This window comes from Ixodes scapularis, unplaced genomic scaffold (genome assembly GCF_016920785.2).
Source record: "Ixodes scapularis isolate PalLabHiFi unplaced genomic scaffold, ASM1692078v2 PGA_scaffold13__105_contigs__length_92229423, whole genome shotgun sequence".
Lineage (NCBI taxonomy): Eukaryota > Metazoa > Arthropoda > Arachnida > Ixodida > Ixodidae > Ixodes > Ixodes scapularis.
In genome coordinates, this window is record NW_024609839.1 from 78,982,211 (window position 1) to 79,054,299 (window position 72,089).

Sequence of the window (72,089 nt, forward strand, 5' to 3'; positions counted from 1 at the left end):
TCACGGGGTACGCCGAAACGAAAGCCCTTCCTTCCGGAACTGCTGTGGAAGTTGCCAATGTTTTTTATTTAATCCATCGTCCTCTGGCACGGTGCTCCCGAAGTCCTGATCTCAGACCGTGGAACCTCGTTCCTGGCCCAGCTGACACAAGAAGTCCTTCGTCTCAGCCACACCAGCCATCGTCGCACCACGGCGTACCACCTGCAGACCAACGGGCTGACGGAAAGACTCAACAAGACCATCGCCGACATGATTTCCATGTACGTCGACGTGGAGCACAAGGCATGGGACGAGGCGTTGCCGTACGTCACCTTTGCCTACAACACGGCTGTGCAAGCGACCACAGGGGTTACACCCTTTCAACTGGTTCATGGTCACAAAGTGACGACAATGCTGGACGCGATGTTACCCCACGAACCGGCTGTCCACGGAAGCGACGCCGCCCAGGTGGTTGCCCAACGGGCAGAAGAAGTCCGTCAGCTTGCCAGATTCAGGATTCAAGCCCAACAACGTATCGACACTGGCCGTAACCTTCGTCGCCGGGACGTCCATTTCCAGCCCGGAGACGGGGGGTGGGTGTGGACACCAATCCGCCGCCGTGGTCTCGGCGAAAAACTCGATCCTGAAGCGCTACTTTGGACCCTACAAACTGCTTCGTCGACTCGGGGATCTGAACTACGAGGTGATGCCCGACGGAATACGGACCTCATCACGCCACACTCCACGACGGGAAGTCGTGCACGTCGTGCGTCTCAAGCCGTACTACGATCGATAGGACCGTGAATCGTGTTTTCTACTACGCTCGATAGGACTATATTTCACAAGTTTACGTGGTTTGCCATTATTTTTGTTTGTTTTGCTTCCCGGTATGTCGCCTCGAGGCGATGCGCTTTTAAAAGGGGGGAGTAATGCCACGCGCATTGCCGAGCGAGCGCGTGCGTGGCCGTGTGGTTAGCGTGCTTGACTGTCGCGCGAAGGATCTGGGTTCGATTCTAGGGAGCGGAATCTTCTTTTATTTATCCTTCTCGTTCGATCCAGTTACAAATGTTCTACGAGCCGAACGTTCTAGGCCGAATGTTCCAGAAGCCCACGCGTGTACAAAAGGGGTTTCGCGTGGCATGCCGGAGTCAGTTTTCGCCCCAGCGTTCGACTCTGCTGTTACGCCGACTTTTACGCCCGCGACGCTCTGTTACTATTTTTTGTACCCTTTTATTTTTTGGCAGAAGTTCGCCACATTAAACTTTTATTTCTTTCTGTTTATTTATTGTTCTTTTGGTCACCACCCGTGACAATACTTAAGGTCCTGTCGCATGTGTCCTGGGGTGCTGACCGTCTTTGTCTCTTATGTATCTATTGGTTGGTCGTTCGATCCCGACTTGATTACGGTTGTATTGTGTACGGCTCTGCCCGGACATCGGTTCTCAAAATGCTGGACCCTGTTCATCATCAGGGGCAGCGGCTTGCTACCGGGGCTTTTCGCACATCTCCTGTCCTCAGTCTATACGCAGAAGCAAACGAGCTCTCTCTGGAGAAAAAAAAAAATATGAACTGGGCTTCACGTATTTTATGCGAATTAGATCGGTTCCTAACCATCCAACCTTGCACTGCATGGAACTAATGCGCTATGAGCGAACTTTCAGTAACAAGCCTTCAGTTGCTCCACCTCTTGCCTTGAGGGTTTGCAATTCTGCGGAGTCTGTAGGACTGGACGTGTTGCCTCCGGTTGTACAGTGCATGAGTTCGGCAGCCTCTTGGGATCTAGTTCCCATTCAGTGCGAACTGGAGCTAACAAAATTCAACAAAAAAGACACTCCTCACGAAGTCCTGAGGCGAGTATTCCTTGAACTCCAAGTACAGTATCACGGCTTTATAAGTTTCTACACTGATGGTAGTAAAACTGATTCCTCTGTGGGTTGCGCAGTGATCGGGCCTGGGATGCAGCTTGTCCGGAGAATAAATGACAGTGCCTGTAGTTTTACGGCAGAGCTCTATGGCTTACTCCTCGCCACAGATAAGATCCTCAAACAAAAGCTTCACAAGTCAATTGTTTACACCGACTCACTTAGTGCTTTACGAGCTCTTGCCAGAGTGGGAGATGATCGCAATCCACTTGTAATAAAAATAAGGAACAGGCTAAATGAGGATGCTGACAGAGCAGCAAGTACTGCTAAGGGTCGGGAAGTCGACCTGTGGAAAATACCTTACAGAGACTATAGACATGTTCTGAAATTTTCCATAAGACACAAGTGGCAAGAGGAATGGGACCGAGAAATAAACAATAAGTTGCACGCAGTAAAACCACTACTTCAGAAATGGGAGAGTGCACGACACCGCGAGCGTTTTTATGACGTGGTTTTGTGCCGATTGCGAATTGGTCATACCCGTGGGCATCTTTCGCGTGGGGAGGATGCTCCGGAGTGTGAACACTGCCACATTCCGTTAAGCACCCTACATATCTTACTTGTATGCCCTTTGCATGACCAAGAACGCCACAGACACTTTGCTAAGGTTTACCAAGAGCATACACCATTACATTTCCCCCTTTTACTCAGCGATGAGCCGTTGATTCCGCACAAGTGTGTTTCCAACGTTCTTAAAGATATAAGACTCCTGACCAGCTATAATTTTAATAGTTCGTCATATTCATTGCCACATCTTATGCGATTGTACTTTCATGATCATTGTTTTATTAAATTACAAGTCCTACTATAGCTCTTTCTTCTCTTTAACCTTGATTTCAGCAATAGTCCTAGTTGTTGGCTCATTATAGCCTTGGTCGCTGCTGTGCCATTAAATCCCAATCAATCAATCAATCAACTCTTGGTTAGCTCAGTTGGTAGTGCGCTCCACTGGAAATGGAGAGGTCCCTGGTTCGATGCCAGGACTAGACGGATTTTTCGGTCGCGCACAAGTCTCCTAGCTGTGTTTGGAGATTTGTGTTTGTCCTTTGTCCCTCTTGTTTCGCTTCCGCAGGGATTATTTTCGTCATTCTTGTCCAGCTCGCTTGCACCTTTGCATTTAATTGCATTATAATCACTGATTGCTTTCTTTCTCAATTGTGTATAATACTCTATGGTGATGGCTTCGCCGGTGCGTTCTTGAGCAAGGCTTGCCGTTCAATGTTGATGGTGCACGGAGCTGGTCGGCAGACTTCTGTGGACGACAGATTCACAGCTGCTAAAAGCGCGAGCTATACTCCGCGACAACTTTTCCTGGCAATGCAGTGGAAGGTACGTCCCGCGTCCCCTCTCCCATTTTAAGTGTACGCAGGCTCTCCTCCTCTCCCCGGAAATGGGGGAGGAGGAGAGCCTGCGTACACTCAAAATGGGAGAGGGGACGCGGGACTTACCTTCCACTGCATTGCCAAGAAAAGTTGTCGCGGAGTATAGTTGCTTTGAATGAAGCATGGCCGGCTGCACGAGCGCTCGAGTAGCGAGTGCTCCAGTCAAGGCAATCGAGGCTAACCGCTCGCGCTTGCACAGCCTTCGCAGTTATTCCATGTAAGGTGAGACGAAGTATGAACATTATAAAGCCATGGGTGCCGTGTAAAGGCTGAAACAGATGTGCGGAAAACTGTGTGAAAATCGGATAAACGTCGAAACATGTAATATCGCCCAACTCTTTCTATACAAGAATTAAGGTATATACTGTAAGTAAATTTCAAATCGGCTGCCATTAAACGCGCATTTGCAAATGATGTGCAATAAATACCTACGAATGTCCTTTTTATGGTATATGGGACAATTTTAGTTCGATTTTTTCTGCAATTGTCTGTTGATTTTCCGCACACGTGTTCCAGCAGAAACGGACGTGGGAAAAACCACGCGGAACTCGCACAACTTTTGGACACACATACTAAAAAAATTGTTTCACGCCATATTTTGCAAGACAAACTGCGGGCTGGTATTTATCGCACAGAAATCTTCCATATTATTTTAACGAAATACTTGTGAACCTGATACTGAGTTCACAATGGTTTCCTAACTAGCTCGCCTGTACTTTCTCCTCTCTGAAAAGCTGTTAACAAAACGATATCTTTTATTTGGAAGCATTAAACACCTTAGTATCTTCATAGTGGCATGAAACAGTTTTCGCATGCTCCGAGTTCCGTGCAATTTCCGGTTGCTTTTTTGCACATATCTTTTTTGCGCAATCAAGCCTTTATGTTTGGAGCCCGTTGTACGATCTTAAGTATAATTTTGATGCTGCGTCGTCGCTCGTACGGCCATAAAAGTGTGGTGGAAGCTACGGTGCTTAACGGTACAGCTGAGAAATCGGAAGCAAAATCTTATCATATTAATTAGGTTTTAATTCCCGTTTCACATGGTGCTTGCAATTTTCGCTTGCAAGGTCACTCGTGCGGCAAAAAAATAATAATAATAAACCTTGAACGGCACTTGAAATGCGTGCAGTATTCACTGGCTTTATCTTACACGAGTCCGAATATTACGCGCACAATTGCAGAACGTGAAACGGGCTTCATTCGGAGACATTCCGAAAGATCCCCAGGTGGTCGAAATTAATCCTCAGCTCTCCTCTGGGACATAGTAAAGACTTAAAGTAGCGCCATTACCTTCCTTACCTGCTAGCCGGACACAAACGGATACTAACATACAGACGACCCAAACCTAGCAATTGGCTAATCGGTTTACGTTACCATGGAAATTGCCACCTTGGTCCATTTAAATCTTCGAAGCTTCCAGAGGGTCGTTCTAAACCAGTCGCGCCAAGATTACCATGGAGCATCATTGTACTGGAGACGTTCCTCGCCAATGTAAGAGTCTTTGGTGTTCTGTATGCAATCAACTTATTATTCATGCCCATCTCCATGCATGGATCTCTTACAATTGTATTGTTTTTCTTGCGTATTTCAATACAGTAAACTTATTTTTCAGTGCCTCCAAGCACTGACACAACGTCTGGTGGTGGTACAAATGTGTACGCTTGTTTCGCTGGTGTGTAATTAGCAAAATCTCGGTATACGAAAAACCATTCCATAAAGCTACCCGTCACCATCGAATCTAGATCGGTTTACCAAGAACGGGAGGGTCAAGACGAAATTGCTCATTTCACGGACCAAGATGGCGACCACACGGGGAGCTTGTCGTTACTTTCCGAGGATCCAGTGACTTTAGGACATACCAGGTGCCTTTCGTCGAACGCGCAAACGTCTTTCTTTTTTCTTTTTTTTTTTCAAGGCGCGTTATTGAGATGTGCATTGGCAGCACACGCGGACGAATGCAGTTCTCACACGAGCCAGAAGTACAAGCTTTGATAAATAATGATTCGTGTTTACTAAAAGTCTATCAACATTATTCTTTAGACTTGCGAGAAACGTGAAGGCAGTACATGCCAGAACGAAAACATATTGCGTCTCGATCGATAGCTCATTTCAATGAAGTTTTAGCGCCGCGCCACCATTTGTTTCCAAGAGCCGCACGAAGCGTGTGCTTCGTTCATTGGCACCTTTTCATTCTTTTTTTTTTTTTTGAATATAAGATATACGAGGCACATCGAGGGTTAAAGTGCCTCAATGTTGTTTTGTGCTGCGCCAGCGCAGTATCATCGAGGGACTTTATCAACGCACTTACAAGCAGTGTGGAGACAAAAAGACGAGGTCATTTAAATCACATAATTTCTTGCGGCCTCCATTTGTATAGAACCCTTCCGCGAAATATTATTCTAAAAAAAAGCATTTATTTAGGTTTAGAGTTTCCGTCATTCGGTAGTTTTAATTTAATCGCTTATCTGTGACTTACATTGAATATTCATAAGGAAAGAATCATTTGTTGTCTCGGCGAAGAAAAAAAGTAAGTGGTCCACGGAGGTGAGCACAAACCAGTGTTGGGCTTACCTTTTCTTTTTACATTCTATAGCTCAGTAGTGTTGAGAACTTGAAATTAAATAACTTTAAATAACAGCTGAAAAGAGGAGGGGGAGAGGCACTTTTGCACCCCCCCCCCTTCTTTTTTGGACCTTTTTTCAGCCTCATCAGCGGGTAGAATATACCGGCAAGCCACTTCAGTTTTGTCATTATTTCTCTAACGCTATGAGTCTGAGATGAGTGGCATTCACATAATTTTGGCTAATATAACTTTGACTGACCGGCACAAGACATTGATGTATTTTTTTTTATTTCACTTATACACTCTAAGAAAAAAGGGTGTATACGGGTACTCCCCTCAGTGGAGTTAGACCGTGTCCCATATGTGATTCCCCTGGGGTGTATATGGTATCCCCTGAAGTTGGGGATTTCAAGTACTCCCCAAATATACGGGATCACTTAGCACCCCCTCAAAGTCCACGAGCTTCAACGGATACCTCTAGACGGTGGTTTAAAAGCGCAAAGGACTAAGAAGAGAAGAAGGGGACAGGACAGAGCGCTTACTTACAACTGTCTTTGTCTTCTTAGTCCTTTGCGCTTTTAAACCACCGTCTAGATGTTCAACCAACTAACCCCCCAACTAATTCTGATTCAACGGATACCCCTTACTTCGGGTGCTGTTTGGCGCCCTTTGTTACATTCAGGTACTGATGTTACACCCCCAAATGTTTGGTGAGTGGCGTCACCTCGGACCCCGAGCCATGCGGGTTCGCCCGCCCACGTCTGGCTGTGCGTGGCTTTCCCGTGTCCGAGGAAAAGGGCATCCTGGTGGTTGAGCCGAGCCCGGGGTAGGTTTGGACCCTTCGGGGCCCCCCGGGTGAGGCAATACACCACTTCGGCCCCCGCTTCTCGTAGACGGGAGTCCTGGTAAGGCCCGGCCAGGATGATTCAGTCTAGTCGCCTTTTCTTCTACTATCCCCTCCAATCTTTCACCTTTACCTTTCCTGTTTCTTTTACTTCTTTCTCATTTCTCTTACTCCTTTTCCACCCCTCTTTGGCGGCAAGGGCTAACCTTGGGTGGCAAGAGACCTCTGTCTTGACCCACACTTGGGTATAGTTTCTTGGCAGCACTGTTTAGGGCTCGGTGGTTTTTTCGTGTGCGTCAACAAAAACTTGGAGAGGGCTCGCACCGCCCTCTCTTTGTCGTCATTCCAAGCGTTTGCGTACCTAGTTTCCTTTCCTTCCGCCGGGTGGCGGTCCCGTCGTGTGTGCCTTGTTTCCTCCGGCTTCTTGGGGCGGCGATAGTCCTCGACATGTGTGTGTGTACCTTTCGTCGCGATGACCACCGATCAAGAAGATAAATGTGTTCGTACCTCTGTTCAAAATTCTGTGTCACGTCTGTGTCGTGTGCTAAACAGCTTCACTGGTCATCCACCTTGACAGAGTAAAATAACTCCCAATGTTTGTTTGTTTTTGTCTTTTTGTGACATACCCTTCAAAGAAACGTTTCTCTTTGAGTTTAGTGTCATCGTAAGCACTGTTGTAATCAAGGAGGAAATCGGCAGGCCTCCACTCCACTTGATAGGTCGACACTTGTCGTCCTTAAGTCAACACTGACACTCACTCCTCTTGCCCGTACAAGCGCGTGTGTCACACAGTTTCAGACACTCGCAGGTGAAACCAGAGAGCCTAGATTTAAGAGATGGAGGAAGTGAAACCGTGGGGAGCGTTTTCAATTTAATGGCGGACGCCCCCTGCGCTAATGGGTCGTAAGTCCGCATGCGTTGCGTTGGCCCAAGACGAGAAGGAAAGCGGACGGAAAGGCGGAGGCACTCGCAGACGATCAACGCAAAATCAACGCTTACGTCACCCTCGCTCTGCAGCTCGTATTGCAAACGCGGCCCGCAAACCACGTGACCTCTTCCGAGTGATTGGAAGCACTCTGAAATCTGGGCACACTAGGTGTGACCTTTTGGCACGAAAGGCCGGGCCGATAAGCGGCCCCGCTTCGACGGTGATATTACGTGTGCGCAGCGGGATATCTTTCGCGTACTGCGCGGTATTCGTCAGACGCGAGCCGCACCCCGGGACCTGACAGTCATGAAGGCAGCTTTTGGCGTGGTTGTTCTTCTCACCTGCGCACTCCAGTGGCCCCGAGGTATGATGTGACCAATTGACGCGCGAAGCCCCTCGATGAAATGGACATCGCTTTTCCAATACCCTAGTTAAACATTCACACTTAACTGCACCTTGGGTTAACCGCAGTTACCGATCGAGGAGAATGTTGAGAATGTAACTACGCGCCGCACGCGCTCGCCTTCCCGGTATAAAATATTCCATGTAAATAACCAATAGAAAGGTTTGATGAACAGGCGTGCGAGGTAAAATTCCTTTTGCTTTTGCTTTAGAGCATTTATTACTGCGGGAGGCACTCACTTGATCGAATGACATTTTAGCGAATGAAGCCCCGCCCCCTACGTTTGATCGAACGACGCTTTAGCGAATGGCGGCGCTTCTTTGAGCGAATGACGGATTAGCGAATGGCTTTTCGTTCCTGGCGCACCTCTTGATTTCTGTAATGTTATCTTTTTCGCTTCCACGCCGTGTTGCCTCGTAATAAATTGCTACGTTGTTTCATTAAAACCAAAATAGGCACTTCCGTGTCGTTGTTTTCCGCCGCGGTAAAAAAAGGAAAAGCCAGGCAAGCATCTCCGGCTCTAGTAAAAACATAAGTGAAAGAAGCATATTCGCTAAAACATCGTTCGCTAGAATGTCATTCACTGAAATGACCAATGTTCGCTAAAATGTCGATTTGCTCAAATGACCTCTTTTCACTAAAGTGTCGCTACGAAGACTTGAAAGTATAAAACATCGAGGACGGGGGCGCAAACAACATATACAATGGCACAATATATAAGATATAACAACCAGCTTCCAAAGGTTTCAACGTTATCGAAGAAGGAAAGGAGGAAATTGTTAAAAAGGGAAGAAAATTTACTATAAATATAAAATAGTTTAAAAAGCGCTGGCTATAAACTTTATATATATATATATGTGTGTGTGTGTGTGTAAAAAATATTTCTTTTTTAGGCATTTTGGCCGTCGAACAATGCGATCTTCGAGGTGCTGCGAAATGCTTCAAAAAGCTGTTCGATGTCATGAATGACAACATGCCCCACCTGGCACAGGCAGAGGACAGCGCTCTGGACGGTCTGATCGACATGCTCATTGGGTAAATCATGATAATAATAATTATAATAATACCTCATTATTCCGTACCTCTGAACGACCGAGGTCGTGATATAAAGCGTGTTCGTGATCATATCATGATTTGAAGGGAAACTGAAGCAGTTCTGGAGTAAAAACACCTAAATCGTCTTTATTTGGCCTCCAGGATCAGGAATATCGAGGTTATTTTTTAAATTGGTGCACGGAGGCTGCAGAAAATAATTTTCAAAGTACCGCTGAATCCCCTCTCACCGGAGGGTTACGTCATATAAGGAGTTTTCGTAATCTCCACTCTCGCGCATCTTCAGCGCCTATAAAAGCTATGCACGCACACTTTTGGTACTTTTAAAAAGATCAGAAAAACATTTTGAGGAGACCTTAGCTAGGGTGACCAGACGTCTCGTTTTGGCCGGGACAGTCCCGTTTTTGAGGTAGATCCCGTCTTTTTGTCCCAATAAAGAATAATGTCCCGTTTTCACAGGAGTGCATAGTTTTGAATTATCACCAAGCGAGTTGAAGCAAACCGAAACTATGCCTACTCGTTACAAGTATAGTTTACAAAAATTACAGTAGGTACTTTAAAATATTTACCCAGAGAGTAAAATTTAGAACTGCTCTTGCCCTCAAGCACCTTCCAAATGGGTGCATGGAACTGAATTGTGAGCCTGCTCCAGGGCTTAGTGCAATATGGTACAGTATTGAAATAGGACTAGTTACTTAATTAGATTTGTTCTCCCAATATCAATCTTCAGTACCCCCCCCCCCCTCCCTCTCCCCCAGCTGCGATCGCCCGTTTTCTACCTTGAGGAATATGGTCACCCTAACCTTAGCACTTCTTATGAGTTGTGGATGCGAAAGCATGAATGTCGTTCTTTCGCTGCATTACGGTACGTTTGCACCTGAGAAGAAATCCGCTGCCGCGGGAGCGGATTCGCTCTCGGCGGCGGCGGCGACGGGCGGATTGTGTTCATATTGGTTTGCTTCGAGCGGCGGCGCAGCCCGCTCTCGTGAAGCGGCCGCAGCCCCCCTCCCCCTCCGGCAACGCCTACCACCAAAGCGGCGGTTGAGCGCGCGCGCTCGTGTAGCGGCCGCAGCCCCCCTCCCCCTCCGGCAACGCCTACCACCAGAGCGGCGGTTGAGCGCGCGCGCTCGTGTTGCGGCCGCAGCCCCCCCCCCCCCCCCCCCCCCCTTCCCTTCCCCTCTCCGGCAACGCCTGACACGAGAGGGCGGCCGGGCTCGCGCTTTCGTGAAGCAGCCAGACGTACCAACTCACTCTGAAGCAGATACACAGACGGAGCGCTGATCCAATTGTTTTCCCCTTTTTTTTATGTAGAATGCCTCTATAATCTCTTTCCGTTTTGTCTTTTGCCTTTCTTAAAAACTGTTGCCAATCAGGTCAGGTTTACACCCACATCGCCTACAGTGGTCAGCAAAATGGCTCCCACGTTGCGCACACACAGATTATGCTCTCGTGCTCTATCATGCCCAGTCTGCCCAATGTAAACTCGGCCACAACTAAACGGAATCTCGCACACCACATTGGTGACACGCAGTATATTGGACCATGTGTTTCTTAGAACACGGGGCTTTTTCCTGCCTTGTCAACATTAAAGTCAACATCGGACATACCCTAGCGAGTTTACACGGTACCGAAAAAACCACGTTAATATCGTATCTGCCAGCTACCTTTCTTTAGATTATGAGACACGGTATGCATGTACGGAATGACTTGCACTCGTCTCCTTTCTTTACTTGCCTCGATGCCCTTTTTTTACTTCTTTTTAGCTTTTGGAGAAGGCTCTCACAAGAACTAGAGATTAGGTTAGGTGGGTACCCCGAGCCTCTTAACCTTAACCTTAACATCATCAGATAAAAATCAGATGATTTTCATCTGATGATGGCAACTTTTTTCCAGAGCCTCACTCAGACATGTCAAGGCTATCCCCCTCTTAACCAGTTTAGAGTGAGCACTTTCAAACAAAACTACCGTATTTACTCGTATATTGGTCGATACGTCGTATAGGTCGACCCCCTAACTTCGGGACCCCCGAAAAAAAAAAAAAAGTTGAAAAATATAATACCGGGATTCGCGTATTGGTCGACCCCCCAGTTTTGATGAGGCGATTTTTGAAAAACAGGTCGACCTGTACGCGAGTAAATACGGTAGGTTTTTCTTAGTGCGGGGACAATACTGCCCACAGACATGTTCGTCAGAAAAAAGGATCAAAATGTCTAAAAACGGAAGGTAGTTATTCAAAGGCAATTGTCAGGTAAAATTAAGTCCACCTGACAACTTCCTAAACACCGCGACAATCTTCTCAACCGTTTTCTCTAAACCCGAATCTGTATCTAAAATAAAAAAAAAAAAGTCATCTACATATATTAACGTCTTTACAACATGAAAATCTGCAAGCCTATCTGAAATTTGCCGGTCGAGTGATGCCAAAAAAATGTTACACAAAACAGGGGCAACTGTCCACCCAATGCACACACCAGACTTCTGTACAAAATATCGCTTGTCAAAACTGACGGCAGTTGAATGTAGATAAAAGACTAGCAGTTCCGAAAAATGATCGCTGCTAATGCCCGCGGAACTTTGAAATCTAACTTCTCCAGATTCGTTGATGTTATCCCGAACAGCCTTGAGAAGGCCATCGTGAGGAACGGAATAATACAAGTCCTCAACATCCACAGATATTGCAGTGACAGCATTCCGAACCCCTTCTCTAAGTTCACTGACTATTTCAAGCGAGCTTTGCACCAAAAAAAAAAGGATCCTTTAGCGCAAATGTCCAAATGGCGCTGTAAAAACCGGCTGATCTGAACCTGCCAAGTGTTCTTCTCTGACACGATGGCTCGGAAAGGACACACAGGCTTCTGCGCTTTTCCAGTAAAAACAATTTACAAAATCCGTGGCAATGAAAAATAATGATCGACAGTATGGTAGGTTCGCGTGCATGCAATGTTTCGTTCGCACACATGTTTCTTCTCTCGCAGTTATCTACCAGCCCAACCGGACTGCTTCGGACCGACGGAGCAGTGCGCGACTGCGGCCGAGAAAGAATACTTTGCTCGGGCGAGGCTGAACTACGAGAAGTTCCGCCAAGAAATCGTGCACAAGAGTTCCTTCAAAGGTAATCACTCTTAAAAGTTGCACGGACAAAAAAAAAAAAAGTTTGACTTTTATTTGTAAGAAAGAAGTGACGAGTAGAGGTGAAATCCATAGCGAGTTTTAGTAGACCGTGTTTTCCCCTCCGCTAAGCCCCTGCGCTACCCGGAACTCTTCAGCCAAGGCTATTGGCGCGCAGGCGCAGTGGCGGTTTCTTCGTAGCGGAGGGTTAGCGGAGGGGGAAACACGGTCTACTAAAACTCCCTAATTACAATTCCATTCACACACTTTGAACTTCCCGTTGTGTTTTTGGGTGACACGCAGTGACCCGTATCTCAACGTTATTAGGGAGTTTTCGTAGATCGTTTTCGCAATGCTCTCCGAAACCCGCTACAATAACCGAAACTCTACAATCAAGGCCGTCGGCACGCAGGTGCAGTAGCGGTTTCTTCGTTGCGGAGGGCTTAGCGGAAGGGGAATTGCGGTCTACGAAAACACCCTAATGCTGCCTCAAATAATAGGGAGTTTTCGTAGACCGTTTCTCGCCCCCCGCTCTCCGCAGCGGAGATGCCCCTACTCCACACGCGTCTCGCTGGCCTCAAGGGCGTTGCAGGACGGTGCAAACAGTGTACAAGACATCCCTAATAGAGGATTTTAGTAGATCGTTTAATTGGTACGCTATCCGCAATCCTCTACGAGCTTCGCTATATACGTATCGCAGCCGAGCCTTCCTGTTTCCTTAGCATTTGCAATCCCCTAGATATTAGAGAGCCACAACGGCTAACGGCGCAGCAACCATAGCAATTCGTTCAGATGCTGAAGCTCGCGGAAAATAAAGGTTCATAAAGCAATTGTTAGCAATCTTGCATCAACGCCGCTATCTTGATAGATTACCTTTTTATTATTACCTAAATGAATTGCTCGTTTTTTTATTTTTTTATACGTAGTAATGAATGATTATTATGTTTGCAGTTTATTACAACTGACAGTGAGGCTGGCTAAGTCGATTCCACTTGAGTCAAGTGTTGAACCACCGAGGAAAAACTCTCGGCAGCGACAACAGTCGTAGCTCTTTTGGTTGTGTCGCTGTGGTAGTGCTTTCTTCTGCTTCTTACTGTTCACACACACGGACACACAGAAAAAATAATTTCAGTGGATTTTTTTCGGATCCTCTGATTCACTCGCTTCTTTGGTTGGTTACTTCGAGATCTCTTCATAATGCGTTACTTCTGCCTAGTTACTTTTTTTCGTTAACTAAGGAGCGACTTATATTCGGTGACACTTTAAGAGTTCAGAAGAAGCTCCTCCCAGCTCTTTCCACCTCTAGCAGAGCGGACGCTGGAGAGGAGTTGTCGTCCTCTCCAGCGTTCGCTCTGCTAGAGGTGGAAAGAGCTGAGATGAGCTTCTTCTGAACTCTCGAACGGCCACCGACTATAAGTACTTTTGAAGAGAAATGAACGAGTAATGTATTTTACCTATTTCTCACTCCCAGCTGGCGCCTGTGATTTCAACGACGAAAACACGCTGGATTCAGAAAGGTGTGCGCAAGCTATGTTAGTACAGTCACGGTTATCCCCGAATGAACGTTTTAAAATGTAATGAATATTTAACGGCGAGCACTACTGGAAGCGGTTACTGCTTAAGGTATTCCGGTATATTTTTCGCTTTATTAATTTTGATTGATAGCCGTATCGACGCTGCAATCGAGAAACGCAAGCATGTCACGGTGACTATCGCTGCGCTCGGTTTCCCCATACGGCTTAGGGGCCCCCAAACCTTGGGGGCCCCATAAGCCGTAGAACTCCCTAATGTGCCTATGTAGTCAGAGGTGCGGGTGCATGTACATGAACGCTGATTAAAGCTGTGCACGCGCACTCCTCTCGTCGAAAATGCCACATAAATTTGTCCTGGGCTGTAGTCTACCAACTGCATTGAGTTAAGTGACGCAGGCTAATGTTCAATTACAGAGCTCATCAGAGCTTTCAAGTGCTACGACGGCGAGCGTTTCAAGGCCTGCGTGTCCAAGATTATCCTGAATTTCTTCTCTGTGCCCCTGAAGACGTCGAAGGCCGGCATCAAGGAACTTACCGAGTAAGTTCAACGAAGCTTTTATCGGCCCATTAAAACCTTTTTGTTTTCACCTTTTACAACTTCATGATTTGACTGCCAGGTGTGACACGTCACGTCCGGGACGTCACGGGTCACATCAATCTGTGCCGTAATCAGCGTTACAACATTACCTTAGTTGTAGAAATTCCCTAAAGTGGGGGTATTCCCCCCTCCCCACCCCCTCTCTTCAATTCGCCTCCCTTCGTTCCAAGCGCCACTTTGATTTTCGTTTCAAAACTGTGTGCTTCATAAAATAAAGACTTTCAGTGATACTTATTTTAACAAGTAACGACAACCAATACAAATGACAAAGCACATTTCGGAATAAAAATGGCGTCACTCAGTTCAGTCGTCTGCTGTGCGCCGCCATTCGCTTTCTAAGACCTGCACCGTCACGCAGTCGGCGCTTCAAAGAAGGTCGCTATTTGTACGAAGCTCTTGTCTAGGAACTCTATCATAAAATCCCGTGAAACGCCATCTACACGCTGTGCTTTGAAATATACAAGGTGCAACTGCAAGGACTAACACATTATGCACACCTTGCAAAATTCGAATTCCAAACGCACATACCCGAAATTCGGAACGCGAACATAGTTTCGCCAAAAGTTTTAATCTATTCTTTAGAGCCGAATTTTGAGGTATAGTGAAATATTGAAAATAAGGCAAAATCGGAGCAATAAATCTGGTTGGGTCTAGTTGGTTCATATCATTTAAAAACATTGTACGCGTTGTGGTTGTGAACCACTTCTAGCTTCGTCTAAGTTTCGAAAAAGAACGATTGAAAGGACGGAGGCAGAAATCGTTAAAACTTTCTCAAGAACGCGGTTGAAAAGTATGTAAGAACGCCGTCGTTTTTTCTGCCGAATAAGGAAATGCCTCTTTTAGATGGCTTCACGTAAGATTGCCGATTTCTTGTCGGTTTATGGCTTGGTTATAAGTACGGTGAAGGACGAAATGGCTGAGTGAATGTTTCTTAATAAAATCTGTTGTAAATTAGCAGCCTTCATTGTCGTACATGGTACTTATTTCGTGAGTGTTTCAGTTTTCGCTTTTTGACTAGAATCGGAGGCCATGTATATCAGCATGTTCCTCGTCTCCAGACTGGTTTATGAGCTCGCTCCCTGGTGGCTTGCTGAACGCGAAAAAGCTAAAAACCAAAAGCAGAGACTGGGGTTGAGCAAGATAATCGTGATAATTAATACTTCTAACGAAATATATGAACAATGACCATCTGGAAGCAAGCTCATAACCCAGTGTGCAGTCAACAAACATCCGGCATAGGAAAAGCAAGGCCGCCGTTTTTGCTTTACTTATAATATTTTACCACATCTGACTTGAGCTCTGAAAAAATATAGGTCACTTCTTACGAAAGTATATTCGGGTGCCCAATTTCAGATATGTACGTTTGGAATTCGAATTTTGCGAGGCGTGCTAAATCTGTTAGTCCTTATGGCCGCTCCGTTACGTTTTTCCATTGAATACACTCCGGTTACCGTAGCAGCCATCCCCCAAAACGGTTGCGCGTCGAATGACAGGAGATAAGACGGAGGGAGGAGGAGGAGGAGGAGGAGGAGGAGGAGGAGGAGGAGGAGGAGGAGGAGGAGGAGGAGGAGAAGAGGGGGAGGGTAGTGCTTGTTCAAGCAGCGTTTATGGGCGGTTCCGTAACTGACCTAATCGAGTACCGTTGACCGTAATCAACATTACCAGGTTAGCTCGGTGGTGAAACAACGGCGGAGGGGGTACCCATTCATTCCCTTTGATCCGCCTCCCGTCGGTCGAAGCGTCATCTGGATTTTTACAGCGGAGCTGTTAAGGGCTAGTTTCCCCAGTTTCGTGTCCGTGGACAAATAAATCACGAAACAACGCTCTGGAAGGCTACCGCCATCTAGGAGCGACGGCGGCAACAAGACATCGGCTTGCCGGTTGTCTGGTTAGAGTGGAAAGGCTGGCATTTTTTGTTTCAAAACTGTGTATATTATAGAGCACAGTGAAACGGCATCTAGACGCTGTGATGGCCGCAATGTGACAGCATGATGTCACGTAACACCATGACGTGATGTGACGTTAGTCGCGTGACGTCACGAGATCATTTTGTGACGTCACGTAACGACACACACACACAGCATCATGTGTCCTGCTCATTCACAACACATTCTGTGCTCCCTAAAATTTGTCAACATGTTTCGGTTGTCTTGCGACTCCCATCTATGACGTCGGGACCAGAGTTAAAGGGCAACTCCGCTCAATTCCAAAAAATCGAGGCTTACATGTGATTCAAATTCACAAAGCACTGCTGAACAGCTCTACGTCTTCGGATTCGCGAAATGTGGAATATTATTTGCGTAATCCTAATTTAAACATCAGCTGATACCGAAACCGAAACTTCGGTTGCGTCAGGCAGCATTGGTCTCGAGGCGTCAGAGTCATGGCCACGTCACGTCGCGAACCACGTGGTCTTGTGACGTTCGGGAGGGAGCGAGAAACAGGACACGCGACGCGGGCAGATTCTTTTTTTTTTTTTTTTTATTGGACGCGGGCAGGTCGCTTTGCATGGCGTGGACGGTGATGGCCCGGGGGAGAGGGGGAGGGGAGAAGAGGAAAGAGGAGAAAGGGATCGGAGAAACTGACCGATAAGCGTGCAGGGCAGCGCAAACTAGCGCATCCGCGTTACGGTGATCACGTGAACGCCCGGTCAGCCAACGCCGGGAGCAGAAACTCTTGACGTCATCGTTCAATTTTGCTCTGAAAAGTAAAAACAAACAAAACGTGAGAATGACGTAGTCATGCCTCTGACGTAGGGCTCAATGTCGGCCGCTCCAACTCCGTGGCATTGACTGCGCTGATGATTGCGCCTCGGGCCGCACGCTAGAGTTGCCAGATTTCGGCGACTTGGCTTGCTTGAAGGTTTGCCGGCCAGTTTATTAAATATATAAACGGATTTAGATCGTAATATTTGGCATGGGGTCTTCCTATATGACACTGAAGAGGGCTACATAGTTTTCTAAATATCAAATATGAAGCGGAGTTATACTCCGACGTAACGCGCTCGCAAGCGAACGCTGGCCGAAGTCGGCTACGTCACGTCAGTCACGCCGCGCGCGTCAACAATTCGCCCTCTTTATACTACGGCGGCCCTGGCGGCTCCCGCGGCTTGCGTCGGTGGGCCGCCGGCGCGGCGCATGCGCAGAATTTGACTGCGAGGGCATGTTTCCTGTGAGAGTGCGCCACTTCCTGTTCCTTTTCGTTTTGAATAGCAGGCGAAAATTCTCGCGCTTCTTGAGCGCCAAGTTCGAGCGTTGGCGTGGATGTACCTTGCATGACAAAAACTCGCGCTTGCACTATTGGTGCACCGCCTGCGCCGCAAGCGTAGGCGGTCAATGTACATACGGTACATCTTTTACAAGCCCCCTGTCTACGGTACTCAAGCTTCCTCGTGTCGTAGACACACGGGTGAGGACGAATTCCCTCGATGAGCTTCTCGACCGGCCGAGCCCGATTCTTCAAACATGACGCCTCACGGAGTGGTGCTCCCGTCGTCTGCTATTGCTCGCATTCGCCGCGCTTCCCGCGCGAGGGCTGCCGGGAGCCAGCGCGTGATGCATCCTGGTCCGGCGTCGCTGGCACGGCCGGCGCGGAACACGGCATGCGTTGAGGCGGTAAGGCCGCCGGTCGCGTCGGTTAGAGTAACTGTATAGGCTCTGCTTGCAGAGCCAGAGTATCGCGTTCCTTTTCCTTTCGCCGCCATCTCCGTATTGGCGGAGGAGTAGTCACGTGGGCCGAACTGGATCCGATCTTCGTGCGGGAAAGCGGCCTTCCAGAGCGCCGAGTTTCGGGGGAACATATTTTCCGCTTTGAGTTCGCCAAATATGGGTCCTAGACTAAAATCGAACGAACCGAAAGCTTCCTAAGTCACTGAACATTACGTGCGTCAACTGAGTACAATACAATCCTGTCTTTTTTTATAACGCGAGCGATGTTTTGGACATCCGCTTCCAAGGTATGGGAAGCAGACGACACGGACGACGATCGCGTTGCTCGCGTCTGCGGCTCTCGCGGAGTGATACGCGATACGCGACCGGCACATCCGGCCATCTTGGCGAGTCGGCGAGCTCTCGTGCGAAAGCGAGGGGACGGCGTTTTCGTCAGCCGCTGCGTCGTTTACCGCAATGAATTGACGACGACTTCACTTGACACGCGACCCGCAGGATCCGCGGGTGCGATTTTTGCAATCGAGAGGGAAACAGAAAACGACGGGACAACGATGACGGCGCCTGCGCTGCTCGTCGCCGCACTATTTTCCTTACCCAGCGCGCCGCAGCACGCCACAGCGCGCCGCAGCACGCCACAGCACGCTGCGCGTCTGCGCCTTCGCGTCCCCTGCAAAAACCGACCGTGGCTTCCCGCAGTGCTTGGCTCCAGAATGGCACCATTGCGGTACTCTGCTCCGCAAGCGGAGCATATACAGTTACTCTAGATTAGATAACCTTCTGGCTCCATCTGTCGGCCCGTCAGTCAACCATTTATTTTAGTTTCGTTTTCAACTTTACACCATTAACGAAATTAGAATTAATCGAGTAACGTTGACCGTAACGTTCGCCAATCGTAGAAGGCCGACCACAGCGACGCTTTTGTTCTCGCACGTCGCCAGTAGTCGCAGCTAGGTTGTTCGCCGCCGGCGCGCGCTCTCACGCTGCCTTCGGTGACGCATCTCGCGAGCCTCGAGTGTGCGTACGCGCATCCAAAGCACGGCGGGAGGCAACTGGTGCGCGATGCTGGTCAGGCGTTCCAAAGAGACGCCCCGCCCTCGCCTCGTCGGCGACTGTCGCGTAATCATTTCGCCCGAGCGACGAGCCGCAGAACGTTGTTTTATTCGCCGAACTTTCGAGACGATCCCTACTGTTCTTTACACCTCGGCGCGCGTCTTCGCGTTCTCCCACTTCCTCCAGTGACGCCGTCGAGACCACGCGGACCTGCCTGGTGCCCCAGGGAACGTGTCCCGAGTCGGCCAAGCCGGGCAAGGAGGTCGCCGAGAAGCTGCTGGCCGCCTTCCAGGACGCCTGGAGCAAAGACGTCAACGGGGTGCCGGCTCCCGGCTCTTCCCTCGGAGTGGTGGCGCTGTTGCTCGTCCCGCTGGCAGCGCACAGGCTCCTCTGAATGGCTCGTGGGGAAATTCCCTCGGTGAATCGGGAGCGGTCTTGGAGCGCTTTTAAACGCGTTAGCTTATATTGCCTGGGTGCATACAGCCGCCTTTGGTTTGGATGGTCGCCATTATAACTGGACTGGTTTCACGAAGCCGCGGTGCAGTTCCCGCAGTGCTCTTTCGCTCCGTTCGTTCCCCGGTTACGCCCACTTTCCCGCTTACGTAGGAGGGAAACAGTCGCCTCGCACTCTTCCAAGAACGCGCCGCGAAGAGGTGTGGACCGAGCGGCCATGGCACAACGTATACGCGACAGCGTAAAACTGAGGCCCAGAGACGACGCTGTTTGCGCGAAACCGCCGACACCCGGGAGAAAAAAAAAAAGTCTCTTGGAAGACAACAATAGAGGAACCGTACGCGGCGATCGAGGTGAGTTGTGGTGGCTGCGTTTGAAACCGCCGACGCCCGGGAGGACAGACCGATTCCCCGAGCACCATGGTTTACGGGCCGTTGCGAGGTGGGAATCGCCATCTTTCGCCGGGTTAGAACCCCTGCACGAAACGCTATAAGCGTTTCGTCGAGATTCAGCGTAGCGACAAGAGCTACTGTGGCACAATTTGTTTTGTTTGTGTCTTCTTGGTTTTGCGAGCGCGCACTTGCGTCTACCGCACTAAAGGGGCGAGCATGGAGCTCTTTTGGGTCACTCCATATCTACCGAGGGAATTCAACGTCCGTTACTCCGCGCGGGGACTCCTTTGTTTAGTCTTCAGATTTTGATTGAAGCAAAATAAATACGGGACCTTGAATACTTTTCTAACTCCAAGTTTCCCCTCGTTGATTGTGACTAGGGTTCTGTGTTTTCGGTAGATTCCAATAAACCCCGATAAATAACTCCCGACAGGGTTTTCATTAAAACCGTGCAAAACCGAACAACTCATAATTAGAGCTGTCCTCGAATAAAAACTACCCAAGCTTCTGCAACCTGTCTGCGAGGTGTCTCCTTTCTTCGCCACTCTTCGGGGCCACACACATTCACCTCTCTATTACTTACCGGTACCGGGACGTTGCCGAAGTTCGACGAATGCCGGGTACCAGAACACTGCGTTCGACGAATGCAGTGAAGACGACGGCTGTCTTTGTCTCCACTTCACTCGCCGAACGCGCTCGAATGTGAAAGCCGAACGCCGGACGCTGGCGTTTCGCGTTCTATAACGCGTTCGGTGAGTGCAGTGGAGCTTCAAGCCTTACCCACTAATCATTCGAACCCGAGCTTGGCGTTCGGTCTTCCCCTCTCGTCTCCTGCTCTCCCCCAGTTTCTCGGCGCGAACTCTGTTGCAACAAGAAAACCCTTGGCCCTACTTTGAACACTTGGCGAAAACGTCGCCGAGTATTCCGGCGTCTATGACTGGAAGGCTCCGGGGTTACGTGCCACGTTAGCGAATCATGGCCGCGGAATTTATCGCTGAATTTTTCGCCAGGTGGCCAGATTAAGGCCCTAGGCATAGCCTCCTATATACGGACAAAGCCTGGCAGATTGCCACTAGACACGGCCGCCGATATGGAAAAGGTGGAGCGGCAGACAAAAGATGAGAAAAGAGCCACGGGACTCGGCGCCTCGCTCCCGCGAGACACCGAAACACACTTCTCCCGAGCGAACAAGTGTGTTTCGGGTCCTCGCCGCTGCAAAACCTGTGCGCTGATGTCCAGGTTGCCCGAGAAATGGCTCTTTGATGCTCTGCGCTACCAGATCCTCGCGCTCCAAGTCTGCGACCGGGTACTCTATGGCTCCGCCGTTGAACTGCCAGGCTTTGGAAGCTATGTCCTAGGATAAAGTTCTCCCCCCCCCCCCCTCTCCCGCAACCACACACACGCATACAAATTCTCCACTCTTTCCACTTTAGAAAAGCGAACGCCGTGGAAGAGGCAAGCGGGAACTCGCCTCCTCTCCGTTCAGAGTGGAAAGAGGAGAGGGCTTCGTGGGGAAGCAGCTTGTTCTACTTTTCTTATGCTAAAACAGAGTGCTGTTATAATAATAGAATAATGTATTTATTTGTTTCATTTTAGAAACGGGGGACCCGAACAGATAGCTGCAATGGCAGCTTGACGAGTGTTCGGGCACCTTTTACAGGAGGCGAAATCCAACGAGCAATAATATACCAAAAAAATAGTACAACGATGAAATGAAACATACGGCAGGTCACTTTAACGAAAGCACTCAAAATACAACATAAAGATAAAAAAAATGTAGCATTCAACGCAGAGCAGTGTGAAGATACCATACTTTAGCCTATTGTTTGAAAAAACAACAAAAAGTAATAATATGAGAGTACCTCCGCCTGTGTCAATGCATTAATACTCGAGCCCTTAACAAATCATTCATTTGATACGGCATACAACGTAAAATACAGTGTGCGCAAAGGTGTAACGAGGCTTTTTTAAATTTTTATTTGGACATAGTTTGTACGAAGAAGTAAATATGCTAACGTTAATGAGCTTTCTAAAAAATTCTATTTCCAATTTCTAAAAAAACTTCATGTAGGTGACAAAAAGCCTGTATTGATAAACGACGTCAATGAGATTTATATTAAATAAAAACAATTTTTCAGTGTGATGATAACATATTAGCAATAGCATGCAAAACCTTTCTTGCGAAAGGGGAAGTTTGTTTATGGGGGTTTAGATTTGTGGTGTTTTACCAAATTCAGGGGAGGGGGGGGGGGGGGTTATATCTCTTCTATAGATTCGGTGTCTGTCGATATAATTGTTTTTGTTTCGGACAAAAATATGCTAAAAAAACGGAGCTTTTGGAGAACCTACGGGTGAGCCAATTACTTGGAAAATGTCCAGGTGCCAGTACGAGATGAATACGAGATAAGGTGTGTAGTTCAGAACAGAAGAAAGAACCAACCTCGCGCTGTCAATTCAATGGGAGCCGTGTCCCGGCTCAAGAAAACAAACAAACAAAATTAAAAAAGAAAAAAGCTGTAGATAGAAATTTTTTTTTCCCCGGGAAGTTTGGGTTTTCCTCATTTAAGCAATTTGGGGTTCGGTTCACCCCGATCTTAATAAAACCGCCTCCCCGAGTTCTCGTGAGGCCTATGAACTCCGAGTTTGCGGGTTTTTTCGGTATTCACCGAAAACACGGAACTTGGAATTTTGACTAGGTTTCGGTTTTTTTAAAGGATAAATGCCAATTAACCTAAAAAATTAACCTCCAAGATGGTTTAATCAAAATCCAAAACATTTGTAAAAAAAGAAGAAAGAAAGAACAGAATTGAAGCTGTCCTCGAGTAAAAGAAAATGTGAAACTTCTGGGGAGGGAAATCTTTATCTACAGTTTCATTTTCGACTTCTTCCACGCATACGTACCATTAAAAATGTCGCCCCCGAATGACCATAAGGGATCACAAACAGTGTCATCACGGCGAGGAAAATACTGGCCGTGACGTTACGCATGGGGATCATACGAGGACGTCACTTCTGGCTCTGCAGAATGCTTTGCGTGCGCAAACACTCGCCCATAAAAAAAGTACTTTCGAAAGTCACACACTCGCGGTCGCGCCTTTGGTTGCATTAAAGCCAACTCGTGATGAAGGATGTGACGGAAGTCAGTGCAGTAGCACCTCTGGCTCCATTTGAGCTTTTTGCCCTTGACAACACTTCGTCGAGGGCGCAGCTCAATCAAGCATGGCGGAAGGCAACGCTCGTGTACTCGAGGCGAAGCTCGACGCTCATTGGCTGGCGGAAAGGTCGCGTGATAATAATAACAGGGGTGGAAGCGCTGCGCCAATTGCGCCACCCTGCGCCAATTCACTTCCCTGCGCCAGCCTGCTCCAAAACGCCAATTTCAACTTTTTTTTTTTTTTTTTTTTGTGTCTTTTTTTTTAAATTTAGCGGAAAACGGTTGGCCACGGGCCACCATGTGGTGTGTACTTTTGCTTAGGTGTCACTGCGGGTGACTCGTACCAACTCGACTGGGGCTCCGAACCATGTGTAACCTCAGGGCGAGGCGTCGATTTTAGTTCATCGAGAGTGCGATGTCGTTTTTTACTACAAAGAGCTTGATATACGAACACATCGGTTTGGTTTCGGGCATAGTTGGTTGGCGCGGTTGGAGCGCGCATGCAGTTGCCCGTGGTCCCGATTTGCCGTGATCGTAGAAGTTGGTGCCTCGGCACCGGTGGGCTACCTTGGCCATTAACATGAGCAGAAGTAAGTGGTCTTCACTAGCTTTACCTGTTATTTGGTAGCCTACCATATTTGGACGCTTAGCCGTGAAGAATCGCGAGCACAGGCACATCCGTTCTCGAGCTCAATTTGTCTTGTCAAAACGAAACCAAAACCATCATTGTGTGCGCGAATGTGCACGCTGTCGTGTGTTGTCTCCCGCCGTCAGACCACTAGCGAAAACAATACCCGCGATCTTAAGCGAGTTGGTTAATTGGCAGTGCTACACACTTTTTTGTTTCTTTCCTTTAGCGTGGAGGAGTGGGGGGTGACATCAGAAATGCCGTACAACACTCCCGCGCTGCCGATTCCTGTCAAGAACGTACAGTCTCCGGCAATATGAAAGACCCACTGGGAGCGCGTGGCCGAGGCGGTGGCTGGCGGGGGCGCTGCGAGCGCTCCGGGCAATTCTATTCTGCTTCGAGGAAAGGACGCTCACTCGGGCTCAGCTAAAGCGAAACGCGCTTTTCAGATTATGCTGAGACCCGAGTGAGCGTCCTCCCCTCAAAGCAGAATGGAATTGCCCGGAGCTCTCGCTGCGCCCTCGCCAACCACCGCCTCGGCCACGCGCTCCCAGTGGGTCTTTCATATTGCCGGAGACTGTACCTTAACTTGCTATAGCCACTCTACTCGTATAAGTTTCGGGTATAGGTGTATCTGGTTGGGAGGGGGGGGGGGGGGGGGGTTGGGTAGGGTAGAGAGAAGTTGGTGGGCTTTTTGTCACGTAAGAAGGCAGCCTGCCCCGCAGGGATCAGCGCCTGATCAGCTACATCTCATTTTCAGTCTCGTTCAAACTGTCTTCTCTTAAAGCACTTCTACTGAGTGCACAAGAACTCATAAGCAAGGGTGAGGCAGTTAAGGACATGGACAAGGTGGGGAGTGGACACCTCCTGCTAAGTGATGTGAACTCTAAACTGCCCAAAGTACTTGAGCGCGTAAAAGAAATTGACTCTGCTCTTCAAACTGTGAAAAAAAGGTGAACTTCAGTTGTTTCTAAATTACACAGATTCAGCTTAGTCACAACCCTTTTTTTTAACATGGAGCCTGTGGGCTCTTCTAGTCAGTGTTTATGCTGCATATGTATTAGTGGCTGTGATATTTTTAAGACAATATATTTTCCCATCTAAAGTAATATAGATATAGCTTTGTATGTTAACTTGGGTGTAGGGATTACTGTATTTTATGAACAGGGATTAAGAACATTTGTATTTAATGAAAACAAGTCAGCAGGGACTGCTTTATTCTGAAACATGTTGTGGTACCTTAATGTTTTTTATGGAGACACGCAATGCACAGCATTTTATGGAGTACATAAGGTTGCGTTGCTCTTCTAGTCGATGCTTAAAGCAGCATATGTACGAGTGACTGTGGTATTCTAAAAATATAAAATACACATTTTATTTTGCATCTGAATTTTTGTCAAATGTCAGTAGCCTTGTATTTTGTTACTAAACTTGATATAGGGCTTTTTAAGCACTGATTGAACATGTGTATTCTTTATTAAACAAAAACTGTAGTCAGCGAAGGTAGTTTATCTGACACCTTGCAGTGGTTTAGTTTTATGGATACATGTTTACAATTGGTCTATTAAGTAGACGGTTTTGTACTGGCGTGGCTCAAGTTAGGCTTTTATTGTCGGGGCCTCCCATATAAAGTCTATCATGACTCTGCCTGCTGCCGGAATGGTTCTCAAAGCCTTTCCTTTGCATAATTTGCCAATATTCCATATTTCAATGCAATAGAATTAGAAAGGTGTGTATATATGTTGCTTGAAAATTATTCTGGGATGTGCATGCATATATTTTTGCTACATTTTCACATTTAGAAACAACAAATCACTTTTAGACACCTGTTTGACCTCCGTGACCTGCTCCAAAACCTACTTCTACGGCTACAAAACTTATTTTTGCTGCTCCCGAGCTGCTCTAAAGCGAGTCTTTTACTGCTCCAAAACTGCTCCAAAGTGGGACTTTTGCTGCTCCCAGCCCTGATACAAAAGGCTCTAGCCCGCTTCCACCCCTGTTTAATAATAATATTAATAATAATAGGTTTATTTCCAACAAAAGGTACTGTGTTGGTGGGGGCTTTGGAAAACAGCTGTTGATACGGCTTGACTATTCCTAAGCCCCCATAAGTTCAGCAGCCACAAGCAGCCTGCATGGAAAGAAAGGGAATACACTGAGAACACTAAACAAAAAAGAGGTGAACAGTCGGCAAAGAGAGATATGAAACTGAAGAAAATAAGCAGACACTATAGCAAAAGTCACTTGCATACATCGTTCAAGGCACTATAACAAAAAGTCTCTGCCGTACAATATTTAAGGCAAGACAAAAAAGAGCACCGCCTTACAGCATTCGAGGAAAACCCAGAAAAAATACTGTACGTTAATTAATTGTTCAATATTCCATAACAAGCATATTCTCCTTTACAAAAAAAGAAAAAGCGCAAAAAATACACACGAAGGCACCGTTCACTCGTGTCCGATTTGACGCGCCTTGTGTCGTTCCACTTCTTTGTCCTTGTCTTTTTCGGCGCTTTTATTTATGTAAAGAACCATAAACCAACTGGCGCATCTTTCCACTTTGCTGCCCAGAGAGTATCATGTCCCGCAAGGTGCCCACCGATAGCGTGTCAAGTTCTATGTTGTGCATATGAAGGTGGTTAAGGATGGTCGGTAGCCTGTATGCTGTGGTATAATTGCCGTAATTCGTTCTAAAGAGGCACTTGCCAGGGTTGCGGAATGCGCGTTTGGTACGAGTGTACTTTTTGTGTCAGATTCGCTAAATGTTCAAAATGATGTACATACATGTTTTTTTTTGTTTTTATTTCAGTCATATATTTTGTGCAAAGGCGATATCTAGACAAATCAAAAATTTTAATTACACCTAGTTGAGTAAAAGTGAATCCGTTGGATATGCGAGTGGGACTTCGCAATTACTTCTTAGTAATTATAATGCAATTAAATGCAATACTTCTTAGTAATAAATTAAATGCAACACTTGTTAGTACCTTTTTTCTTGCAAAATGAATATTTTTTTCCAGTTAGTAAAAGTAGTTGTGCCCCATACTAGATGACCATAGTTTATATCGGAATAAAATAATAAATTATATAAACAACTTTACCTGAAGTGGAAATATGTGTTCATTACGATATATCAAGCTAACAATGGTGGACAATTTGGATTTAATGTAACTAACGTGATCGTCCCATGACATTGTCTCTGAGAAAAAAATACCCAATGTTCTAAAAGAAGCGACTAACTCAATTCTAGAAAAGTTTAAACAAATGGTCTTGTTTATGTCAACATCTTTATTCTTTGGGCGAAATAGAACTGCCTTAGTCTTATTTATGTTTATTTTTAAAGCGTTATATTTACTCCATTTCGCTATTAGAGCGCAGCTCTTAGGGGCCCGTTTCCGGCTTGAGCGGCGTCGCCGTCGGCGTAACCGCGCGGTGCATCATGGGAAATGTCCCATAATGCACCCCGCGAGCCTCCCACCGGGGTCACGTGACCTCGTGGGGGTCACGTGACCCCCCGAGGTCACGTGACCCCCTCCTCGAGGTTACGTGACCCCCCGAGGTCACGTGACCCCCGCCGATGTCGCGTGACCCCCGATGACGTCATCGTCACTGATGACGTCACCGGCATCCACATCGTCATCGTCATCATCACTGATGACGTCACCGGCATCCACATCGTCATCATCACTGATGACGTCACCGGCATCCACATCGTCATCATCACTGATGACGTCACCGGCATCCGCATCGTCATCGTCATCATCACTGATGACGTTACCGACATCTGCATCGTCATCGTCATCATCACTGATGACGTCACCGGCATCCGCATCGTCATCGTCATCATCACTGATGACGTTACCGACATCCGCATCGTCATCATCACTGATGACGTCATCAGTGACGTCACTGATGTCGTCACCGGCATCCGCATCGTCATCATCACTTATGACGTCATCAGCGACGTCACTGATGACGTCACTGACATTCGCATCGTCATCGTCATCATTACTGGTGAAGCCATCAGTGACGTCACTAATGACGTCATCGGTACCCGCATCGCATCGTCACTGACGACGTCATCAGTGACGTCAGTGATCACATCATCGGCATTGGGGGTCACGTGACCCCCCAAGGTCACGTGACCCCCCTGGTTTGTTTAACCCCCCCCCCCCCAGTGCCCTTCCCTCCTCCTCCTCAAGAGCTGCGCTCTAATTCGGCGTTACAGGGAGTTGTAAGCGGCTTTCATTTTTTTTCTAGCGTATCATTCACGGTATCTATGCGAGATCTGAGGCGGTATCACCAGTAAAAACTAAGCTAGTGTCGTCAGCATGAATAATAAACTTCGTTGATTGGCTGATATTTACAATGTCATTTACGTAAAGGATGAATAAGAAAGGGCCACAGGTGCTTTCCTGGGGAACGCCTGACTGAATGGATTTTATTGCCGATAAATGACCATTAATGTGTACGGGAAGACACATATGAATTTATAAGTAATAACAATTGACCACGGAATTCATACATTTCTGATTTTTTTAAATATCAAATTGTGATCAAGATAGTCAAAGGCTTTCGTAAAGTCATTAAATAAACTGAGAGTTCGTTTTTTTTTTATTTTCAAAGTTCTTGAGATTATATTTTTTCTGTGCAAGAACAGCAAGTTCAGTGGACCGCTGTCTGCGGAAGGCAAATTGAGATGAACTTGCTATATTATGATTATTTGCAAATGAAGTCATTTAGAGTTGTAAACTTTTTTCCAGGCCCTTTGAAAACACTGGCAAAATTGAAACCGGTTTACAATTCCCTAGTTCATCTTACCTTTCTTAAATAAAACCGTACTTCTGCCAGTTGCATTCGCTTGGGGAACACACCATTTGCAAGGGGGAATGAATATATGAGTCAGGCAAGGGGAAATAATATCTATTACATACTTTACAGGCTTCACCTGTAAACCGTCGGCGTCACAACTTTTACTGTTTTTTTAATGCACTGAAGAGGGATATTACCTCTATATCAGCAACGGGACTAAGGAACATGGATGCACAATTTCGAAAGCCTATAAACTTCCAAGCATCTGAGTCTGGGGTGTCTTTAGATAAACTCACGAACTACTCATTGAATACATTCGCTAATGATTTTCCTGTCAATTCCTCACCATCGCATTTTGTCGTTTCTACTTGTTTCGGGGTACATGTACGATTTAGAACAGAGTTTAGCTTTTTCCTTATAATATCGGTTCTATTATCACACGTCGACATGAAATCAACAAAATATGTTTCTCGAGCGTTTCGAAGTTCTCAGTTTAACTGGTTGCGATAACGTTTGAAAATGGAAAGTTTTTCTATCTCCTTTGTTTTCAAAATTTTTTGATATAGCGCAATTTTATACGAATTCTTTCAAGTAATTCCTTCGTAACCCATGGTTTACGAATTTTCCTAGAAGCACTTTTTGATTTATATATAAAAACAACTTACATAGAGTTTTTGAAATTGATTGAAGAACATAGTGTACGCTTTATGTGTATCCGTTTCATGAAGGACGTCGCTCCAGTTCATAAAAGGAAGATTTTGTCTAAAGTCATCCAGGCTATCTTGCGCTATAATCATTCTGAAACTTTACCACCGTCTGTTTACTGTATTTTATTTTTGTTTATCTTTACACACAAAAGTATACCAAAGTAGTCCCTTATGTCAGTTCTTACTACGCCAGATTTAGTTTGTGATGTTGCAAAGCTCCTAATAAACAAATCGAGTAGTGTGGAAGATCCAGTAGTGATCCTAGTAACCAAAGATATCGTATTCATACATTCGTTTGCTTTAATTACCATATCCCTCTGTCTTTTATCCGACGTTTCAAGTAGCACGTTTATATTGAGGTCGCCCCCTAGGATTATATTGTATTTATTTTCATTTGCTAACTCAAGAAAAGATTCTAGGCGAGCAAGAAAAGTCGTAAAATTACTAGCCGGCGGACAATAACAAACTGCGATAAGACTATGGCCTATCAAAACAGACAGCATCTCGTAATGTTGGTGAACACAGCAATAACCAGTAAGCATCTCGCCGGGCATGCTGTCCCTATAATAATCAAAAGCATAACGCTGACTATCTGATTCCGGGAAGTATCGGGAGGTTCTGGAAAACCGCCAGGGCCTTAAAACCCGACTAGCGCCAGTATCTTCGTTCCAGGAACTGCTGTCAAATTTATTATATGCCGCGTGCTAAGCTATCGCGATGAAGAGCGCCGTGAGCGTAGACGCCGTGCTCGATAACGTTTCGGAGCGGTACCTGAGCGTTGCACGTATAACGCAATGGCCTAGCAGTTTGCGACACAATTTTTACCTGGAGTCGGGTATCGGGGCGTCTTTCCACTCCTCGCTTTTCTTCTCTCTCACTCGTTCTCTTCAGTGTCACGTGGTACATGGTACAGAGTAAGGAGGAGCACACGGCCCCTTAGACAACAATGGCTTGGTCATGGATTTGCGACGTCATCCGTGGGAGGCCAGCTCGGGACAAGAATTGGGCAACAGTGTTGCCTGAGCATTCGGCCTAGACGCGTTCATCATCATCATCGTAAACTTTATTAATCGATAAAGTGAAAGGACCTTGCGGTCTCTGGTCGGTGCCCTTAGTCCAGGTATGGTGCCTGGAGCGCGTCTTCGACTGGTGTGTTTAGCGTCCTATCCCACCCATACATCAAAAGTGGTCCCGATGTGGCAACAAATGACGCGACTGTCATGCTGTTGCCTGTCGCGATGCTGGCGGTTGGCCGTAGAAATGCTGGCAAAAAGCAGGAGCGAACGCGAGTGTCGCTGTCGTCACGGCGTCCCTTTAGGCGTTCCAACTTCCGGCTGCATTAGCTTCCGTGAACTGTCACAGTGGAAAGCGACCTGCAGCAGAACAGGCATCTGCTACATACACCATAACTGTTGGGACGCCACCAGGGTCGCGACCGGCGACAGCATGACACTTTTATGACGTCATCAGGCGGAAATCGAGGGACCACTTTTTTGGCCGCGGTAAACGCACCAGTCAAAGACGCAATCCAGGCACCATAGTCCAGGGCTCCATTGAGTGAGGATTCGAGTCGCAGCCGGAACACTGACGCGGCACTCGTGTTCGATTCGCGTCCCGCGCTGGCCTCCAACAGGTGACCTCACACATCCAGCAGCACGGCCTCGTTGTCTAAATAATCGTTTTTTTGTTTTTTTTTTCGTGGCGGTTGCCATGTTGAATTTTTACGTGACTGAGTTGGGGAAAAGAAGCAAATCACTTTATTTGCGGATTGGAATACGCTAGAATTCGAGAGATTCGTGCCAATAGTTTTTTTCGATACTTTATATATTAATTATGCTTAACTTTCTTACTTTAGATTTTGTCGCCCAACCTAACTACGTTATATTTCAACATGGCTTCCGTCAGGCGAAAACGGTCCATAGAAAGATTTTATAATTCGTTCCGCGCAGCCCTTTAGAAAATAATTATTTGAAATGTACTAATTACTCTTTTTAATCGGTGAAAATGAACACACGGATATAATTAGAAACCTGCTGAGCGTCATTGAAAACCACAAAATAAGTCAATGTTGGGAAGAATTAATTGCATAGTGTACATGTTCTTCCCAGATGTATTGCACCTTAGCTGCAATAAACGTGCCGCAGGCGGAAAACTTGTGATGCGAGAACACGAATAATTATTTTATCATCCGTGTTTCCTCCTCGCCAGCCTGTGAACGAGGGGAAATTTTAGGGCACCTTCACGCTTCAAGCGGGCTTGAATTCTTCCTAAACTTGACTGATTCAAGGGTTTTCAAAGACGCTCAGCGAGTTTGTGATGGAAGTCATATATTTCTTCTCACTAGTAAAAAGTCTGTCCGTCCATTCTAGGCAATTAGCTTGTTTATCAATGCGTCTCTTGCAATCCCTGACGTCCGCCGTGGCTGTCAATTTGTTCTCAAAAAGAGCCTTTTTCTTCAAACTTTCTATTTGTAGGATTTTTTTGGGGAATATTCGCAGAAACACCCTTAATATCTGCCTAAACAAACAAATTTTTTATTGATTCAAAAATGTATCAAGAAAAAAATGCAAAACCCCAATTTCTCTAGTTGTGGGCTTCGTCACGCGCGGCTGCGGGTCGCAGGTTTACTCGCCCCTAAAAGATAAGGATCTTCAACGCCGCGGTTCTTATCTCGCCCCGTTATCTGGGGCCAGACTACACACGACCGGACGCCGACGTCGAGCCGCAGCTGTGCTAGAACCCGGTAGGTCTTCCAAGCTTCCAGCCATGAAAATTCCGGGCACCATTATTGGGCTTGCGGCATTCGTCGTCTGCGCGTTCGTACTCCGGCAAGGTAAGGTCAATCTGATATACAGATTTTGAGTCGGGGCTCTTGTAAAAAATTTAAGAAAAACTTGTCCCCTGCCCGCTCCCGCTTTCGCACCGCAGCGCGAACCAAAGGAATCGATGGCCGTTTGAAGGGAACGCATAGATCGGTTTGTGGAGGCGAGCTACAATTTTTTACAGAGATTGCCGAAGAACTTGCAGTAAGGTTATCAAAATTTCACTGAACAAACTTACCCGAGTAAAAAGTTAGAAATAAAAAAAAACTTCTAACGAAAGGCTCCTTTCGTTAGCAGATGGACGCCGTAGGTGGGAATTTCAAGTTCTTCATGTCCAACCTTTTGCTCAAGTTAGTTCAATTAAATTTCCATAACCTTAATTCCCGTTCTGCGGACATCTCTCTGCAAAATGTTTGACCGAAACGTCCAGAAAACAATCTAACAATTAAGAGGCCCCCACAAAAGCCTGCGAGGCAAGCATCAGCAAGTGCTGTGGCGGCATCTGCTTTGCGGCTAGCAGACGACAGGGGGGAGTGTGGTTGCAATCTTGAAGAGAAATTCCGCCGCATAATGTAGGCGGGGTACGTATGGTGTTTCAGAGTGCGTCAGCTATGTGGCGCTAGGGGTACGGAGAGGCCAAGGCTGCCGTGTTATAACAGGGTTCATTGCTTTCGGATAAATCCGATAAACCTGTTGTTAGCGCCGCTATTGTGAAAACATCTGCTTTGAGATGCGGACCGCGGGAAGGGCTCCTGGCCAAAGTGTCCATCGAGACGTGATGTTCATCAGGTCAACATGTCCAACAGGTCACGTGAGAAGACGCGTGTCAAAATGTCCATCGTGACGAAATGTGCAGTCGGGTCGAATTGTCCACCGAGTCCTTATGAACATCGAGACGAAATGTCCAATAGGGTTAAAATATTCACAGAGTCGAAAATGTACATAGGATCGAAATGGCCACCAAATCAAAATGTTCATCGGGTCCTCTTTTAATTTTATTTGCAAATTTTGGAAACCCGACAAAAATATTACTAAACAGGATTCTCTCGGAACCCAGAAAACAAAAGTGACTGAGAGCTCCGAAACTACAAAGTGCGAAGCATTAAGTTGTCATTGAAACTTTTCCCTTTTCCCTTGCGCGTTTTATGCCACCTTTCTTCCGGTGTACAGTTGACCCAGTGACAATCTGTCCTATGACGAATTCCCCTGTGACCAATAGCCCTGCTGCGAGTTGTCCTTTTACGAATTGTTTCAACGATCGCCCTACCCCCTCCGCTCCGCAGGGTTCAATTTCAGCTTCATTGTGCCCAGTTGTGTCCGCGGACCTTATGGTGCGGCGAAGTGCAACATTGCTTGAGGCAACAGCGTTCCATTTGTTCTTGAGCTCTATTTTAAACGTTTCAGCTGCAATGATATTATGTGCAGCTCGTCCACTTTCAGCCGAAGTTAGTCCATTCATGTTCCAAATTGAACATTCGGCGTCTTGTTCAGGCCATTGGGCACGTTCTGGCGGAGGTTGAGCGGGCCGTAATGTTTCATTTTTTGAATAGAAAAGGCTGTTCTCTCCTAAACATCCGGCACAGGAAAATGTGGTTTGTCACAAAATTGAAAAGTTATTCAGATTTGCGAAAGCATGCAGATTATGACCGTTTGGGCGAGAACGTGTGTCTATATATACTACACATGTGTTACAAGTCGGTATCAGTACAAGTGTTCGAATATGAGTCAAACTGTGTAACGGGTCGAAATGTTCATAAGGACGAAATGTCCATAGATTCAAAATGTCCGTCCCGGTCGAAACGTCAATCGAGACGAAATGTTCATAGTGTCAGAACGTCCAATATTGAACATTTGACTCGATGTACGTTTCGTCTCGATGGACATTTTGACGTGAAATCCGCGGGAAGGAGATCCACGGAGAGGTGAATGACGGCAAGGCATCCGGCGATCTCGGCAGGAGTGGTCACGTTCCACGGGGGATCCGGTGACGGAGTGACTCCGTTCGAATGGCGTGCTCCACCTCCGATCTGGTCTACTAACCCCGGCGCGCTCCAAAGCGACCAAGGGAATTCGCAATCTGTTTTTCTTTCATCTTTGGCCACTGACAAAAAGATAGCTTCCCGCTTATCTCGTCAAGGTTCGTTCAGTACAATGGGCCAATATATACTTCTCGACCGCGACGAAAGTCACTGTTCCCGTTTCCAGTTTGAACCATACTAGTTGTGCTTCCTAGACGGAGGACAGGTTTGGTTTTTATAACAGTGAAGGATGTGCACCGGTAGGTTTCATAGGATGGGGAGGGCAGCTGAATATTTTATGCGTCAAGGAGTTTCGTCGTTTCAAAGTACCGATGTTTATTGTAAGTAATACTTGTTTTCAATATATGTCGTGGGACGGTTAGTGTTCTGCCAATCGCAAAGGCGCCAACGCCAAATGGAGCTGCAGAAATATATTTCGATACCGGTGATTTGTTTTATGAATTTAGTGTGCATTTTGTCCGTACATTATATATATATATATATATATATATATATATATATATATATATATATATATATATATATATATATATATATATATATATATATATATATATATATATATATATATATTTTTTTTTTTTTTTTAAAGTAGAAGGAAACTCAGAATTTCGGGGAATTGGGAATCTAACAAAAATAAACTCTGTTAAACCCCGAATTTCACGCACAAAAAAAAAAAAAAAAAAATCTAACTTCGAAAGCACAGTATTTTAGTTATAGCTAATAGATGTAGACATGAGAGGTTAAGCGATGATGGAACACGTACATTGACATGACGAACACCATGTTAGTCGGTTGACTTTTGAGTTAGTTTGATTGTCCCCATTAAGTCGTAGCGTGGGCTGCGTCCTGATTTGAGGGGACATTGGCAGGGTATTTATTATAATGCAATTAAATGCAAAGGTGCAAGCGAGCCGGACAAGAAATGATGAAAATAACCCCTCGAGAAGGGGTAGGAGGGACAAAGGACAAACACAAATCTCCAAACACAGCTAGGTGACTAGTGCGCGACCGAAAAACTCCGCCTGGTCCGGGTATCGAACCCGGGACCTCCCCATTACAGGTGGAGCGATCTACCAACTGAGCTAGCCAGGGGTTTGACGTTAGTAGAGCAAACGGGTTTTATCAGGTGCCACCAGTCTAACACTAACAAGGGTGTATCTTGCAATTTAAGGTTAAGATTATAATGCAATTAAGTGCAAAGGTGCAAGCGAGCTGGACAAGATTTGTACTTGTCATATCCTCAAAACGCCAGCTACCCAAAACAGAATATGGGGTTCGAAATTAGCTTTTTTTGTTTCCTCCCAAAAACCGCCCATCGAGAACTGGCCGGTTTGAGTCGAGCTCACTCTCTTCTCCGTGGTCACGTGCCGTTCAGAGACCACGGGGATGTGTCAGTTAATTTAAGTGGTGACTTTAGAGTGTCGGCCTCTGCGTTTTACCGCCTCTTGACCTATGCACATTGCACTCCATTGTGTTTGGTACAAGAAGCAACAAGGCGCCTGGAATTGATAACATCCGTCTTGCCGATTTGTATCGAAACTTTGACGCTATCAAAGAGGTCCTTGTATGCATGATAAATTGTTTTTTTTTTTATTTTCCGGTGCCAAACCTGCAGATTTGAAAACGGCGCTTGTTAAACCGATTTTTAAAGGAGGAACGGCAGATAAGCACGAATGGTACCGTCTTATCCCAATCCTGCCATACATGGGGGAAATACTTAAAAAACATCTGTTCATTGTGATGTGTAGTTTCACTGATAGCTCTGACATTCTTTCCCGCAGAGGCACACAGCTGCTACTTGAAGACTTTTCTGATTTAGTTCATAGTGCTTTTGAAAGTAGTATTTTTCCTGCGCCCTTTTCTTGGACATATCGAAAGCCTTCGATACGGTTAGCCACAAATTGCTCCTGCAGAAACTTTATATTTTCGGGTTCCGTGGCCCCTTCAATATACTGGAAAACTTTTTTATCGATCGTTGCCAAATCGTATCTGTCGTGCATTTTAAAAGTGCATAGGTAGTGATAAAGGCTGGTGTCCCCCAGGGATCCATCTTGTCACCGTTACTTTTTACCCTCTATGTAAACGATATTTCAACCAGAGTATCTGGTTGTGCCATCTTTCAGTATGCAGACGACAGCGCACCAGTACCACGTCATCTCAGGTATGATAATGCCGTACACCTATTGCAAGATGACGGGGCGCAAATATTGGGCTGGTTCGGCGAAAATTTATTTACAATCAATGCGTCGAAAACAAAAATGGGCTGCTTCAGGAACCCACTGAAAAAAGTGAACCTTCACTTGGCCAGTAGCATTACACTACTCGAGTTGCCTCGACTGTGAGTGTCCTCATCTCGGGTACGTACGTTCATTGCGCGAAATATTTAGGTGTGTTAGTTGATTCTGACATGTCATGAAAACTCGGATTTGTTGTCCGTTTGCGGGAAACTTCGGAGCTGTATACTTTTTAAGCATAGAGTCTTCATGCCATTCTTCGTGAGAAGGTCAGTCGCACATGCCCTTGGCTATAGCTTACTTAGATATGGTATTACAGTGTTTGGGAATTGCGCGCAACTGTGGCAAATTGATATTGACCGTATATTAAAGGCTTTGTTGAAGAGCGTAGCATATCGGATTGATTTTTCACCTGACATATATGGTTGTGAAACCCTACAAAGGACTTTTTTTTTTTTTTTTTGCAGACTAGTGTTGCGACATTTGTGGAGTAATGATCTTTAGCGCCCCTTTGTACGTCGAAGGAGTCTTCGCTGCACACCACGTTTTTTTTTTACCCCCACGTGTTACGCGTTACGGCAAAATAGTTCGGTCTTATTATGTACCCTTCGTTTTCAATAAACTTCCGGAGAACATCTTCAACGCTATTACGGAGAAAGTTAAAAACAATGTTAAGCAATGTATCAGTTTAGTGTGATTTCCCCAAATCTGCCATTTGTGCTTTGTGCCACCTGCGTTGTCGAAATGTTACCTACTGTTTATTTATTCTTCAATTTGTACTAACCACATGATATTCTCGTTGACCGACTTGCCGGGTCTTGTCCTACGAGCCCATTGCGCCTTGGACAGGCCCGTATTTGCACTGTGTTACTGAATGCCTGTGAAACAAAATTTATTTATTTATTATTATTATTATTATTAATAATATTACTATTATTATTAGAGCGCAGCTCTTAGGCGCCCGTTTCCGGCTTGAGCGGCATCGCCGTCGCCGTCTTCGCCACCGCGCGTTACATTATGGGACGTTTCCCATAATGATGTCACACGTGACGTCACGCGTGACGTCAGGAATGACGTCACATTTGACGTCACCCTCATGACGTCACATGGCGCCTAAATTTAGCGGAAATATTTCCCTGCTAGATTTGGCGGGGAAATTTTCCCGTTAAGTTTTGTGGGGAGATTTTGCCGCTAAATGTAGTAAAAAACTTTCCCGCTAACTCTGGCGGGAAAATTACCCCGCTAAATTTGGCGAAAAATGTTTCCCGCTAAGTTCAGCGGAAAAATTTCTTCGCTAAGCTCACCGGAAAAAGGGTGTTGACACCGAACGGCTTTGTGGCCTCAGCGAGAAAAGCTTTAGAAGCGCTCTTATGGATCTAGCGGGGAAGCTTCTCCGCTAAATTTGGTGGGAAATTTTTTCCACTAGATTTAGCGGGGAAATATTTCCGCTAAATTTAGCGGGAAATTTCCCCGCTGAATTTAGCGGCAAAAATTTTTAGCTGGAGATATTCCCCACTAAATTTAGCGGAACAGTTTCCCCGCCAAATTTAGCGAAAATTTCCCGCTGAATGGGAGGGGAGCAGAAGAGGAGGGGCATCCCCTCCCCTCCGTACCCTCTCCTCCTCCTGAAGAGCTGCGCTCTAATTCGGCATTACAGAAAATCGTAAACGTCTTTCATTATTATTATTATTATCATTATTGTTATTATTATTATTATTATTATTATTTTTCTCTCTTTATTTCCTTTATATACAAAGAACGGAGATAGGGCAAAAAGCTCCGGGGCTTGCAAACTGTCGCCTGCATTTTTAAACTCGTTCAAACTCGTCTGCTCATTCAAACGACAGCGGCCAGTATAATATATACACCAAAGGTTGCGATAAGGAGTATGTCTAGGCCTCAAAAGACTTATGTGATTGAAGTTTGCTTGGGGTAAGTATGCTTGGTGTAAACATCAGATACACGGAGATGTTCATAATTGTTACCTGTGTCCATCATCGACTTGTTATGCCTGATTAAGTGTGCCCGATACTGCTTGTGACTTCCAGTATGGACGCCGAGCGTCGCAGTTACCGTCCACGCTTTTGCAGCCCGAGCGATGTCGGGACTGAAAGTAGCGAACAGGATCTGATCATATGAATCATCAGGGTTTTGCGTGCATTCTGCGGCATTCACGCGGAATGAATCGCCACACGTCACATTATTTGCGCGACGTTTTGCGGTGAAAAGAGTCGCCAGATGTCGCAGTGTTGCGTTACACCACGATTTGACGCCTTGACTTTAGGTCACGTGATCCCACCGCGTAACGTTGGCTCACGTGACCACGTCCCGTGGCGTCATCTCATGTGACGTTGGTGAATAAACAATGTGTTCTTCACCCCCGAAACGACCTCTAAGCGTATTCCGAATTCCTTAAAGAAACACTGACACCCCCCAATTTTTTTTTTCCCAGGCAATTTATAATGGTGTTAAAAGACTACACAATCAATATTTTGTTACAGCGCCGCGTATATTTTTAATAAAGTCAAAAACCGCAACTGCTTGAAACCGAAACTGAACTGGGGAGGAAGAAGAAATATAGAGGAGGAGAAAATTTCCGAAAGTCACGCTGTTGAGCACCTTTTTTTTTTTTATTGTCAACGTATTTGCAACGTTTTAGAAGCCACAAAAAAAAATGGTTGTCTTATTTTCAGTCTTCGTTTAGTATTGAGTGTGTACCTTCGATGACCCGCGACTCTGATTATCTTTGGTGGTTGTGTCTAAGCCATAGAAAACGGCACGTGACCACAGAAAAGAGAGTGAGCGCGACTCAAAATGGCCAGTTCTTGATGAGCTGAGCTGTTTTAGGGCGGAAAGAAAACGAAGTTCGACCCGTAAATTGTGTTCTGGGTAGTTGGGCTCTCCTGTGTCATGTGCAAATAAAAACCTTGGCGAGTATAAATACCCCGTCAGTGTCCCTTTAAATACTACATTCAGTGTATTATATGAAACTTTGATGACAAAGGTCGCTACCATTTTTTCGAGTATGTTTTTGCTAGCTCACGAGACGATGATCGCAACGTTCTTTATTCAGGTTCTGCGGCGTCTGCCAAGTGCGCCTTTCCGAGGACAACCTCGTGCTTCAAGAGTCACCTAAATGACCTGACCGGCAACTTGACCGACCTCACCAGGAAGCAGGGCGCCGCGCTGGACGCTGCCTTGACCAACTACACAAGGTAACAGCGCCCTGAATGCCTAGGACATAGACCTTCCGGTGTTTATGTTTTTGAGGAAAATCGTTTAATGTTTTTCGCTCGTGATTCTCTTTTGAAATATAGGTGTATTTCGATAACTTGTTTCGAACGGACGTCTGAAACGGTAATTATGGGTGAAAAAATGTTGTAAAAAAAATGCAAATCCACGTTTTTTGTTTTGTTTTATGAATCGGGGATTTTTTTCCGGAAGCCCCTTGCCTACCTAATTTTTTTTCTTGTGTGTTTGTGTATGTGTGTGCGTGTGTGTTTACACTGTTCCTTTCTTCCGCAGACGGTTTTCCGCAGCTTTCCAGTGTTTCGCGGAGCCGGAAAAACGCTGTGCCAGCTCCCAGGAAACGCAATACATCGGCCGTGTGCAGTCCACCTCCGATCTTCTCGTCAGGGAACTCACCAACAAGACCGCCTTGACGGGTAGAGTACACTTAGTACTTCTGGGCTCAATATGGCCTCGTTGTACTCGTCGTCGCTAACTCTCGGCAGACACCGTGTTTTGAATGAATATATATATATATATAGAGAGAGAGAGAGAGAAAGATAGTTCGGCTCACCGGTGACACAACATTCAGTCAGCGGCCAGTAAGTGGCGTAGCAAATCCAGCACTACGGTAGAGAGCCCTAGATTTAAGAGATTGAGCAAGTCGAGCCATGGAAAGCGTTTGCCATTCAATGGCGGATGCTTTCTGCGCAGGTTTGTCCCAAGTCGGCATGTGTTGCGTCGCCGCTGGCGAGAGCAGGTGGACACACCTGCAGGCAATTACCGCTTTTATAACCTCCTCGCAGCTTACATTGCAACGATGGGCTATACACCACGTGATACCTGTTGAATATTTACAGCCGTGTTCATAAACGGACATCAGCTCGAAACTCGACTCGATGCTCCATTCGAAACTCCTCTCGAGGCCGGTTTTGCGCTTCATCAACCGACCTCGACTCCAAACGCTACTGGGGTCGAGAGAATACTCGACTCTTTCCTCGAGAATCTCAAGGTTAATGCCAAATACCTGCTGCAAGAGAATGTGGGTTCTTCTGTAGAAGAAGGGGAGGTATAGATAGGGGCGAGCTCGCAGTGAGCGAACGTGTCTGTGAGTTTCGGTGAAGCTGACCGTTCAGTCCTTGGGCAAATGACTTCCATCAAAAGCGCAACAACCCCGATCGAGCCGTTGGTAAAACTCTACTATCTACGTACACTACACTAAATTCCCCACCGAAACAAGCAATAGTAATGGCGTTGCGTGTATGTTTACATACAGCCGAAAGTTAGTTAGCCTCAAAAGGCGTCTGGTGTCTCAGCTGTAGATGAGTAATTTAGTCAGTGCAGTACAAACGCTAACCCGGGGTCATTAACGTGCACAACACGGTAGTGCTACACGACACCACGCCGGTACGATGCTCATCCAGATCGAAACGGACAGGGGTGGGGATTGGATCCAGTATCCATGGGCTCTGCAGCGCGAGCTTTCGCTCCACGTTCTCCGAGCTGGTGTGGGCTAGTACCAATAGATGAACTACGCTTGAGATTAGCGACACTTTCCCATCTTGTGGCTTAAAATCATGGTTGCCGCTTACCTGAAGCTTTATCTGAAATCACAGGAAACGCTTTTTCATCCTCCACATATGTTTAAACAGTTTGCGACAGAGCGAAGCAGTTACTAACGCCCAATCGCATGCTGAGGAAATCACACTTTTGTATCGTGACGATCGGCAGTTGCGTCTCCACTGCACAATCACCAAGATGGCGTCTTCCACAACAATATCGGGGAACAGTGTGCAGATTAACGTTACTGGAGCAAGCTCAGTTTCACAGCTCCGCCTGCGACATGGGCTCAGTGACGGTCACGAGAACTAGCAGCGCTGCGGTCGAGTCTTACTTCCGGATTGTAAAGCCCGCCAAGTTTGAATAGCAATACTTGAGCTTGGGCGAGTTGTTGATTCATACTAACACTTCACAGCACAAGGAAACAGGCGCAGACAAAAGTAAATTTCAAACACTCAAAGAACTCTCAACTCTGTGGTGTATTGCACTTCATTTTCATGATTTTGCTATTTTACACATGGAAGTAAAAAAAAAAAAAAAAAAAAAGAAGAAAAGAAAAAGAAAAGGAAGCTCTCAACGCGGTGGTAGCAGATGACGCGCGAGACAAAGAACTAGGATCCGACTGCAGCGCCCCTAGTTCTCGTGACCGCCACCTGGGCCACTTGCCTCCGCAAGCGAAAATAGGTCGCTGCGAAACTGAGTTTGCTTCAATAACGTTGGTGCAGATACTATAAGCGTAGCTCATTTAGTGGCTTTAGTGTGGGCTAACCCACTCGGTCACCGATCCCCCTCACACCAAGACACTTTTCAGTTGTTTTTTTTCGACAAGGCGCGAAGCATTGTTTCTCTGCCTGCGACAGAAAGGTAGTTTCGCATTACACGAGTTGTTCGCTGTAGGGTACCTAAATTCCCTTCTGTTTCTGGCAGTGCCATCCTTTATACTACCATAGCCTCCTCTGTAGATACTGACAAAGCCTCGCAGATCCTCACTTGACGCAGTCACCGAAAGTAAAAAGGTAGAGCGGCAGACAAGAATCATGTAACGGGCGCCCCGCTGCGGCGAGAAACCGAAACGCATTCGTCCCGAGCGATGGAATGTCCGCTCGTGCTCTTCGCTTTTCTCGGGCTACCGCTTCTTTTCTCGTCGGGTTTGAAAACCATGTTTCGGGTCCTCGCCGCTGCAAATGCTGTGCGCTGAATACCGGACTCCCCGAGAAACGCTCTCTGCTACCAGTGGGCCCGTTTGCTCGAAGCTGGTTAACTAACCGCGTTAACCGGATTTCCCTACGAGGGGGAATTTTGGGTCACGTGACCGGCAGCATAAGGACGGCGGGGAAACATGGCGGTGCCCCGGTGAGTGAGCGCCGCTCGCTTTGGAACTAATACGTCGTAGTAGCTGCAGTAGCGGGCGCGTTAGTCAGCAATGAATGGTGCAGGAGGTTTTCGCGTTGCCTTACCTCACTTAAAACGCAAAACATGAGCAATGACCTCGCCGTTTTTTGGAAAGGCTTTCGACTCTGGCCATTCCTAAGCCTAAATGAACGCGATAGTTGTCGGCATGGCAACGTCTTTGGAATGTGGATTGCCTTGACTCAATCGGCCGGGTATTGATAGCACACAAAAGCAGAGAGCGTTCCCATAGACCTTTTGCTAAATTTCAAAAGCACCGAGGTGCATGATACGATTGTAGTTACACGCGCTGCACCTGCTGGCGTATGCAGTAATAACTGTTCTGAAGCAAAAAGTCTAAAACAAACTTCGCCGTGCACGCGCGTTCGTCTAAGATTTATTATGATTATTTACTTCAAATCTTTTATAAGTGGAAGGCCAGCGCGCGCGGATCGTATAATTACACTTCCAGCGTTCTTCTCGATGTTCGGGTAATTTACTAATAGGTCAATTTTCAGTGGAGCCGAGTTACAGGTTTTTCAATTTATGACGGTGTTATATAGAGTTCATACATGCTGGCCAACCATGCTGCCGGTGTACCGCCCACCTTTCACTGCTCACTTCTTTCTCGTCGTTTCTAGGACTCAACTTCGTCGTCCTCTTACGAACTCGGAAGGAAATTTCAACGAGGCTTTTCTTCACTTCATACAGCCAAATATTTAGAAAATTTCCAAACAAGGGTTAATTTAGTTTTACCTTGCCGATTATTTGTACCACGAGCAATCAAAATTGTTTCTTAAGCTCAAATGTATGCCGAGCTGCATCGCGAAAACCAGGCAGCGCGCATTTTTTGGGTCCCCCCAGTTCGGGAAAATTGGGGTTTTGTGTGTGTTTATACAGCCTAGAACTTGGTCCGCCTCACAGGGGCGACGAGTCTCCCAGCTGTAGATGAGAAATTTAGCCAGCCGCTAGCCTGGGGTCTTTAACGTGCATCACGCAGTAGTGATACACGACCGCACGCCGGTACGATGCTCATCCAGATCGAAACGGGCAGGAGTGGGGCTCGAACCCAGGATCCCTGGGTTCTGCAGCGCGAGCTTTCGCTCCACGTGCTCCGAGCTGGTGTGCTGCTAAACCACTCGGCCACCGATCCCCCCCAGTTCGGGAACCTTTTCACGGAAGCCACGTATATTCGCTACAGCCAGTAGGTGACACCAGCTACCACCCCATAATAAAACACAGAGCTATCGCTCATCTAGCCCTCGTCAAACTTGGCTAGGTACTTGTAGGTACCTGGTAGGGAAGGGCGGTTAACTTTTAACCGCGGTTAAAGTTAACCGGCCTCGAGCAAACGGGCCCATATCCTCGCGCTCCAAACCTGCGACCGGGCACTCTATGGCGATGTCATTGAACTGCCAGGCTTTGTGAGTATAGATAAAGCTAAGGCACTACCCGATGCCGACATCACCCGCGCACAAATACAAAAAACGAAGAAATCATCGAAAATAAAATGTCGCTGCAGCACAGTCATCGCCGCGAGCGCGGGCAGGTGACATGCTACACGCGAGACAGGCAGGGACACTGCCTGTCCCGAAGAAGGCAGTGCCAGTGTCGAAACGTCGACGTCTGTTCCCTAAGCCCCCTTTTTTATTTTTCCACTAATCTTTTGCACTGATTCCTTGCGTGTAAACTTCTACAATTTTATATATTTCTTTACGTGCGTTTAAACTTCTGTGTATCTTGAATTTTAGTGTATATATTATTTTTAATATACCTCCTTCGTTTACACACACACACACACACACACACACACACACATATATATATATATATATATATATATATATATATATATTATTACATTACTTCTTTTAACTCAGTGATGTTGTAAAGGTAATATATTATTAATTTAAGAGAAGGGGGTGCCAATGTGTAGAAGTGCAATTTAATTTATAGAAAACTTTCTTCTTCTACATTTGGGACAACGGAACGAGACGTGCTGTGTTTTTTTTGGCGTGGTCAATGAGCTATGAGTTTATGGTAGAAGTACAGTCGTGGAACTTTACCGATACCACGGAACCTCCAAGTTGACTTCTCAAGACATACCGCTTCAAAGGAAGAGTTCATCGGTGCAGCAAAACTAATAAATATATGTTTCGACGAGAGTTGCTGTGAACGTGTTTTCTTCAGTAGGCTCTATTTCACAGGACGCTTTTACAAACCTGACCTTTTTTTTTTTGTTTCAAGGCTGCGGTACCATGGCGGCCATCTTGAACAAGCCATTCATTGAACCAACTGGGGGGCGTTGTCTGTCCGTGTTAGCCAACGTTACTAGAACAACTCAGTCCGCCGAGACCGAACCAGATACGATTACAGCGCCACCCTTTAACGGCGAGTCAAAACATGGCGCCACCCAAGGTCGTATATGTAAAAAGTTTGGTCATTATTTGGTAAGAATATGGCGAAAGGAAGGGCACGTCATTGTCCGAAATTGTTTCAATGACCTTAGGCGCGACAGCTCTTATGAGCAACCGCTAGTCACAATTATTCCCCTAGCGGAGGCAATGAACTTAACATGTATCCTCCGATACAATTTCTAGGTAAGGGTATATTTAATTTCAGCGCATTCGAGTTGAAATTTGCAACTTTTCGTAACTGAAAGGGCAACGCACGTGACCTTGTCGTCACGGTGACATTCAGAATGTCTTTCTTTTTTATTGCACTCGCGGCCGCTACCCCTGCCGCGGCCATGACGGAGTGTTCGGTAAAAATTGCGGATTCGTCTCCGTGGAAGTTTTAAGCCAAACCCCGAATGCGCAACCCCCCCCCTCCCCCCCCCCCCCCCTCCCCCACCCATTCTCAGTTTCGCCTAATGTTTCAGGGAATGTTTCTCATCGATGTCATCTTTCCTGGCTCATTAACTACACTCAACACCTTGAAACTCCCCTTTTCCACCAATCTGTTACAATTATACATCCATGTACTTTCAGCGCCATCCAGGAAAAACAAAACTTATCCTTCAGGGTCATCCTAGCTCATTCTTACTTCACAAGTTCATCACTTGGGGAATATGTGGCGCCGGCGGCGACGCGCCGCTCTCGCCGGCTAATCGCATTGACCAGACTCTCTCTATACATGGACTTTGGCGCCACCGGCCCTTGATGACTCGACTAAACCAGTATGTGCAGCCCTCCAGTTCCCGGAGTGGCCGCTCCAAAAGAAATGGCGTTGCAATCGCGTCTAGTTCGGTTCTCGAGTACGGATATCGAGCCAGGCTCCTTCCGACTGAATTGGTTCTAGCAGAGTTTCTGTAAGACCCTTTACAAAGGAGTTTTTTTAGAGCGCAGCTCTTACACGCCCGTTCCCGTATTTAGCGGCGTCGGCGTCGACGTCGGCGTAAGCGCGGGTTGCATTATGGGACGTCACAGACTCGTACATCAATAGTGTTTCCCGCTAAATTTAGCGGAGAAACTGCTCCCAAGCAGGGCATCTAGCCCGCTAGATGTAGTGGGAAAATTGACTTCACTGACCTCAACAACAATTTAGTTTGCCCTCTAAATTTTGCGGGAAAAATCCCCCCCCCCCCCCTCCCCTTATTAAACGTCATCGTTAGTGGATCCACGCAACAAGGCCTAACAAGCATCAGCGTCGCCGCTGGTGGGTTTTCTAGTGCCACACAACGAAGTCAATCAATCAATCAATCAATCATGTGGCGCCAGACGTAGGTCTTGCCTTCTAGTTGGCATTGGAATGGGGCATAATGCATCAATGTTGGGCGATCAAGCGGAACTCTATCCGGAGAATGAGACAAAGTGAAATATTGTGGAGGCCCTATTATACGCGTAGCCCGTACGACTCCTGCAACCGGTCGCTAAGAACCACATAATCAAAATATTTGTTTTCTATAAAAAAAAAGCAGCGTGTTGTAAAAAATTTAGGTTTTCATTAAACTGATTTTTTTTTTTGCTTTTTCTACGCGTTTTTGTGTTCTAGCCATCGTGACGGCGTACAAGTGCCACGATGTGGAGCGCTTCACACCGTGCATGTCCAAGGCGATCCGCGATTTCCTCTCCGAACCTCTCAAGACATCGAAGGCTGACGCCAAGAAACTGTGCAGGTGAGGCTCAACGAAGTTTGTTTGGGAAGGATGTTGTAACTATACGGATAAAATGTAAGAGAGAGAGAGAGAGAGAAAGAGACGGGGGGAGAGCGGCCGGTGACGTAGGAGTGCCGATCTCTGATTGGACAGATTAGTGGGTAGACGCCAAGGCCAGCTGCCTCGGTCTCGGCCCGCTGTCTCCCTCCAGTCGAAGCGAACAAGAGCGTCGACTGCTTCTCGCGGTGCGTCTTCTGTTCGAACCCTTAAACCCGGGGTCACACTGCTCATACATAATACAAATTACGGTCCGCGGTTCGAATGCCGCGTGCCCAAGTTTCCTCCTTGGACTCATTGCCATGCGGCATTGGAAGCACGGACCTCACGGTGATTCGCGTTCGGATCTGTATGCAGACTGCCTTTTGTACGATACATAAGGGTCATTCCATCTCGAACGTTTCACGTGATGCGCTCGATCATTTTAGATTTTTAAAAGATAATTCGTGGCTTTTTATCCCAAGGTCCTGAAGTTTTTTCTAAAAACATTTGGCTGAAAATATATATATATATATTTTTTTTTTATCGTGTGACCGCGTGGTTCGAACAATTAAAATGGGCGTAAATTTAGACATTATTCACTAATTCAGTAAAAATCACATTTTTTTTTCGAAACGCTTTACATTTTTGTTTTATGGAATTCAAACGGCTCTTAGCCTGCTATGTGTGATAATTATGCAAATTTTCTTGTTAAAATATTTCAAAAAAATTCAGCAAAACGCACAAAAAGTTACCACTTTTCGCAATGATTTGTTTAATTATTTCTTTGCGCCTGACATCTATAACTTTTTTCGTTTGTCTTGGCTTGTTTACCTGGGGGAATCCGAGAAGATTTCTTGGTATTCTGTAACCAAATCCAAAATTTGTGGCTTGTGCGCGGAGTCTAGGGCTGATTGTTGAGCACGTTCTTCTCAGTTTGTTGCCCGGTCAGAGTCAAGGTGGGAATACCGTCTACGTCCTCTTCCCCACCCCATTGTCTCTCTCGGCACTGCCGCTACTCGTTGCCGCGCTGCAACTCGGTTGTGCTTGATCAAGTTCTGCTCTCTCTTCATATTTCTTCAGCATATCTACATGGAAGACCTTCCTTCTCCCTCCAACTTCGAGCTTATAATCCACTTCATTTCTTTATGCAGTATACATGAAAGGACCCTTCCACTCTATAAACCTCTTGTTATTGTCAAGTCCCTTGTATTTCGCTTTGGCCTCCTCCAGGCATTGAGGTCCAAATCGACACGTTTCCTCTAGTTTTTCTCGGAGTTCCTGGAGGTAGTCATAGGAGGTATTCCGTCTCCTGGTTCAAGGTCTCGTTGGACCACACTTCCCTCTGTATGATCAAAGGTACACGTATCCTTCTCCCATAGAAGAGTTCAATCGGCGAAAACTTCAAGCTTGAATGTGGCACCTCCATGCAAGCGGAACGCAGTGCTGGTAAATACCGATCCTAGTCTTTGGGCCTCTTTTAGCACATTTTTCGTGGCATCTTCTTTAACGCGCCTTTAAACCGCTCTGCTAGCCCATTGCGCATTGAAAGGTAGGGTGTAGTCAAAAGGTGTTTTATGAACAGCAAACTGCTCACTATCATTATTAAATCTGACGTAAACGTGGAACCAAGGTCACGAAGGACTTCTTCTGGCACTCCGTATTGCGTGAACATGTCCACCAAAGTTCCCTCACTACCGGCGTGCCGATTGATTCCAGAGCCACCGCGTCTAGGTATCGAGTGGCACCATCCACCATTGTCAAGATGTACATTTTCCACGAGTTAGATTTCGGTGTGATGAAGCCGATCAGGTGTACCGCCTCCTTTTGGAAGGACGTCGCAATTTTTGGCATGCTCCCTAAGGGTGACTTGCCCACTGTTCCCCTTTGCTCTGTCCTTTGGCAGATGTCGCACGAACGAACATATATTTCAATGTCACTTGGCATTCCGTGCCAGAAACATTCTTCGGCCACCTAGTCCCACACTGTCGTATACGTCCTGGTGGCCTGTCATTAAACCATCATGAGCCATCGCCATGACCGCTTGCCTGAAGTTCTTTGAGAGAAGCAACTGCTCCGTTCTCCTACCCGAGCTGTGCGTACAACTTCTGTACAAGTTACAACAACCCGCTTCTCATAAAGAATGCATACTTCGTCCTTCCTCGATGCTTCTTGGTGATCTTTCCGATGTTGTCCAAGCATTTATTCAGAGTTGGATCATTTCTCTTCGCTTCTCGCAGCTCCTGTGAGGTGGTTTGAGAGGGTGAAACTTGTGGTTCTCTTCATTCGGGAGGCGGTGGCAGCGATTGATTCCTATCCCTCTTGGTCTGCACCGCTCCTGCAGTGTCCAGGGTCTTTTCTTCACCATCTCCCAACAAAGATAGACGCGCTTTTATGGGCTCCATCTTGGTTTGTTTCCAAATATCCTCTTTCATCGCATTTTCTTACTTGGATGATCGGACGCCATCACGCGAGTTTGACTTGATTCATTGTCTGAGTCCCAGTTTGCACAGGAAACGTTGACGTCTCGTACCATATGCGGTACATTACCCAAACCAGATCGTAAGGCGGATCAGTCTCGCATTTCACGATTAGCTTTCCACTGAAATATGGCGTGCGGATCATACTTTCAGCTTCCGGAAGATATCTTACAGTCTTAATTGTTCAGGCGCTAGCTTCAACTTTAAACAGCTGAAGTTAGCGCATTGTGTTGTCTCGTTCCTACTATCGTCCCTGTATTGAAGTTCTATCATGTGTTCTCAAAGTTCCAGTACCAACTCGCCCAAGAATCCACATTACTCGATCCCTGGCTCGGGGCGTACATACTCAGTTTCACTTTAAGTCCAGACGCAACCGAGGCTTCAAGCTGATGTGACCAATCAGACAGCTTCAAAAGCGCACCGTCATGGTGTTTGTCATGTTTCTGTAGGTGCCCTATTATTGCTGAACCAATCTTAAACAGAAAAGGCCCAGTGAGATGCGCTTTTCATGCATGCTTGACTGCTCCCATTACCAAGTAGCGTCGGCTGTGTCTGGACTACACCCTAAAAAAAGGGTGTACTGTTACACCCTTTGTCCCATCCCATATAATACACCCCAAAACTTCAATTCGACGTACAGCGCTCTATAGTCGAACAGACGGCCCCAAATTTTACGAGGGGCTTGATAACCGTGTTGTACAACTTATTAGAATGGCTAAAGTACGTGTTACTGACTACAAAAAAAAAAAATAATAATAATCTGGGTTTTCTTAGCTCTACTGTAAAAATTCAGTGTTTTCTTTGTGTGGTCTTTGATACAGTACTTTAGCTATTTAAAAAGTGAAATCGCACCGTTATCAAGCCCCTCGTAAATTTTGAGGCCATCTGTTCGATTATAGGGCTCTGTACGTCAAAATGAAGTTTTGGGGTGTATTGTATGGTACAAAAGGGTGTAAGGTGATACCCATTTTTTAGAGTGTGGAGCTGAAACGCAGTATAGCCAAGACCGTGTGTTGCGGCCGATTGCGAATGACCCTGTCTTCTTCCCTTTCTAGAGCACACATTCGTCCTCCCCTTCCTTCTTCTTGGAGTGCACGAACGTCCTTGTTGTTTTCCTTCCCTTCTTCTTTCACAACACCCAACCTAGTTCGCCCCTCCAGCTCGCGCCTGTACTTTGCACGACGACATAACGCTACACAGATAACAAAAGGTGTCACAAGGTATGTCTGTACAGCCACAGTTGACTCCCCCCCCCAAAAAAAAAAACACGTAAAATAAGCGAAGAATTATTAACGGCGACAAATAGTGGAAGTGGCTACCGCTTCGTAAAAATGACACATTTGAAATAAAGCTAAAATTAATAACCCGCTACTTTCAAGCGGAGGTTACGCCTTGTTTTTGAATCGCAGTAACTGGTAACGCACGTAGTTACTTCGTGAGAACTAAGTGAGAATTTGTGCGTAAACAAATCGTGCATGAGGAAACCTGTAAACAACCTTTAGAAATATAAATGTCAGGTTCAAAAAGTGACCCTTTTACAGATAAAGACGACTCCAAGCTTCGGGTATGCACATAGGTCTGAGGGAATCGGATTAATAGATGTATGTATGCGTACGACTGAAATCGCTTTAGTCCTGTAGTAGTTTGCACCACCGTTTGAAAACTGGACAATAGACCTTTTTTCGATATTGAGTCTGGCAACTTTGATCGCTATCTTTATCATCATGCTAGGTGGCGCAAGCTGCCGCCCTTTACAATGGATATAGTCATTACCATCCATCCATCCATCCATCCATCTATAGTGTATGGCATCTGTGTCAATCTAATGGCGCCCTTGGGTTGATGAAGGAAGCAGTACAGGATACTAAACGGAGGATATACGAAGCCTGTACGTTCGAAAGGTCAGTGCAACACGTCGCACACATTATATACAACAGCTGCGTAAGCGTTTATTTAGGAATCTAGTCCAATCAACCTCTTGGCACCAGTTTGGCTTTACAGACTTTTGATGGCAGTTTTTTAATCCAATGGCTTATGGGTCGTCGCTTCGTAATGGTTTGTTCTTACGCTCACACCATCGCAACTGAAACAAATCAGGAAACAATTATGAATTGATCGAAGAACCTATTCTCATGTGCCACTGACGTGCGAATTTGAAGGTGCCTGATGAATGAAAGTTTCATGACCGACATTAGTTTGTCGAAAGCGAAACTGCGTTTCGAGCCACCAGACGGCACTGAATTCTGAAATGGATCTATTGTTCGTTCTGAGGAGAGTGCGTTGCCTGCAGCTGAGAATACAAAAAAGGTAGTGCATCTCCCCGCTTTCGTACACCAATCATATTTCGAGCTTTCGCCGCTGCGTAAGGAGCTACTGCGCATGCGTATAACTCTTCTTGGAAAGGCTATTTCGCTGCCTTCACCTCCGCGTTGCTCTCTCTTCCAGCAACGTGGACGATGCCTCGAAGACCTGCCTGGTGGCCAGGAACTGCACTCCTGCGGCAGAGCCCGGCAAGAAGGCGGTCCGCAAGCTGTTCACGTCCTTCCGAACCATCTGGGGCTGCAAGGGCGGCAGCGGTGCTCCGGCCGCCACCGCCATCCTGCCGACGGTGTCCGTGATGCTCGCCCTGATTGCGCGGAAGATGCTCTGACATCCCTGTCTCTACTGGACACTGTATTGAACCATGGTTAAAGGCGCTAAAAAAGACGTACACAAGATAGAAGACAAACACAAGCGCCCGTGTTTGTCTTCTATCTTGTGTACGTCTTTTTTCAGCGCTTTTAACCATGGTTCAACACAGTCAACACCAATTAGCCCAACAACAAGTTATTTTGCTATACTGGACATCTGGGAGCCGATTGAGGTCCGCGAAGGTGCAACTACAGAAAGAAAGCACGGAGTTCCCCAAGGGGGGTTTCGCGTTTTCGGTGGATACCGATGCAGTGTCGATGGCGCTACTGAAAAATGAAGTGATGAACCACTTTACTCATCACTTGCAAATAGAAAGAACGCGTTGCCGACCTACGTGACCTCAAAAGAAAAGGAACACTTTACAGTTATTGTTACGAATAAAAACTAATGCACGTTAGTTTTCTGTTACTTTTGGATGGCGGCTATTCTCCCCGCTTGGCATTGACGGCGACAGCGTTTTGCGACACCGGGGCAAAGAAGTTACCGTTGACTTTTCTTTTTTTTTCTAAAGACGCCTAAAAACAGGACAAATTGTTTTGTTTATTTAATGTAAAAGCGCCAAAAAAGACGACTAAGACAAAAAGATGCTGCACAAGGCGCATCTACTACAATGAATTTAGCCACGCGAGCTAGCCTGTCTGATCATCCTGCCATTCATTGTAGCAGATGCGGTTGCACGTCTGTGTTGGGTGACATTAAGATTTTGACTCGACACCAAGATCAAACAAGCGGAGAGGTGCACGAGGCAAATAAAATTCGTGATAGATTGCATTACTGGGGCATCAGTCGCCATATCAAAGAAATGTTTTGAATATATTAGGCAAGCGTTGCACCGACAAGTTGATGATTAACAAGTTCTTGGGGGCTTCTATTAGGCATGTGCTTTCCGAATAAACAACAGCTGCTAGTGCGCCTTCTGTTGTATTTCTTCGTATTTGTCCTTGTCTTTTTTCGGCGCTTTTACAATTCAAAATTATGAAGCAACTGGCTTCAATTTGCAACAAATATTTAAGTGTATTTTTTTGAAGTCTTGAAAAGAAGATATATTGAGTAACGGAACCACTTTACCTGTTACACGAAGTAAGCAAGGTAAGTGCGTTATTTTTTACTGTTTTGAAAAACGTAACGAGTGCGTTACCGCTTTACCCCCCCCCCCCCTCCCCCCCTCCCCCCCCCCCCCCCCCCCCCCCCCCCAAAAAAAAAAAAGTGTTACCGCTAACTCCGTTTCCAGCAACCTGTTACACCCAACGCTGATACCGTAAACCCCAAACATAAGTCCTGGGCCCGTTTGCTCGAAGCCGGCTAACTTTAACCGCGGTTAAAAGTTAACCGCCCTTCCCTACTAGGTACCTACAAGTACCTAGCCAAGTTTGACGAGGGCTGGATGAGCGATAGCTCCGTGTTTTATTATAGGGTGGTGGCTGGTGTCACCTACTGGCTGTAGCGAATATCCGTGGCTTCCGTGGAAAGGTTCCCGAAATGGGGGGACCCAAAAAATGCGCGCTGCCTGGTTTTCGTGACGCAGCGCGGCATGCATTTGAGCATAAGAAACAATTTTTATTGCTTGTGGTACAAATAATCGGCAAGGTAAAACTAAATTAACTCTTGTTTGGAAATTTTCTAAATATTTGGCTGTATGAAGTAAAGAAAAGCCTCGTTGAAATTTCCTTCCGAGTTCAAAAGAGGACGACGAAGTTGAGTCCTAGAAACGATGTGAAAGAAGTGAGCAGTGAAAGGCGGGCGGTACGCCGGCAGCATGGTTGGCCACCATGTAAGAACTGTATATAACACCGTCATGAATTGAAAAACCTGTAATTCGGCTCCACTGAAAATTGACCTATTAGTAAATTACCCGTACATCGAGAAGAACGCTGGAAGTGTAATTGTACGATCCGCGCGCGCTGGCCTTCCACTTATAAAAGATTTGAAGTAAATAATCATAATAAATCTTTGACGGAACGCGCGTGCACGGCAAAATTTGTTTTAGGCTTTTTGCTTCAGAACAGTTATTACAGCAGACGCCAGCAGGTGCAGGGCGTGTACTACACTCGTAGCATGCACCTCGGTGCTTTTGAAATTTTGCTAATGGTCTATGGGAACGCTCTCTGCTTTTGTGGGCTATCAATACCCGGCCGATTGAGTCAAGGCAATCCACCTTCCAGAGACGTTGCCATGCCGACAACTATCGCGTTCATTTAGGCTTAGGAATGGCCAGAGTCGAAAGTCTATCTAAAAAATGTGGCGAGATCATTGCTCATGTTTTGCGTTTTAAGTGAGGTAAGGCCAAAGCGAAAGCCTCTTGCACCATTCATTGCTGACTAGCGCGCCCGCTACTGCAGCTACTACGACGTATTATTTCCAAAGCGAGCGGCGCTCACTTACCGGGGCACCGCCATGTTTCCCCGCCGTCCTTACTCTGCCTGCCGGTCACGTGACCCGAAATTCCCCCTCGTTGGGAAATCCGGTTAACCGCGGTTAGTTAACCAGCTTCGAGCAAACGGGCCCTGGAGTCGGTGTTAATAAAATCGGGAGAAAAACAAACAAACAACCGAATTGGAGTTGTTTTTGAATGAGAAGAGCCCAAGTTTCACCGGCGGAAAATTGTTCACTAAAGCTTTATTTCGTGTTGACTCGGACGTAGCCCGATCGGAAATGTCCGGGAGGCGGGTTCTTTCTTTGGAGCCCCACACACACAAAAAAGGTAGTTGATTACAATTACTCTTAGCTAAAATATATTTGATTAGGTCATACTCGAATAATTCAAAAGAAAAGTAATTGACCGTTACATGAGAAAATAACCGTTACTTCTTTTATTACTTCAAACTTTCACAACTACATTTTTTTTAACCTTTTTTCTGCGGGAGAAAACCTTTTGCACTCGGCGCTCTGGTGGTGACATATCACGCTCCTGCACTTGAGCGTGAGCGGCGCATGCTTGATGCCGTGTTTTTATTGCCATCTTTTGGGCGCAATGAAGCCGCTGTTTCGCGTAGAGGAACAAGCAAGGCTTTCGCCTTAAAGGGGTGGTGCAACAATTTTCAGACTTTGGCCAATTAACTTCGGAAATTTTTCTGCGTCACCTATGGAACGAAAAGCAGAAAACCGCATCTTCTTGCGAGCACTAGTTCTTACTAAAAAAAAAAAAAAAAAAAAAAAAATGAAACAAATCGAAGGTGAAAGTGCCTCTCAACTTTCCACGGGGACTTTCGAATGACGTACTCTTTGGGTTCACGTGGTTTCCCCCTGGGTCCTCTCTTCAGAAACCCCAGCCGCGTCCTTCACGATTGTCGACTTCCAAAAGGATTAGCATCGTCGAAGGTCGTGGCGAGCGATCGACAGAAAGGACGCTTCGCCACGGGGCTGACGGCGAGTGTAGCAGCGGAGAGGGACAGGTTTTGTGTACTTACGCGTATCCCCCAGAGACGCTGTCATTTTAGTTCCCGTAACCACGACAGGCGGCTGCAGATGGGTAAATAATTCGTTTTTTGCTTTGCGATTACGCAGCAGAATAGCATTTTTTCGGGGAAAGGTGAGGTGTTTTTGGTTCACTTCGGCTTCCATAAACAATATAAAAAATGCAAACTGCCCAATTGTTCAACATTAAAATCGTTGCACTGTCCCTTTACTAACTGGGCAACGGAGTAAGAGAAGGCAGTTTTGTCGCCACCTCGTTCGGGGCTTGTGTATCCAGTGCATGCCTTCAAACTAGAGACGTGCGTATATTGTAAAATCCTAATTGAAATTAGGGGGGGTGTCTCAATGTTTAGGGGGAGGGGGGTAATTAGGGGTGGGGCATTGAGAATAGAGAAGTCGTTGCGAATTAAGGGGGTGCCTTCAGAAAAAAACAAGGGGGGGGGGGGGGGGGTGTACAATTCCCCAAGGTGGTGTGTAGCGAAATCACTTTTGTATAAGTTTACTCACCCAACCTGCTCAGCTTTGACACAACTTCGTCATTTTATGTCTTTCTGAGACCTGTCCGGAGGTGAGTCAGTCGTCTAAAAGCACCGTAATAAAGACATTTGCAAGCTTGCTGCGCCGACTGGTGCCCTATGCGTACATGCACGTGCCGCGTGCACGTAACTTTGCAAGCTGGCAATTACACGCACTTGCCCACATGAGCAGAGACATGGCGGCGACCAGGTGCCCTGCTTGAAATTCTCTATACAAGCCGAGGAGCAACAATAAAACAGAATCATATGTCGGTGCGCACAACTAAGCAACTAGCCGGTTTAATGCGCGTGATATCTAGCTAGACGCCATTGCATCAGTGCACACAAACGTCGCTCGAAGTGAATTCGTCGCCGCGTATTCTTCTAGCCAACAGGACGTCTCTGGCCGTAAGAAGCAGTCTCTTTCCGTGGTAGGAGCACGCGCTGCTGTGCTTGAACTGGCAGGTGAGGTACGCCTCGCTGATGCGCTGCAGAAGTGCCAGAACTTCTTTCCTAAACCAGAAGGCCGTGATGTACTTCGGGGCGATCTTTTGGACGAGCCGATGAAAAGGCAGTTGCCGAATGAAGAGCTCGGTGCCCCTCTCGTATGGCCGAACCTCCCAGACGTGCACGGGCTCTGGAATGAAAACCCGCCGGAACTGAGATGCGTGTTAATGGAGCAAACTCTTACATAGTAAGGCCGTAGTTCTTTATTCTAATTGTCGGCATACGTAAAACTTTACTAATTAAAAAGCTAGCGACTCGGGGAATATGAGTAATCATAGAAGACGCCACCCTTAATGTATCTACCGTATGGTCAATGACAGTAGAAGAAACGCGGGGCTTGAGGATTCCTGAGCACCGTACTCTCGTTGCGCACCCAATGACATTGCGGCATCAGCCGATAAGGATGCCCTAGAACCAATGACGAGGCGAGGAGCATGCCACACTAAGCCACACTTCCCAAGGCCTCGGGGGCATTGCAGAGGGGAGTAGGTCAGAGGTATAAATATAAGAAACAAGAAAAACAACGCAAATTCTAAGAGTGATGCTATATGCATGGCGTCGTGCACCTCGACCGGAAACAGCTATTCGCACGACGTGCAGAGGTGATGTCATTCTGGGTCGCCCTGTTCGGAGGCACATTCGGGGACGGCAGGCGTGTTTTGATGAGCGAACGGCTCATCAAAAAATATGTACCCACATGGCCCACTCGTAAATGCCGCATCGCGGAAGCCCGCCGGCGACCGAAGCTCTGATGCCCCCATTGCACATCCGGAAAGGGAGTCCAATACCATTTAGTTCGGCAACTTTTCGTCGACATTTGTTCTTTAGGGAATAGTGTAAAAATGAAACATCGTAAATATCGCCGAAATGTAAAAAATAAAAAAAAGAGTATGCCTGCCATTTTTTTTTTTTATTTGAATCAGGGTCCGCTCTGTGTGAAACGGCCACCTTACCAACATAAGTGACTACAATATCGACATTGTTAACTCAAGTTTGAAAGCGACACTATCAAATAAGGTTATCAGCGACGCTGGAAGGTGGTTCCAAGAAAGCATAGCTCGTGGTATGAATGCGTCGCATTCAAAGGCGTGTTTCGGCTTATCACGTTCAGTGATTGCACTCTAGCGCCAGAGGCAATTTTCTGCGCCATATTGATGAAAATCCGCCATAGTACGCCGTATCGCGCCACCTTTCTCCTAGCGGCACGCAACCTGAACCGCGGCAGATTGAAGTAAATCTAGCTGCTCTGCTTTCAATCGGGGCAGGTACTTCTTCCTAAGACAAACGCAAGCCTTTCCGAGAACAAGACGAGCCTGGCAGGTATAAAACGAAAAGCTAGACAAACTCTTAGGGACGGACCTTTGCTAGGTCTATGTATTCAAGGTAAACGATGCGCAGTAAGTTGCTGAAACAGTTGTGCCCACGTTCTAACGTTAGAAAAATGTGATTTGTTTGAAAGATAAAGTTTTTTGTAATTAAGCCTGTGGAAACAAACATTACTAAGTGGCCTATACTGTTTGCAACAAAACAAACACAAATATTCGTAGGAGTTATCCAAAGTAACAATGATACGTAGGAAAACAAAAACGTTTTTATTTTTCCTACGTCTAAGGGTTACTATGGATGTCATTCACCAGCTCGCCTGTGTTTTTTACCTTTCTTCACTAATTATTCATAGGTGATCGGCAAACTTTACAATTCTCTTAACTAAATTTAGGTGATAAGATTTTATAGCTGCATACGTTTAGGTCCTCAAAAGAGCTTCAAATATCACGTTTATGCGCTCTGCAAGCCATTTTTAGGTGCTCTAAAAACTGCCTCCTAAACCTAATTTTACAGTACCATCAATGACTTTTGAGAACTGCGAAACTCACGGGGTCTGAAGCGACGCGGTTTGATCACCACGCCAGACATGCGGGGACTGCGCGTTCCCTGGACCTTGACCGCTGTGGACGTCTGCCTGGTACGGGCCATCGGAAGGAGGAACAGACGGTTGGTTAAGCATGGGCAGTCTCAGCGATTCTAACCGTGGACTCAATTTCCGCCGTCTTTTTAAGGCTGCAACTTCAAGGTCACGACCGTTGAGAACGCGTCTGATTGGCTGGTCCTTTTGAGGTTTGCGCCGCAAAGACCCTATGTTGCACCGGGGTCGGCTAGCGGACACAAAAAATGAGGTCACCGGCCTCGGTTGCACTGCGCCAGGACGAAGTGAAAGTACTGACCCTTTCATGGTTTCAGTGGCGTGTAAATAGGTCAGGGCATTTGAACCCCAATCCCGAGCTGATTGTTCGACACCGAGGAAAGGATTTAGTCACTACGTTGATTAGTCTACATTTGGTTTCTGTGATGTCGATTTCTGTTTCCGTGTAAGGTACTTTATTTTTATTTATTTATTTTTGGTCGACGTTTGCTGGAGGTGTCGGCTTTGAGAACTGAAGGTTAGGGGTTCTGAGACCGGGACAATAGGTGACCCACTTACCTTTTGTCTTTTTTTTTGTTTTCGTGCTTTTTCAATGTATTTTTTTGTGGTTCCTGGGCAGCAAGGTACAGTCGTCCTCAATATGAGCGTGAACAGGCCGCCTCCGACCGATTGGTACTGCCAGCTCCAGCTAGCGGCGCTTCTACGAGCCACTGCGAGAATAAGCGCCTGCGCAAAAAAGACGGATGCGCTGTTGCGGTCGATTGCGTGTATCAGCCCCGTTCTGGAATTTTGAAACCGCCCACGGCCCGTATGTTTCGTTTTATTGATAGTTGGAAGCGCTGGCTGCGATAAGAAATCGGCCACGAACTGCGCTTTTTGAACAACACATTCTGCTTTGTAGTTTGCGCGTTTCGGCATGGTCGATATTCACTCTTGATGGTATAAAACAGACCTGTTTGACTAGGAACGGTAGGAAACGGGGGAGTTATGATTGGGTCTTCAAGTCGGTATTAGTGACGACGTTTTATCGAATGATGCGCTTGTTGCGGTGGTTGCAGGAGTATACGCGCGGCGCAGAGCGGTCGTTCCGGTCACAACGGACGCAGTCGTGGATAACGGGTTCGTTTCAGAGTTCTGAACTAAGTCTGAACCAGCCCAACCAGTCTTTATACAGCTATTATAGGCGCACAGCTGATCTTCGTGACTGTATGCCTTAGCCGAAACCTCCTCCTGCTCCGGTGAGGACCTCGCGTCGGGCAGCAAACCGTCCGCCATGTTTGTAAGCGTAGCTGGGTTGCTTACTATTGGCTAGGAGCAAGAGCTGAAGCTCGTTTCTCATTGGCTGTTGATTCGTGTGGTTGCATGCGGTTGCATGTGTGTGTACACGTCGCGGACAGTTATCGTTGAAGTCGCAACGGTTGTATTCGTTCGTAAGCATAGTGGTCGCTCCGAACGCAGGTGTGTGAACCCGGGGTACTCCGGCGTTTTCTTCATAGTCCCCGATTTGCCTAAAAACTTGCTAAACACACCAACCAACATCGCTGAAATAGTAACCGAGATATTTGCCAAAATAAATTTTTTTCGCGAAGTTATAGAATTTAAAATTTTGGTCCTCGTCGTGTTTTTTTAAAGTGAAAAGCTCCACTGGCAACATTGAAAAAGTGACGTCACGGGAAGGCAGGGGTTCACTCTTTGGGCTGTAGACTTTGTTCCCAACTGATTACAAAGAGTTTCATGGTGTCAATAGAATGCTTTGGAAGGTCGCTCCAGCTCCCGCGCAGCAGCACGAAACAAATACTCGGCATAGTTAATTTCTAGACAGCAAGCTCGAACCGCAAGCCTGCCTTCCTGTGACATCACGGCAATGAAACGCGCGGGTATATTCAAATCTTGGTTTTGGCATCACTTTCATTTGCCGATTTCACAATAACTATTTTGAATTTCGTGATACTAAATAGCATATCGGAAAGAGTAAAATATGGCGATTTTGAAATTAGAGTTAGGTGGGGTTGCTCAAAAATTCGCCGGAGTGCGAGCGCCGCTCTCAAACAACATTTCTTGGAGACGACTCGCAAGAATGAACCCGGATGAGGAGGTCTTGGCCTAGAGTTATTATAATGTACGCTAGAGGTTCAAGTGGCGCTAGTGTGCTGACACAAATTGAAGCAGACAGCAACCAATCGAAAATTGACTTCCGGTAATGCATTTCTATGGGAAAAAGTGAGTGCATTTTCTCCCTGCGCTCGATCATAAGAGCAAATATTCCAAATAATTCGTACGTGCTAGGTAGTTCGGAACATTTCTCAGTCAGGCCGACGAAAGAATTGGTCAGTTACGGCGTTTTTCTTACGAATTCATCGCATTAAAAACGGCGCTAAAACGGCTTCGTACGTGTATTTATGTGCACTGTCGGACGCTGTTAGCGCGAACACGGTGTCGGCTCTTTTCAGCATGAGAAATATCTGGAAATTATGGGAGACGGCAAGAACTACGCAGTAACACTGGATCAGTAACTACCCGTGCATGAACGATCAAAATAAATTGAAGGCCACGAAATCTGATCCGATTTTAAATAAGTAGGTACTCCGCTTTATTCTTTCTGCACTAAGCGAAGATGTTTGTTCTACGTTCAAAATATCAACCGCATGCTCGAAATCTTTGAGAACAAGGGCCCAATAAAAGCTGCCCGGCAGACAAAACAATACGAAGAGACACTTTTCATAGTCCACGAACTTTATTCTCCTCGTTTCGAATGTTTTTATCCGCTCATGCACGGCGGGGTCACTTTCATATAGTGACCAGATCGGGCATATTATCAATATATAAGCGTCACCGGAATGCTGGCGAGCCTTGAACACACTCTATATTCCTTTCGATTGTTATTTCGCTTATAATCGTCGCTTGTTTTTACACACCTGCTGCGGAACACACGTTTGGGACTGAAATGTCGTGAAGTTAAACATTTGTCACTGATGAAGAAAAATGCGCTGACTAAAGCAATTACACTTTTACAGTGTTAATCAAAGTACATACTATTCGGTACGACCCAAATAATTAAAGTGTTCCGTGTAATTTTCCGGCGAAGAGACAAAATGCACACGCGTTTTCCCATAGGAATTCACAGGAGCACCGCAAAAGTAGACTGGTTGCTGTCTGCTTCAATTTGCTTCACGGAAGTCGCATAGACACTAGCGCCAGTTGAGCCTCTAGCGTAAATTATAATAACTCTATGGGTCTTGGCGGTTTTCACGGAAGGTGGCTGTGATGCATTCGAAAGTCCAAGGAGCCCTTCAAGAACTTTCGAAGTTCAAAAAGAAGTGGCAGGAGTCTTTAGCACTAAAACGTATTGCAACGTTAAAAAAAAAAAAAAAAAAAAAAAAACGCAGGATAGGTTTTTTGCACAAAGCCCTCAAATTTGTTTTTTAATCGAGCAGAGGAGGCAAGTGGAGAAGAGAACACCACTAATCATGGTGTCCAGAAACGAGAGCGCCTTCGGCCCGTTGTTTCGTAACCTGCGACAAACTATAGGTTACATTTTTTTTATCATTTGTAAATTTTTTTGTTCAACACTACTTCTCCCCGGATGGAGATTTTGTATTGAGCCGAGAGGTTTTGTTTCTTCTTTTATTAGGATAGATGTTTGCACAATCTATTTTCTAAGGCAAGTTGTAAGTTTATAATGGGTCATTCTATCTCGTAATATTCATTTTGTAAATAAATGTTAGGGATTTTGAGGCAATAAGCACTTGGCTTTTCTTCACCATGTGTTCACTTTAATGGTTAATGCCTCAGGATCCAAAAATATATATTTAACCTTTATTCGAATCTTTATGATTTTAAAAGTACATTTTCCCCTTGGTACATGCTCATACTGCAGGCAACCACCAAAGTTCCTTTCACAAAAGATGCGGCATCCACACCATGAGGAATTTCGTCTTCACCAGCTATATGTGCATGGATACGTGAACACAACACAAGCACGCAAATAACTTCACGAAATGGCACATGTTGTAGAACTGGACTTACAACACCTGTCCAATGATACAGCGTGTGCCCTAAAACATTTGCATTATTTTTTTGTGTTGTTTTTATCGTAAAAAAGCTATGCCTTGCCAACGCTCAGTCTTCACTCAAATGTAGTGTTAGCAAGCCGGACGAGACGCCGATATTTCAAAACTTGCTATCTCATTCGAAAATTATAAGCGATTTTCGAAAATGTTCAGTAAGATAGTAAGGCCCGACCTTTTAAGCTCATGACATTCATCTTTGTGTATTTATGGGCAGCCATTTAGCTTTATAAAAATTTCCGAAAGTCACTTATAACGTTTGAATGCAAATAACTACAAGCTCTGAAACGTTGTCACTTCATCCAGACCGCTTGCGCTAAACTTGGGTGCAAACTGAGCGTTCGGCAATGCATAGATTATTTTTGCAGTAAAAAAAGCGCAGCATTTTCGGGGGGACACCTTGTACAAAATGCTGAGTGTGCAGTCACATGTAAAACGGAAAACGTGCTGACATCGTTTCGAACAGAATGTGTGCTGTTTTTGAACATAATGGCGCACTTCCCGTAACTAGTAGCAAACAGCACTTGTACCATCATGGTGGTGTACGGGACATACGCATACCAATCTTGTTGCCCCAACATGTCCCGCACTTAGGAATTGCGGTACATGTCCGTAACTCAGTGAGATGGAACATGTTGCGGCAACGAGGTTAGCAGGGATTTGTCCCCATCTTAAACGGTCTTTTTTTCTAACGGTGTAGAGAAGCATTCAATTATCGTAAGCCGAAACTTGTTTCAACTAGCTCACACGTACTACAGTTATTTCACGCGAGTATAATTGCACACATTTTCAATCACAGTGGTCGGGGAACAGTTCCTCAGGATGGCTCAGGCGGTGTGGGGGACGCGGCTAAAGAAGTCCATCGCTCCTAGGCGAGTGTGAAGGCCGCAAAGTAAGCCGCTGTCTAGTCCAACCATGGAAGAACATGGCTGGGCAGGACTGAGTATCTCGCTTGATTTTATTTCGCAACACTGATTGCGGGCACTTGCAAGAGCGAAAGAGAAGCGCGAGGAAACTTCACCAGTTGTTATCCTGGGCCGACTTGCTAGAAGAGCGTCTCAGCTGAGACTGGGTGAAAGAAAGCACTGCAAAGGCTGGGGCTGCAAGTAGCGTTTTCTCTATCACGGGTTGGGTAAACGACATATCCCAACTCCCCGCCGATAAAGATGACGAAGTACAGCGCTTCTACAAGAGCCGATCGGAGTCAGAGCGCTCCTTAGACAGATGCTACAAATAGAAAATTACCTCGAACGCGTATTTTACAGGTCAGATTTATGGACTAAAATTTTAAGTCCCAACTTCTAATTTAAAAAATCCTATGGTTTTAGACGCGTCACAATTTTATTTTTTTTTATTTTTATCGCACTTGAACCAGAGACTTGACATTGTGATGTGTCAATGGGACTAGTAAAATAGGTATTTGAGGTAAGTTGTGTAACTGGGAGTAGTAATAATATACGTAAGCGAGGTGAGTTTCAACTTGATACGTTGAGCCGCTTATTTTTGAGTGTCTTAATATAAAGGGACTCGCTATAATTAATGACTCGTCAAAAATCAGCGACTGAGAGTATCAAGTTGAAACTTGCCTCGAATACGTATTTTACTTGTTTTATTTACCCAATAAAAAATCTGATATCTAGTTCAAGTAGGAAACAAAAATTAAAAAAACTGACTCTTTTAAAGTATATTTGTATTTTTAGTAGTTAGAATTAAGACTTAAAATTTTAATGCGCGAATTCGACCAGCAGGATACATATTCGAGACAAGGTTTTGCTTGATACCTCGAGTCCCTTATTTTTGCGGGCAACTTTAGAGTTTGAACTTTATTTTAAAACACCCTGTTGTCGAAGAGCAGAATGTTTTCAGTGAAGCAGTAGCTGCAAGCGCGTGCATGTTGGTTTGCATAAAGCACGCGCTGCGCAGGTGTGTACGCGCTACAGGCAGGTTAAAGCGTAAGGTCGTATGACTTAGCGCGTACGTAACGCTTAATTTACACGCGCATGTTGGAAGTACCGCGAGCTCTCTGATACGCGAAGAAACTCTACCTCCAAACTCTACAAAGTGAGATTGAAAAGACCGGACTCAAACGCCCAAGGAGCGGTGGGTGGGAACGGCTCGTGTTCCGTTCTTGCACTTGAGCATGGCAAACGTCTGCGCAAATACGCAGAGCTGGCATCGTGCGCCGTGGAACAGACGCAGTCAGACTAGCATCTACGGCCTATGCAGCGTATCCAACGACGCACCACTACCCTGCAGCATGACGGCTGGTGCTGGTTGTAGTTGCGTACGACAGATGGCACACTTTTCGCTGAGGGGTCTATAGTACACCCAGAATAAAAACGTCGGAAAAGGTATGCAGGGAGTATTTCAGATAATGTGTGTCTGGAAATTTGGGGGGGGGGGGGGGGGGGGGGCATTTATTTATGATGTGTATCTTTAAGCTGGTCGGTCCTTTGTTTAAGTTGTCAAATCTCCAGTCAGTAATTAAATGTATTTTATTGCTATCATTAAATGTGTATGAAGTTCCCATACCCAGTTGAGGTAGACACGAGCGAATTATACTTGAAAATATGCAGGCTGTTGAGCCGATGTGCAGAAATGTTCTTTTTTGTTCCCTGTTTGGCACGTGTGAAACACCTGGTCGCGGGTTATGCCAAAAGGGACGTTGTACTCACATGATAGATCTGAAGAAAAATACACGAAATGTGCAGAAAGATAAATACAATAAATGGTATTCTTCAAAACAATGTAAAAATAAACAGGTAGCAGTGCGATACTATTCTTAAATATACATAAATGATCCGAAGAAGAGATGCAGATTCTTATAACCCTACTACAAATCACATTTGGGTTTCAGCTTGCATGAGCTCAAAACTTCGCGAAATACTGCCTCAAGAGGCTAACGTTATATTCGGTTTGACGTGCACTCCTCTTGGGCCCTCGCTTTTCAACTCTGAACTTTTTTCAGTCATGCGCTTTAACATTTTATTAGGCTGCAGTATATATCATCGCGAGACTGCTGCTGCACAAATTTGCAATTTGAACATCTACATTTGCTAGTGCCGCGAACATCGCATTTTACCAGAAAACTGAACTGTTTAACATGGCTCGCACGTGGCGCCATCACACACTCTGCTGGTTGTTATTACGGTTTGTTGCTGAGAAAATCAAATTCGGTGTTGCAAAAATCACGGTGCAGAAGGTTTACGCTCAGTGGAAGCCATGTATTTGAGAGACAGCAATTAACCTTGCTTGGTGCAGCGTCGTGAGGAACAGCGCAAGCGTCTGGTACCACGAAAACGTGCTTTCTAGGAAGACTGTTTTTGCAAACAAAGTAGTTTCCGGGGCCACGCTTTCTCCTCTGTGTCGAAGATGCGGGCCAGAGGAATGTTTACAGCACAGTATGCTATTGAAAGCACCCCCCCCCCCCCCCCCACACACACACACACAGACACACTTCCCTTTTGTTCGTTGCTCCGCCGGAGGGGGACTCCCTCCTCGTTTGGAGTTGTTAATTCTACAATTATTTCTGTGCCACTTGTTAACAGTAATCTTCCTTTCCTTTTTATTTTTTAGCCCAAAACTCTGAAGTTTAAACCAAGCTTGGGGACGAACTTGAGAACGACACTCCTGTGAAAACTTGAGCGGCTGCCAACGTTCGGCTGTCCTTCTGAAGTCACTAGGATCTTTCTTTTTAGGTGTCTCTCCCATGCACACTTGTAGTTTTGTGGAACGTCAGATTAATAAGGGAAGTGTAATTCTTTTAATGCTTCTATCCTCGTGGACAGCTTTTCCAGGCAGTTTAGCAACAACGAAAACATGTTTGAGTGCGAAAAAATGGTAGTGCAATATTTTTTGCGCTTTTTCTAAATACTGCTAAGGACGTTTATAACTTAAATGAATATCGCAATGAACGTTTATAACTTGACTAAATACCGCTATGAGCGTTTATAACTTGACGTGTATAACTGGCAAAAACTCCCATTAGTTTTCCTTCCCGCACGAAGTCAGACGCGGAAGAAAAAAAAAAAAGAAGGAAAGAAACAGCTTTCCCCTCCTCGTCTCGCAATTAGAACGAGCGCGCCAACGAGATCTGACGCTAATAATATACTGTCAGTGTTTATCATAGTCATGCGCTGGCGTTGGCAAATATTAAAGCATAGGCTGAGTTTCGGGCATTGTTGGAGTTCGGCAGTTTTCATCTTTGACAGAACACGAGCCATTACCCGAATATTTGGCGATGCAGATTGTCGTGAACCTGAGCACTCGACTCGGGCGCATGACAGTCGAGTAAGTCACAGTGTCACGTGACTCGCGGGGCGAAATCGTGAGGTCATGTGACGTCAAGGTGTCAATAACGCTAATCAATCTAGTGACTTTCTCAGTTTAAACCGACCTTAGGCAGAAAGTCACGGGACATCAAAGGGCCACGTGACGTGCTTTAGTTTACAGCATTTCTTCACACCATGATGTCACGTGACTACGTGACACAGAATTAATCACAGTGCCAATTCCAAATTGCCAGGAAAACACAATTTGTCAGACATTGCAGTTCTGTACATGACGATTAGATCAGTACATAGAAATAGAGCTGCCAATATTTGTATTTAAAAATATTAATTTTGTGATACCAAAGAAACAAAACAAAATACCGTGAACCGCTTTGACCCGTGTGCCGTTATATTTTTTTCGGTTCAGTTCCAAGATGGCGGCAAATATATCGGTTCAGTTCCGTTTCGGCTAAAAATAATGGTTCGGTTCCGGTTTTCGGTTCGGCTTGGCTTCAATTCGACACTCTGTCTAGCCGTTGTTGGGCGACCTGCACTGCCTGCGGTTTTTCCGCTGGGCTGGGAATCGTACTTGCTTCACGGCTCCACGGGAGTGTGCGAGAAAACCGCATATGATTAAGTACCCCCAAACCTCCGCCAGAAATGTCGCGGATGAAAAAGGATTAGCAAGCCTACAGGTAAAAATATAGGTTTTATTCGGCGAACTTGTGTAAAAACCAAAAGAAATAACGAAGGTCGAGAAATTAGAAGCGAGCGTCAAGGTGTCGGCATCACAGCTGGCTAATGCGAGATTGAGTCGGCAAGGCCACGCTGGGCTCCTTATCTGCTACCCTCGGTATCTCGAACATTCGGCGTAGAATGTTCGTGAGTTTCGATAGATCGAGACTGACTCGGCAACGTCCTGTTGGCCTTCCAATCTGTTACACCCGAAGTAAAAGTAAACGAGAATCTCCTAGAGGTATGGAGCAGAGTTAGCTCAGCAGTATAAGCGCGCCTCCAACTATGAGGAAACGAGGAAGCTTTCCACAAGGGTTGGAAAAGTCTAACAAATTATTAAAAGAGTCCTGCGTCAAGTGTTTTAATACTTCGTGACAAATTTTGTCAATCCAAGGCGCCAATTTTTTTTTATTTTTTTTTCCAAAATTAAGGCAACTTTGATTTTATGCAATGTAAAGGGCTTATTGCAAGCTTCAGTTCTTTCGCCAGACATGGCAACTGACTGTCCTTATGAAGTTGTTTTCAGCCCTTGAAATCCTGTGTTATAATCGATGAACAGGAGTCATTCTGAAAATGCTCCCCAAGTATTTTGTCCTGACCTTTCAAGGATGACAAAGGTGAGGAGAGAAGGTGGACTCTAAAGTACTCGTAGTTGCCTCTAATTTTCCAAAGGCGATCCCACACTTCCTTCGCCGGAACAAGGCTATTCAAAGTGGAGACATAATTCTGCCACGTGCTTCTTTTAACTTTTTTTTTGTCGAGCTTTAGCGTGTTTGTTTCTAAATTTATGTAGGCTTCAAGGAGTGGGGCAACGGAGAAATATACACCAGGTTTTGTTGTGAGACCTCGTGTTGAGGAGCTGTGGTCATTCCACGAGGCTTTACATTTTCTCGGTTAACGACCACCAGACTTTTGGGGCATAAAGCATAAAGCAGCACAGATTATGGCTTGAGTAACAAACTGTTGCTTCGTCGGGGTTTATTGATGAAAGTACTCTGGAATCAACTACGGCGTGCAAGAAAAAAATGAACCAGTCAGCCACCTACGCCTAATTTGTTCAACCAATTTACACGTTGGAATAGAAGGAAGTGTCTCTAAACTATCTAAACCGATAAAAAATGGTTACTACAAAACGAGTTATTTAAAGCATTGTACGAAAAACGTGGAAGTAGAAGATGCAATAGAAATATCATTGAATGTGAAAAATATCGGCTGGACTATAAAACGTTGGCTGTACCCATTCAGAAGGCAAAACCCAGGTGATAACAAAAACGTTTTATAAGTACATCGAGTGGAGACCAGAGGAGTACTTTTCCGTAACAAGTGGTGGGCATTATATATATTCCAGTATTAAAAAAAAGGTTAGGGCAGCTTTTGGACGTGCGCTTCAAGGTCATGGATGTGACGGGAACATTGGGCGATCTCCATTTGCGGACTAAATAACTTTCACAAAAACGTTTGTTCTAAAATTTTCGTCGAACCCAGACAATCGGCCACTCTTAGGAATTCTGGGGCTGAACAAAGCCGCCCCCTTCTCTAGCGGCTGCTGGGCTGCAAAGGTGGCCTCTGATTAGTTCAGCTTATCAGTAGACTCTGAGAAACCGCAAGGTTACGGAAACGAAAGTGGCCGGTGCTTTATCACGCCCACCTATTCGCTACACTTGAAAAACAGAAATGGTTGAGTGTTTTTGTTTTTTTTAGGGAACTGCATAGACTGCGAAAGATGTATCCAAAGTCACTACAAGAGGTGTCACACTTTGCAAAGTTCCTTAATGCACCAGGTCAGGCTGGCCCGCAGACGTCGCTGACGCATGCGGCTGTGCACATGATAATCCCCGCCCTATATTTTTGCCAGCCCTTCACAATCTTCTCCAAACCAGCAACAATCGCGGATACACCTTAGCGAGGCCGTAGCCGCTTTGCCCGGATGGAAATATAGCACGCACGACGTCGCTCACGGAGTTCAGCGAAACCGCGTCCAGCGATTTTGGCAAACCTGACACAGATACCATTTGCATTGCGCCATCCAGCCTCCACATGTATGCCCAGTTTCTCTACAAAACTACACCGCAATCTGTGTTATCACTGCATTTGCCTCGCTGTTTGATGAAAATGGCATGGGGTTCCTGTTTGGACCTTTGTTATTCTTAATATACATAAATTATCTAGTTGACTTTTTGGGTTCAGGCCGCTCCTCTCGTTTATCCGGAGGCGACTGCGTCGTCCGCAGAACAAGGAAATCTGAACAGTAAATTAAATAGTTTCGACATCTCATACGAGAAAGCCATTCACATTTGTTTTAAAACAAAAGTGTCTTAAACGTTAGCCCCTTAAACTTCTCTGGCGCGGCCATCTTACGGGCTGCCACAGACGCCCCAGAGACAGCAGAAGATGCTCGGATAACAGTAGCCAAGGCGGTAGACGCATTCTTGGCCGTGCTGCCGAGTTCAAGCCCTGGCTGGAGGGCAATCAAATCGGTCGCTCAAATGAATATATTGAATTCTAATTTGTGGATATAAGATCGAATTCGTACAGAATAAAAATATATATAGAGCTTTGATATCGGTGTTATTAAAACATATTGGATAGGTCACACACGCACGTAAGCACTTGCAACACTTCGCCAAAATCATCGCAGGGAGATAGATGAACATTGTTTTATCATTCTAAAATGCAAAATTTTATTTCAGTTCCTTAAACAGTGTCAAAGAAAAGATCTAGCGCAGTACCGTGAAAAGCGACAAAAAGGTCAGCCGTGAAACATACGATTCCCGCCAGGTGGGAGGAACGCAAGTTTTCTGCTTGGTCGCTTGAATGATTAACTTGAAATGCAAAAATCCGCCAAGCTTGCCGTTAGCACTCTTTTACAGCGAAGCTGTATATGACTCGTTGGTCGGGATTTTTTTTGTCTCCGTCGGCAGAACAGCGGTCGACATATGAAATAGTCGACAGAAAACTCCCGCGCGCGCCTTATCACCGTTTGCGTGCGCCTTATCGCTTATCATCTGGTTTCGACACTTGTTTCCATAACAAAACTACAAGACAAGTGTCAACATTACGTGATAGATAATAAGCACGAAGCCCTCCCCCATGCGTTTCTCGGTAAAGATTCCGGTTGCATATGCTGCCGCGGCGACGGCAGAGTACAAAGTGTCGATGACGTCATTAGCCTTGCTAACAATGCGAAGATGTGCTTCACGGTAAACATTACGGTTACATTAGCTGGCGTGGCAGCGGCAGCGTACGACGTCTTTCATATATAAAAACTAGTGTTGGTAGAGTGCATTTACTTTTCCTTCGTCAATCGTTTGATATACGCTCCGTTCGGGAACTATAGGGGGCGCTTTGAAAAACGCGCGTAGCGCCGCTAGCGGAGAAGCTGGCGTTCGACAGTGAGGCGCGTTCAGCAGCATGCGGCGCCTTTTCGCATGCGAAGCTGTGGCGGCGGAAGCGCGCACGGACGAAACTTTTGCTTTTTGAGCCGATACGTTGAGGGTGACGTTGCATGAGTGCTGGGGCGGAAGGGCATTTAGCTGTTCTCCACTTTCATATATTGAGTTTGAGTCGTTATTAGGGGCAATTTCTCTAGTGGCGGCCGAAAAAGGAGTTAAAGCAATTTTCCGAAAAACAATTCCCCCACCATAATTGCTCTGAGTGGGAAATTTATTTCGCTCGTCGCTGTAAACGTAGGACTGCTGAAACGAGGATATTTGGAGGCGAGTGAGATGTTCACTAAGCTTGTGCACGAAGTGTGCCAAGTTTCATTAAGACAGCAGGTGTGAAAGTTATCTTTCTAACGGATAAAGAAATAAAGCTGTACGGGATGTCTAATATTGGACCCAAAATGTTGTGTTATAGCGGGCTGTGCAAAGTGCAGATTTGAAAGTGCTTGGACTTGACAGTAACATGACACAGCACTTATTATACCAAAAAGAGGTGGCATAGGGAAACCAGATGGAAATTTGGTTTGGGCGGCGTAAATCAATGGGAACCGGTTTTGACAATGAAAGGGTTGTCAAGAGAATAGCACTGGTCGTAAGAGGTGGAGATTTAAAGGGAGGAAGGGACTAGTGGATTGTACTTCCAATTGAAACAACTTTACGAAAGGTGGTTCCAAAGCCGAGAAAACAAAGTTGTCGGCCAACGCACGGTTTGGCCGTCAAGGGCTTTTGCGGTAAGCTGTTGCGTAAGAACCTGTTGTGCAAGGTGCTGATTTTCGGCGCACAGGACCGTAACTTGACACAACACTTATTATACCAAAAGGAGGTGTCATAGCGAAACCAGGTGGAAATTTAGTTTGGGCGGCGTAACTAAATGGGAACTGGTTTTGACCATCAAAGGCTGTCAAGATAGTAGGGAGTTTTCGTAGATCGTTTTCGCCGTCCCGCAAGGCCCTCCGCAACCCGCTACGATAGCGGGAACTCCACAGTCAAGGCTATCGGCGTGTAGGCGTAGTAGCAGCTTCTTCGTTGCGGGACGCTTAGCGGAGGTGGCAACGCGGTCTACGAAAACTCCCTAGTGCCACTCATCGTGGGAGGTGCCCACTTTACAGGTAGGAAGGGACCAGTGGACGGTACTTCCAAAAGGAGGCTGATCGAGAAAGAACGCACACCACTTAAACTTCCATACTCAAACGTCGATTCTCCAGTGATTGCGAGTTTCATTGTAGTTTTTCTTCAATTCATATACTTGTCACTTTTTTTTTTTTTTTTTTTTTTACTGTTGGAATAGTTTTTTTATGAAGTGCAGATTGCGTGTTATGCTTGTCCGGAAATATCATCGACACGTACGATGGGGACGAAACTTCTTTGGAGGGCATTCCTCCAACGAAATTGGCACTGCGTATACCCGCGAGTGTGGGATGGCATTTCAGTTCGTCCCATCGGCGCTAACTCATGTAGGCGT

At 46.0% G+C, this 72,089-nt stretch overlaps 2 protein-coding genes across 2 annotated transcripts; both read left to right on the plus strand.

Moving 5' to 3' along the window:
* Positions 1-12,014: 12,014 nt before the first annotated feature.
* LOC8027328 lies at positions 12,015-20,225 on the plus strand. The gene is made up of 3 exons (XM_040210226.2): positions 12,015-12,186; positions 14,129-14,252; positions 19,217-20,225. Exons 1-3 carry the CDS (start codon positions 12,015-12,017, stop codon positions 19,422-19,424), a joined length of 504 nt encoding a protein of 167 aa, XP_040066160.1. The 3' UTR covers positions 19,425-20,225.
* An 11,624-nt stretch (positions 20,226-31,849) lies between these two features.
* Positions 31,850-51,713, plus strand: LOC120839854. Its single transcript, XM_040210229.1, has 5 exons — positions 31,850-32,009; positions 39,348-39,489; positions 39,800-39,939; positions 46,445-46,568; positions 51,509-51,713. The coding sequence occupies exons 1-5, from the start codon at positions 31,943-31,945 to the stop codon at positions 51,711-51,713; spliced, it is 678 nt and encodes a 225-aa protein (XP_040066163.1). The 5' UTR covers positions 31,850-31,942.
* Positions 51,714-72,089: the final 20,376 nt, after the last annotated feature.

Coding starts and splice junctions, on each gene's coding strand:
- LOC8027328 (XM_040210226.2), top strand. CDS start 12,015: ATGTTTCGTTCGCACACATGTTTCTTCTCTCGCAGTTATCTACCAGCC. Junction 12,187..14,128: donor GCACAAGAGTTCCTTCAAAG/GTAATCACTCTT, acceptor GTTCAATTACAG/AGCTCATCAGAGCTTTCAAG. Junction 14,253..19,216: donor GGCATCAAGGAACTTACCGA/GTAAGTTCAACG, acceptor CACTTCCTCCAG/TGACGCCGTCGAGACCACGC.
- LOC120839854 (XM_040210229.1), top strand. CDS start 31,943: ATGAAAATTCCGGGCACCATTATTGGGCTTGCGGCATTCGTCGTCTGC. Junction 39,490..39,799: donor GCCTTGACCAACTACACAAG/GTAACAGCGCCC, acceptor TTTCTTCCGCAG/ACGGTTTTCCGCAGCTTTCC. Junction 46,569..51,508: donor GACGCCAAGAAACTGTGCAG/GTGAGGCTCAAC, acceptor TCTCTCTTCCAG/CAACGTGGACGATGCCTCGA.